We start from the raw sequence: 72,089 nt of genomic DNA on the forward strand, positions 1-72,089 counted from the left end.
CTGACAATATTTTAAATCAATCCTTTTGAGGACTTGTTACTAAAATTCTACACATGCTGGAATTTTACCTTAAATAGTAACATTGCTAAAGAAAACATCTAGATCATTCATCTTCATTTACATTTCATAATTTTGCAATCATATAGAAATCACGAGCAAAAAGAAGTACAATGTTCATTGTATAAATCATCAACTGATATGCACAATTTTCAGTTTTACAAAGTATGGAATGAATGGAAAATGTTGAAAATAAAAAATCTCACACGAGCCATGAGTCTAACTACTGCCTTTTGTAAATATTGAGAATAAGAAAAGCATAACACAAGAAGGTAGAGCTAGAGGTAACTAGTCATTGCCTTTTCAGTGTTTGACTGCTTATGTGATCTTTGATGCTACCCCTAGTCCAACTCTTGATTTGATAGCTTTGGGTCTTTGTTCTCATGCATGGGAAAAAGTGGGGTTAGATATTGAAAGATCTAAGAAATGAATGATTACCTTCAACTATGTACTCACACATACAATGTTTTTCCTATTCTAAATACATAAAAAAAATAGTAAAGTGTATTCTAAGTGCTCAAATGATAAAAAGAAAAAAAATGTAATGTTAAAGGGACATAACAATTCTGATATGAAACCTTTCATTATAATCAAGAGTAAACATATTGATCTCATAAGGAATAGGTGAAAATCATAGAAGGGTAGTTTATGAGTGTTACAAGCCCGTGCTTGAACCTCATGAAATATTCTTTCAAATATCACGGAATGGGATAGTATAGCATACAATCAGGTTCTTCGAAATATGGTGAAGAGTCTACATAACTTGCTATAGGAAGGCTTAATGTGGAAAATATAACTTTACTTATGAGTAAAGGAGGAGATCAAGTATTATTAAGTGCTTGGTTTCAATGCAATAGATGTAGCAATTGTGAAATAAATTTTTTACCCTGCATATAGTAGGGTCAATCATGGAAAATATGAAAAATTTCAAATTTTATGATCATAAAACCACTCCAAAGTTCATATTATTTGAATGTTCAAGTCCAGAAAAAATAAGTCTACAAGGCAGAGAATCTTGGAAAACCATTGAAAGTGTATTTCCTATCTTATGAAAATTCTACTAAAGAGCAAAAGTTTGAAGCAAGTATATGTAGGGAGAACAATGATTTTCAATCCCTAATCAAACAAAACTCTATGATGATGATACCTATTGCCCAGGATAGAAGATGTCTAGGTCCAAGTGCACCTACAAAACCAATATCAAGTGTATCACAAAATGCATTAACTAGAAATGCAGGTGGATTTGGATTTTGGTAATAATGAGCATTTTTTAGAGGTGACAATTTGAAAGCATATATAGGTCATTCAAAACAATGGGTTAACCAATAGAGTGCATGGACAAAATATTTTTGATTGTATATTAAACAAATTCATGAAATATCATTTTGGGGTGCATGAATTGAAAGTCTTAGCAATAAGAAGTAAGAGATCTTAAAAGATGAAATCAGCATGATACACAAGTCAATCTTATACAAGGGAAAAGAGAAAACATAACATTGCTGATAAAATTCCGTAATACTCTTTAGAAGGCTGGTTGTACCTGCTTAGCTATTGGAGTAGTTTGTGTGGCTATTTCTAGTATCAATCATGTGAGTGACTAGTATCAGATGTGCCAATGGCTTAGGTGAAGTGCAATTATATGTCCATATGATGTTGTCGTAGCTTTGGCAAGTGGAATATCAGGGAAGCTTTGTGGTTGTGTTCTGATTGCGGGCACTAGATCAATAGCATATGGCTTTACTGAAGATGGTAGGGAAGCTAGAGCAGTTGGTGCAGGTCTGATTCTGGGTGATTGGGGCAGTGGTTATGGAATTTCTACTCAAGCTCTAATTGCAGTCGTAAGGGCACATGATGCTTGTGGACAATATACATCACTCACTCCTACAATTCTACAAAAGCTAAATTCATCCACCCCTAATGAAGTGATTGGATGGACTTATGTAGATCCTTCTTGGGCTTATATAGCTACACATATTTTAGTGGTAAAGGCTTGTACTACGGCAGGGGATGAAGTTGAAAAAAATGTTTTTCTTAAAGCCATCCAAGAGCTTGCTGAAAGCATAAGAGCTATTGTTCAAAGACTAAATTTGGTGAGAAAGATGGAAGTGAGCCTTTTCCACTTGTCATGGTTGGTGACGTCCTTGAAACTAACAATGGATGGGATATGAGAAAAGAAGTTTTTAGATACATCTCTAAGGATTTTCTAGTTATTCTTCCAATTCAACCCAGGTTTGAAGACAAAAACTAATTTAATGGTTGCCAGCATAGAACCTCGAACAACAAAAATGACAAATACTTCAAATACAAGCTTCATATTTATAGCAATATGTTTCAGTGGTGCCATCAATAATCAGTAAAAACTCTCGACATAATAATGGCAACAAAAATAAATCATTAAACCCTACCTTCACTATAGGAGAAATAACAAAATATCAAATGCTTCAACATACCTTTCCAACATATTCAAATGGGGGCTTTGAATTTTTTGTTGCTCTTTATCCTAAAAAACTAGCGAGTATGCATGGCGGCGTGTAGAGAACCAACAAAATCATCATGGAACCTTTGTTTTTTTCTCTCAGCCTCTCAAGACTTGTAATATGCGAATGTGAAAAATGAAATTGTTTTAGAGTTGCAAAGGGATATATCATGCCCTGTTTCATTTTTCATAATTTTTGAAATCTGCTTGCCTTTTGGTGGGTTTTTTTTTTTTTTTTTTTGTATGTTGAGTATTTGATGTCATTAGGGGGAAGCTTTCCCTAGGTTTGTATTTGATTATTTCCCTAGGTTTGTGTTTCAATGTTTCCAAGACTTTTTTGTTTTTGTATTCTTTTAAACATTGTAAAATAATATTTCCTAGAATAACATTTTATAAGTTATTTTACACTTTATTATTATTATAAGAATACAAATATGTATAAACAATCATAACTCCATGCTTATTTGTGAAAAGTGACATTTTTATAAGATGGAGTTGTCATTATGAGATTTTTAGAAGTAATTTGGAAACATATGGAGGGAATATAGGGTTGTGGGTCAAATTTGACTTTGCCAAGTTAGTTTGGGAGTCTTTATGACTAGTTAGAGCATTTTATGGATAGTTGACAATGAGTCATAGGGTTCCTAATGACTTAGTGGAGTTTTTTTAGAGATAGGTCTTTAATTCATGCGTCATTAATTCCTTATTTCTAGTCTATCTTTCTGCATTCGACCCAAGAGTTGGGCATGGTATTTAGTGAGTTTTTGAACCCATTTTTGGGAGTTCTGATTATGCAGAAAAGGTTTTTGTGACTACTTTTGAGTCCTTAGCTTTTATTTGCAAAATTTTCTAATTCATTTTGAAAGTTTAATATAGGTGACAACAGTTGAGTTTATGTTATTTGTGTCAATTTTTGAACCCTTTTTCTTTCTGCAATTCTCTATGTAGTGATAGGGTGATTTGATAAAGAAATTAGTGAACTATTATTATTCCTTGTTATTTTGTCTCATTAAAGCACCTAGTTGTAGAGGAGTAAGTTTATTTGTAGGTTGTAATATGTGTTTTAGAAAGGTGAAACTAATAAAAGAGAGGCATCTGTATTCCTCCTTTTGCAAGTTCATTCTTCAGACCTTATTACAAATTATTTATGCAAATCTTTACAGAAAAGAAGTGTTTTTGTATCTGCTCAAGTAACTAAGTAATCCTTTTTTGTCATTTGTACCCAAACTTTCATATCACTTTTGGTGTATCACCCATCTCTTAGTTTAAACTGTAGGTTTTTATGTTTATTTTCAGTAATTTCTACACTGTTTCCCACAAGTTTAGATTAGGTTCATGGAAATTTCATTGAATATTTAATATGAGCTGGCCTAGAAATTAGAGGTTTCACTTCACTGCATGTCTCACCAAGAAGTGATTCCCATGTTATGCCAAAATTATTGAACTATTTCAGTTCAGTATTGGGTGCAAATTATGGTACTTAACAATTTTGGCACACCCAGTGGGACACGAATATAGTTTTAAGACAATATCAGCTGTACTGATGCAATAGATAGCCATGTTTCAACCAACCAGAAAAGTTCAATATATTTATGAGAAAGATTCAGACAAGGAGTTTTGCTTCTTTTGAATATTGACAGCTAGAAACTCCAAAAAGATGCAAAAGAACTCTTCCCAGAACTAAGCTGACATCAAGAAGGCAACTTTCAGCCCCTGGTATTCATGTGTATAGTAGAAGAAATCAATCATGTCAATGAAAAGTTAGGCATTCAGCAAGTCCAACAGTGAGAATTGAATCATTTGAAACTGATATTTCTACTACTTCAACAACAAGTGCCAGTTTCATACCAGCAACTACAACACATACACATTTTTTTCAACAACTTGTTCCTATCCAGATTTCAACACCACAACAGCAAGTATCATTGCCTCCTCTAATGGTTAGAGAATTTTCTTTTGTGCCATTTGATCAGGGGAGCCCTTTAAATTTTTCCCAGCATCTTGATATACCCCTTGCTACCTTAAAAAGTTTACTAGATCTCACTGGAAAGAATCAAACTACAACTTATGAACATATTAGAGATGTTTCTACGTTGTGCAGTATTCATCATGTTACGGAGGAAGATGTCACTGCCAAGTTATATGCAACATCTCTTAAAGGAAGGGCACTTCAATGGTTTAGAAGTTTAGCTCTTGGTTTAATCGATTCATGGGATGCTTTAACAAGGCATTTTGAAGATAAGTCAGATTATTTGTCTTTAGTAGAGCAACTCACAACTATAAAGCATGCTCCCCAAGAGAAAATGATGGATTTCAACAATTAGTTTCAAAGGACTTGGACTAGAATACCTGTCTCGATAAGACCTTTAGTAGATCATGCTTTTCTATATTTTTTGAAAAGCTTAAATAGTGATATTTCCATAATGATTCAATCAATGGGAGGTTTTTCACTACCTCAAGCATATGATATTGCTATTAGAGCTTAAAATAGCCTTATCCAAGTAGGAAAAATAGCCCCTAGGCCTCCAATGCCTATTTTTCTAGATATTTAGCCAAATATGCCATTAACAATCCCACCTTTTAATCCTTTACTTGTTGTTCCTAGACAAGAAACTGTTGTAGCAGGCCCTTCACAAGAGCTGCAAGAGATAAAAAATAGTCAACTTAAGATTCAGAATATGATGCAAAATTTAAGTAATGAGTTGGTTAATTTGTAAAAAAATACAATTTTAGGTTAGACCACCTTATCAATAGAAAAATCAACCTATAAATCCACCTTATCAGTAGCAAAGCCAAGGCCAAGTCCAAGAAAATAGATAGCCATATTAGGGTAATGCATTGGGTTATAGGCAAAATATCAATCAAAGACATTTTCAGCCTTATAACCCGACCCCTCTTAATTCTATTAATCCAGTAAAGGACATTGTGCCTATGCAAAGTAACCTTGTAGCAAACTTCGAATGGTGATATCCCTACAATGAACCACATAGTCAGGCTACTTGCACCAATGGAGTGATTAATCATGCATTGATGGTACACAATATAGTTGTAGGACAACATAATGCAATGAATGATGCACTTGAACAACAAAATGATTCACATACTCCTAAAACCACTTTCCTTAATTGGAAAATAGATGAATTTTGTGCAGTAAATAATGATTCACCCATATCAACCAATACTCAAGACAAGAAAAGGGTTCTTGAAATAGAGCATATTACAAATAAAAGTAAAGCACTTGATACAACTGAACCATCATGTTCCACAAATATTGTGGAAGATACTCATGTCCCTATCACCAAGGAGAATGTTCACAAGCAAGTAGAACATGTTGCTACTAAAGAACATCAAAATTCACATGTTATTGTACCTTTCAATATTGTGGAGAATATGAAGAAGATGAACATTTCCATGTCAATTTGGGAGATGTTGGCTATTCCTAGCCAAATTGATATTTTGAAGAAGGCTTTATCTAATGAGGCAGATCTGAAGGGAGTTGTGGATGGACCTGCAAAGGTTGTATTGACAAATGTTGATGAGAAGCAAGAGGATAGTAATAAAATTGCCAAGGAAACAAGTAAGATGGTTAAACCTCCTCCTTTCTATCTTTCATTGATTATTGGTGATAAGTTAGTTCAAAATTGTATGGTTGACAGTAGGGCTACAAGTTCAGTCATGCCCAAAAAGATAGCTGATCAATTAGGATTAAAGTATCAGCCCATTGAAAAAGGTGTTGTTCAACTTGATGGAACGTCTATTAGTACTATAGGTCTGATCAAGGATGCAAGTCTTACTCTTCATGCCTATCCTAACTTTGCGATTTAGCAAGATATCTATGTAATAGACTTACCTCCATATTTTGCCATTTGTTTGTCTAGAGACTTTACCACAAAAATTGGGGTCTATTTATCATCTGATTAGTCTCACATATTTTTGAGGACTAGGTATGGTACAAAGGTAACAATTAAGTCTGAATTACTTGCAAGAAACCATATAGAGCCATACGTACTTAGTGCTTTGAATGCAAATTTGCTTTCATTTGATGAAGAAGAGCATGTCATAACTGCTGAAGCTAGAACCCAACTACATAATGTTCTAGATATCTTTCTTGATGAATGGGCATTAAGTCAAACTTATGAAAATCATTTTTATGATTTGAAAAATGCTGATTTAGGGATTTATGTCATACATGAGCAAGATGCAATCATTCCCAATTTAGTCAAACTAGAAAATCAATTGGAAGAATCACAAAACCAGATATGGAATATGTTTTTTGATGGTTCAAGGGGTAAACAAGGTCCTGGTGGGGGTGTTATGTTAGTTTCACCTGAAAAATTAAAATTATTATGTTGCTTTCATATTTAGTTTTTCCTGCACAAATAACACAACTGAGTATGAGGGCTTGATTCACGGTTTAAAATGGGCATGAAAGTGTGGTATCAAATGTTTAAGCGTATATGGTGATAGTGAACTGATAGTAAACCAAGTAAGAGGCTTAAATGTTGTAAAAAATGATGTTCTCAAGTCTTATAGGCATCGAGTGTGGGATCTTCTTGAAAATTTTGATGCCTATAACATACTTTCTATTTCCAGAAGTAAAAATCAGCATGTTGATAGGTTAGCAGCTATAGGCACTTAGTATGACATTGTAAACAACATTAAAGTAGAATCTAATCAAAAAAATATAAAAATTATTACCAGGCCTTTAGTACCTGATAATAATGTTAATTGGCAAGTTTTTGAAAGTGACGAACAGATTTTGCAATTCCTGTTTGGAGAGGATATTTTTGCCAATTCAAACTAGCACAGGTATAAAGATCAATATGGAGATCATGTGTTATAATTGAAAAATAAAAAGTTTCCTAAAGGATTTGTAACACTAGAAAGTTCTTTTTAACTTTGATGATCAAGTAAAACCTGGTAAAGCAAACTTGCTGGTCAAGAAAAATCAGTATGAAGACTTGGAGATTGCACCTAGAAAATGTCTTAAGTTTGGTAAAGTGAATTCTAGTGAAGAAAAAAGTCCCTTCTTCATTTACTTTAGGAATTTAGTGATGTTTTTGCATGGGAATACAATGATTTGAAATGTTTTGATCCAAAGCTTACACAACACACTATAGAGCTAGAACTAGCAGCTAAACCAGTTTGGTAGAAACAAAGGCCAATTAATCCTAAATTGGAGCCTTTGATGCAAAATGAAGTTTTCAGGCTGATTGAAAGAAAAATAATTTTCCCATTAAGCATACAAGTTGGGTTGCTAATTTGATTCATGTAAGGAAAAAGAACGGAGAACTAAGATTGTGCGTGGATTTCAGAGACTTGAATAGAGTTTCGCTAAAAGATAGACATTCACTTCCATCAATGGAGAAAATCTTACAGTATGTATCAAGAACTAAATGGTTTTCCTTGCTAGATGAATATTCAGGCTATAATTAGATTTTGGTGAAGAAAGAAGACCAGTCCAAAACAACATTTACTACAAAGTGGGGAACAATGGCATATAAAAGAATGCCATTTGGACAGTCCAATTTTAGAGAAACTTTTTAGAAAGTAATGGAAATGACTTTTAGCAATCTGATGTATAAGTTCATTCTAGTATATCTTGATGACATTACTATTTATTCTAAAAAAGTGATAGATCATATTAACCACTTGAAGCAAATCTTTGAGCGTTGCGAAGAATTTGGTATCTCATTAAACCTAAAGAAGTGCATTTTTTCTGTCTATGAAGGTAAACTACTTGGATATATTGTATCAAAAAAAGGCATTACTATGGATCCTAAATGCATTGCAGCAATTTTGGAGCTACCTTTACCTCAGCATAAAAAGGGTCTTCAAAGCTTCATTGGCCACATAAATTTTGTGAGAAGATTTTTGCCTGATATTGTAGCATTACTTAAGCCATTAATAGCTATGCTTAAGAAAAAAAATAGCTTTTTCTTGGACAAAAGAGGCAAAAGAAAATTTTTAGGCAATAAAAGATGCTTTAGCAACAACACAAGTATTAATAAATCCTAATTTTGGTAAGGATTTTATTCTTTATGCATATGGTGGTTTTGATGTTATTTCAGCCATGTTAGTGCAAAAGAATTTAGAAGGATTGGAGCAGCCAATCACTTTTTTCAGTAAAGGACTCGGAGATTATGAGCAAAGGTACAATTTTGTTGAAAAACATTTACTTTCTATTGTTAAGAGCCTTAAAAAATTTAGGCACTTGTTGACACATAATAAGGTGATTTTGCGTGTGGCACATCCAAGTGTTAAAGAATTTCTTTTGAGAAAGGATTTGAATGAAAAGCGAGCTGGCTAGATAACATGGGTCTTACAGTATGACATGGATATTTAGATAACCAAGTTGGTTATAAGCAAGCAATTGTTGATAAAGAGGTTTTAGAACTTGAAGGACAAGCAAACACTGTTTTGCTGATCAGTACTGTAGAAAATAATGACAGACCAACAAGCTAGTTATAGGATATGGTTCATTTCTTGAAGATCAGTGAGTGTCCAACCAATTTGGATAAGGCAAAATAGAGGTATTATCGGTTATAATCTATTCCCTTAATTATGATTAATAATGTTTTGTATAGAAAAGACCACAATGGTTTACTTCTCAAATGTATTGATTCAGATCAATTTACAAATATCTTGCATGAATTCCATGATGGTCATTCAGGAGGACATTTTCCCCCTAGAACAATAGCATATAAAATTCTTCGAGCTGGATATTATTGACATGATATTTTTAAGGACATCCATGCATATGTTGGAAAATGTGTCAAGTGTGCCATGTTTGCAGGAAGAGAGAGGCTGCTAGCTTTTCCTTTGCAGCCAATTAAAACAGAACAACCCTTTCAAAAATGGGGTGTTGACTTTATAGGGCCTATCAACCTTCCGTCAAGTGTAGGTCACAAATGAATAATTATTGCTACTAATTATTTTACATGTTGGACAAAAGAAACAATGCTAAAGGAGGCAAATGAGACAACGGTCCTTAATTTTTATGATGATATTGTGAATAGGTTTGGGGTACCTGATTCTATCATATTTGATAATGCACTTGCTTTCATTGGATTGAAAGTGACTGATTGGGCATTCAAGCATGGAATTTATCTCAACACTAGTTCCAATTATTACCCACAAGGAAATGGATTAGCAGAATCCTCCAATAAGAATTTGATAAGGATTATCAAAAGAACTCAATAGGAGAATCAGCGAGATTGGTATTCTAAATTAAAGGTTGCCTTATGGGTTGATCAAATTACCTCAAAATAGATTATTGGAAATTCACCTTATTAGTTGCTCTTGCTACTCAATTGGTTCTTTTTGAAGAAGATGATCCTATTCTAGTACGATGTGCCCAGTTGATGGAGTTGGGAGAAAGAAAAAGAAAAGCTATGCAAACTATGGAGTTTCAACAAATGCAAGTTAAGAAAATCTTTGACAAGAAAGCAAGAGCTAGATAATTTAGCATAGGTGATATTGTGCTGAAGTGGGATGTTCTCAAAAGTAGGCCAGACCATCATACTAAGTTTGATCACATGTGGGCTGGGCCATTCTTGAATGCTGAATGCAAGGAGTATAATGCTTTCTAGTTGGCCATAATGGAAGGAGATGTTCTACCAATCCCTGTAAATGGGATCCACGTCAAGCCATGTTTTGAGGTATAAGTTTCAATCCTATCTTGTATATACTAGGTTAGTTTCCTTGTTTTCAATAAGTGCATCTACATTTTAGTTTAGTTTTCCCTAAGTGCTGTCCAAACACATGTCAGTTTTTGTTTTCTATCCTAGGTTAGTTTCTTGTCTTGTTTTGTAGTTTTAGGTTAGTCAAGTTGCTGGTTTATGTTGTTCAGCTATCATTTTCCACCCATCTCATTTATGCATGGATCAATGTATGTGTTTGAATGTCTACTTGTACCTAGTACACACAGACATACACATATACATACCACTGTAGCTATACAAGTTAGGTTTCTAACCATACATATATGCATATCTATATATCTACCATGTACATGCGTCCATTCAAATCCATGCATTCATCCACATATAACCAAAATGGTCAACTATGATGGTTTTGACTTCTAAAGTTGATACTTGAGTTTGATCATGCATATCCATCAACCTAACACTAGTACATTTGGGTTCAATTTTTGACCCTTATTGGTCAAATTTTTGACGCAAGTTTCGACCAAATTTTGACCAAAATCGACCAACCCATTGGTCAATATTTTTTTGGTCAAAATTTTGACCAACTCACTAGTTGGTCAAAATTTAGACCAATCTATTGGTCGAAAACCCACCAAAGCCATTGTCTAAGGTCATACAAGAATTGGTCAAAATTTTGACCAATGAAGGTCAAAATTTTGACCAAAAAAATTAGAAAAAAAATTTACATGTTGGTGGAAATTTTGACCAACAAAGGTTGAAAAAAAATTTAGGCGTTGGTGGAAATTTTGACCAATGAAGGTGGAAATTTCGACCAACAAAGGTAGAAAAAATTTAGGTGTTGGTGGAATTTTGACCAATGAAGGTGGAAATTTCAACCAACAAAGGTAGAAAAAAATTTAGGCGTTGGTGGAAATTTTGACCAATGAAGGTGGAAATTTTGACCAACAAAGGTAGAAAAAAATTTAGGTGTTGGTGAAAATTTCCACCAACAAAGGTAGAAAAAAATTTAAGCGTTGGTGGAAATTTCCACCAACAAAGGTTGAAAAAACCCAGGTGTTGGTGGAAATTTTGACCAATGAAGGTGGAAATTTCCACCAATAGGAAGGTGAAATTATTTTTAGGCATTATATAAAATAGTTCACATGTCTTGCCTATGATACAACATTTTACATGCATCCTACACTCTCTCATCTGGCTGATGATGGATTACGCAGAGTGATCTAAAACCATGATTCTAAAAAACACACACAATCAAATCCAAAATGAACTTGCACTACAAATGGATTATGGAAATTTGATATTGTTAATTTTGCATGCATGTCTACCAGGACAAATATATGTTTAAGATGTGATTGTCCTGGTAGACATGCATGCAATTTTACCAATATCATAATTGCACAATCCATTTGTAGTGCAAGTTCATTTTAGATTTGATTGTGTGTTTTTTAGCATCATGATTTTAGATCACTCTACATAATCCATCATTAGCTAGATGAGAGAGAGTGCAGGATGCATGCAAAATGTCATATCATATGCAAGACATGTGAACTGTTTTATAGAATGCCTGAAAAACATCGACAATAACTAATATGAAGAATATATAATTAGTTATATGATTGAGAAAAATGATTTACCAGTGAGTTGGTCAAAATTTCAAGCAAAATTTTTTTGACTAATGGGTTGGTCGAATTTGGTCAAAATTTGGTCAAAAATTGGGTCAAAAATTTGACCAATAAAGGTAAAAAATTGAACCCAAATGTACTAGTGCAAGTATGCTTGCCAAGTTGACTCTTTGAGTTTGATCATCAAGTCACCCCACCAAAGTGCCTCATCAAGGTTAGTCTTTAGGTCTGCTCATCGAGCTTGCTCACCAAGTCAGCTCGCCATGTCGCATCTCTAAGTGGCCTTGCTAAGTCGGCTCACCAACTTGCCCCACCAAGTTGCCACTTTAAGCCCACTCACCATGTTAGCTCGCCAGGTCGACTCCCCAAGTCAACTCGCCAAGCTAACAATTGAAGTATGCTTGCCAAGTTGACTGTTCAAGTGCACTTGCCAAGTTGACTTAGAGTTTGTTCATCAAGTCACCCCACCAAAGTGCCTTGTTAAGATCAATAATTAAATTTGCTCACCAAGTTAGCTCACCAAGTTGCCTCACCCACATGTCCCACTAAGTCCCCAAGTTTGCAAGCCAAGCCGACAATTCAAGTGTGCTCACCAAGTCAACTCTTTAAGTTTTCTCACGAAGCCCATCCCCTAGGTCAACTCTCCAGGTGAGATCGCCAAGTCACTCCCACCCAGTCACCTCAATGAGTTGATTTGTTCAGTCAGCTCACCAAGTCTACTATTCAAGTACGCATGCCAAGTCGGATCACCAAGCTAGCCCACTAAGTCATGTCACCAAGTTGACTATTTGAGTATGCTCACAAAGTTGACTCTTTAAGTTCGTTCATCAAGTCACCCCATCAAAGCGCCTCATCAAGGTCAGTATTTAAGTTAGCTCACCAAGTCATCGCACCAAGTCGACTCACCATCTCACCTCACCTAGTGGACTCGCTAAGCTTACCAACTGGCCCCACCAAGTCGACTATTCAAGTATGCTCGCCAAGTTGAATCTTGAGTTCAGTCATTAAGTCACCCCACCAAAGTGCCTCATCAAGGTCAGTATTGAGGTTCGCTCATCGAGCTTGCTCACCAAGTTAGCTCACCATATCGCATCTCTAAGTGGCCTCGCTAAGTCAACTTGCCAACTTACCCCACCAAGTTGCCACTTTAAGCCCACTCACCATGTTTAATTTTGAAAATAATGTCTAGTTACCAAAAATTGACATATTATGTCAATGATTAAATGGAAAACAGAGTAAGAAGGTATAGAAAATATCTTTTGTCCTCCTACTGCTTTGATACTATGTAGACCAAAAAATTTAGTGATCAATGTGCTTTCATAAGTATGAACATGATTATAGTAATTTGGAAGCATACAAAGAAGTATCTATAAAATGGTCACATTGGTAAACAATGAAGAAAAGAAAAATAATAGGATGCTGAGACCCTGTGGAACATTAAGGAAAACTGAGGAATCCCACAATATAAAATTTGTGTCCCTTACAACTAGCATTAGTTGGCTACCACACCTAAATGTATAGCTTAAAGGACTCGTTTAGTTATAGCTAGCATCTTAAGATACAAAGATGCATCAATTTCCAAGGATGCTGACAAAAATTGCCAAATAAACTAAGAACAACAACTCCCACTTTCTTCGACTAATTGCAAAAATTGCATAGATGAGACTAAATTAGTATGCATGGTGTTTAAAATGTAAATCTCTTGTACACCCAAAACCAAGTGTGGAAAATTCAAAATTTTGTGAATCTAATATGTCTAGGGACAAACACACAAACTCAAATATACTGAAATGCATTTTGTACATTACCCCACTGCACCCATAAACAGTTTCACATCCAACTCAAGATATCCCATATCTATAGATAAAGATGGTATTAGATTCTCAGTTGAACATTTTATCAGTAGAACATGTTTACTTTTACACAGCTTTGGATTAGAATGCAATAAAAAAACTCATATTCAGAATAGGATAACTAAATAGGTTTAGGCAATTTGTACTGTAGTTTATAATACTCCTATAGTAAGTTCTTTTAATGATGTAACTACCTTGAGGATAAAATGTCTGATTGCCACATGTAGGATAAAATGTACCTTTCCCATCTTTGAGCCCCTTACTCTAGGTCCCCATATAACAACTCCCATATGCCCATCTGTAGACTTCATGGCCATGCTTCAACCCATCAAGCCATTGCCCATCATATTTATCCCCATTGGTCTGACTCATAATCCCCATTCGATCATGGGTTTCCACCAAATCTTCTAACTTATCATAAAAGGCAACAAGGTTAAGCCTGCTAAGGTTGGCATGGAAATCTAGCTTCTCTTTTTCTTCCTTGAAATTCACTTCTTTGAAGGCATCATAGTATACAATCTTCATCCTCACACATTAGTTTCTATAATCTCTTAGTCTTGCCATGTGTCCCACTTCCTCCAATTTCACCATTTCTGCCTTTAGCTTATTTATGTTCTCCATGAGCTTTTCCTCCACCTCCCCTGCCGCTCTCAGGCAAAGTCTGGCCTAGTAAGAAATAAAAAGAACAATTCTCAGTATATATTAATTTAACAAACAAATTGTGCATCACAAAGCTTTTCATAGTTAAAATCAGTTTCATATGTACCAATTTACTATGGATTGATATTTTCTACTTATGTATAAATATATTCCAACTATAAGACAATTATTAGGATTCAATTATATAATTTTTGAATACAATCTATTGATTCATTTACATGAATAAATGATCTGCTGTATATAAAAATCTATGACTTTTTAGTTGAATTTATGAACTCATTTCTCATGAGTAGCTGTATACAAGAATATCTCTCATGAGAATGATGGTAGTAGATGGATGCAATAAAAAGATAAATAAAGAGGAAGGCAATAAATGGACAAGTTATTATGGATCAGTTAAGTGGGTTCTTATCATTGATTACTTATGAAAAATAGACCAACAAATTTAACTAAAAAACTACACAATTAAATTCTAGTTCTAGAAGTATCATAATTTAACTTGCTGTGAAAAATATCAAAACTTTACATACTAAATAGATAAAGGTAGTTTTTATTTTAAAAATTATAAAAAATAAATTAAAATATAGATCAAAGTCTAAATGCTAAATCCACCATTCACTCTTGTAGGTTACATCATGGATCCAATGATAGGCTTCCAAACCTGATTGCTAAGTAATCTGTAGTTCTCTTCAGCTAGCATAATTAACAATTTAACACTAAATTCTATTCTTCTACACCCAATTCTACTCTTCTATCAAATCAAGAAAGTGAAAACTAAATTCTATTTAGGAAATTGCATTATGAGTACAATGAAGGAAAAAAAAGTTCTTAAAAAACAAAGCAAGATGACAAATTAGAGGGCATTTTGAAACTGGTCTCCATCTTTGCTTTTTTGGCTTGCAAATAATTAAAAAGTAAGATGAATAATGTCAAGAAGCTTAATTTAATTCCAAGTCCAAGAGCATCTAGTTGGACTTCCATGGCAGAAGAAGGTGCAACTTGTGATAAGGGAAGCATATAAAGCCCTTCCAAGTTAACACTACTTGTGTCAGCATGGAAGACTGCATCATACCTAGTGTGATTTGAAATATTAGCCTAATCTTGGGTAGTAAATAAGGAATTCAATAAGAATGGTTGCAAACACAAAATTCAAGAAATGAATTTCATTGATATGTGTAACATTTTAATTGATGATAAAAAACTCTATAAAATTACCAGGAGTAAAGGAACTTCCTTGATAGGAAGCTCTACTCCAAGATCCCCTTGAGCTACCATAGCCTACAGAAGAGGAAGGAAGAGACAATTATTAGAATCCTAAAGAACATACAAATGACATAAAAAAATCAATACATGCATAACTTGAATGAGTGTGCCTAAAAATGAAGGTGGCTATGACCATTCGCATGCAAGCAGTGTATAAATGCTTGTCATAAATAAACTAAATGAAAGAAAACATTCAATAATGTCCAAGGGACCACCAACATATAAATATCAAAAAACCTCCAACGAAGTACTTTCATAAAACTATAAGCTTATACAACTATCTAGATTAACAATTTCTATCCATTTATGAACTTTTTAGTAAACTCATGCAAAAATTTTACCCTTGGACTAACAATAATCTTATATTTAAAGAAACTAAAAATTCAGGAACAAAGCTGAAAGTGTTCGCAAAGTAAGCAGCTTATCCTACAAAAAGAATAGAAGTTAAGTCTTCTTAAGTAAACTCGTGGGAGTCATGATACTTGTGCTTCTTTATTGCTTTTTAAGGATAGCATTTTTAGAAGCTCTCATCACCATCATATCACCAACCCCTTAATCTATGCATGGATGTATGCACATGTGCACGTGTGTATGTGTGTGTGCGTGTGTGAGTGTGTGTGTGTGTTTGTGTGTGTGTGTGTGTGTGTGAGAGAGAGAGAGAGAGAGAGAGAGAGAGAGAGAGAGAGAGAGAGAGAGAGAGAGAGAGAGAGAGAGAGAGAGAGAGAGAGAGAGTATGCATTCCTTTGTCTATTGTAGGTTGTAGTAAATAGAAGAAAAGGGAATAGAAACATAGGAACAAGGATCCAAGAAATTTTTTATTCTGGAGAATCAAATGGAGCACTAGCATTCAAGATGGATGCTTCTGCAGGGCAGAGACTAGGACAAAGACACACAACTTATATTCAACACTATAGGTCACTTGCACAATATTTGGGTGCTCCAACCCTGCATGGCCATAAAAAATGGACACTTGCATTAAAGAATGGTGCCCTTCCCTCTAAAAATCACAAAACTGGACACATGTACTAAAGAATGGAGATCCTACTGACCAAGAACACAAACTATTTTGCAGAAACACTACTCCATGACAATTCTACACTCTGACATTGTTGTCTAGACAAATAGTGGAGCCCTGAATACTAAGAGATGCATGGTCATTCACAGTTTCATTAGATTGACATATAAATTACTATATGGACTTTGGACATCTAGAAATCTAAATATTTACCTGAATAGGGACAAAAGACAAGGGTGTTGTTGTTTGGGAGACTATCTTGGTAAGTCCTCTAGGTGGTATCTTTCAACCTCAACTGAGCCGATTGAATATTTGGGTGTGTGAGATATGCTAGAGACTAGCCAAATACTGTTAAGTGGTGTTTACAAGAGACAAAACAACAAATCTTGGATACCAAGTTCAAAAGAAGGTAAAAATTAACAAAACAATAAGATCATTGTTTCTTAGCTATTGAAATCTAACTTATAAGACAATGTTTCTTAGCTTTTAAAACCTAGCTTGTATCCTATGTATTCAAAATCTAGCATCTCATACCCAAACAAAAGGTGACAAGATGGAATCAGAGCTAGAATGAACCTAAAGCTAACCCTAAATTCTTCTCAAGGCAACACTAACAAAAAAATGGCAAATAGAAGATCTTTTCTCATGCATGGTATGACAGCTGCACAAAAATACCCATAGCCCTTGCATGCCACAACATCTCTGTTGGGAATTGGATAAGTGCATTTCCTCTCGTCGAAAAATGTTTCTTGACAGTTCACAACTTCTAAGCTCTTTGTTGTGAAGCTAAAAGATGGAGAGGACAAATATAGCAAAGGCATAATTTATGAGATTGAACTAATGTCAAATTTATGAATTACGACAGTAGAATCTGAAGAGAATGCCATGTTTAAATACATACAATAAAATTTCATAAGCATAAGATACCAACAAGTCTTGCATGGGAATGTACCTAATACAATATATTATGAGAAGTTGTGATGACATAAAAATGACCATCAAAAGCAAATAGTCTCAAAATGAGGAAGATGTCAAGATTTTCATAGTTGAGAGTTATGCCATTTTAACCAACTTATGTCGCATTTAGAAAAATCTCCAAAGGCTATATGGCCTCACAAATTTTACTCACACCTGAAAAAAATCACATTAATTTATTTCATGTGAAAATTATAGCATAAAGAATATATCTATCCCTCCTTTCAAAGTGTCAATTTAGATATTACTGTCCACGTTTAAGTTTTGCTCTCTCGTTTCTTGACAGAACCATCTTGAGCTCTATGAAGAAACTACAATCTAAAAACTCAATAGCTAGGAATCAGTCAGGCAGCTAAATGATGGTCTCATTCTAGTTAACTTCACTGAATGATAGACAATCAAAAAAATTGATTTAAAAACATCTTTACTGAAGCTCATAGTCCTTGCCAACAATTTAAAGAAGATTATAACATATTCACAAGTAAAGCTTTTATATTTTGTATTTTACATCAAAGCTGTACAAAAACCAACAATGGAAAAGCACCAACATCAAAACAAATACATGCATGACTAAATAGTAAAAAAAGTAGCATGCGCATTTAACTTTCTATTTAATGCTTGACAAGCATGACTTCACATAATTTATTAACTCCATTCAAAGCAATATCACCAATCATAAAGTAACAAGTTATCCAACTAAAACCTCTGATCTAGGGAGACTGTAGTTACTCGATCTGATGTAGAAAGAATTGAATGAAGATTTGGTATTGAATCGACACTTTCAATCTTCACAGTCACATGGATATCCACACCACAACCTTCACATAATTACAAATACAAATGCATTGATATTTTATCACTTTTTAAATTTTGATTTAAAATATAAATTAAGGGAACATGCTATATCAAGCCCAATGCTGTCTGCAAAGGATTATATTACACTAGAAAGTTAAAATTTTGCTTCAGAGCTTTACTTTTAAGGTAATCTTTCAACTCATGCACCACCTTAGCATATTTAACAAAGGAAACAACATAATAGTCTATGCCATTCTCAACTCCAAATTTAATATCATCCCAATCTTTATCTGCAAAAAAAAGAGACAAGAAATAGATTTTATCAAATACCAAATTAAGCTATCTAAGATGTTGTGTTGGTCAAAACAACTCATCACATATACAAGCAACAAAAAAATACAAATATTACACATATTTCAAGATTGATAAACATATCATTCAATTATATTCTAGGTAACTTGAATAAATCAATATTAGATACAAAAAAGGGAAATCACAATGAAATCAAAATCCCTAAGAAAGAAGTAGATTGAGATGTACATGTCAATAAGCAACAAAAATCTAATTTGCTATGCATGCCTGAGAGTTGATAAAATGGTCTTAACCTGTAATGGAAGGCAGGGTAGCACTTTTTCCATGCACATTTAAGTGTCATCGTGATTTAAGCTCTCCTCCATCGATTACTTCACAAATTATAGAATCTGATGTTTTTGACTTCACTTGCAGTGACATCATCCCCCCTAGAGATGTTCAAATAATGATAAGAAATAGAAAGCTATGAAAATTTTGCGAATAACATTAGTAACTTTGTTCTTTTCAGCTAATAAATGAATTTTCAAGCCAACACAAGAGAACGTACCATCAACAAGTAGTGTGTCTCCTTTCTCCACATTATTCACAAAATCATCATAATTCACGCTTACACAATCTTCAGAGCCCACTCCTCTTTTGATTGTGAAAGTAAACTCTTGGCCCTTTGTGAGAATGATAGGCTGTGGTAGATCTCCACTTCTAACTTCAGGGGCCTACAATAAACCAATCTTTTAATTTATTGTTTAAGCAAAGGACTAACTCAAAAGACATATCAAAAAGGGGGTTATCTGATAAATTGCACCTAAAACACAAAAAATGACTATTAATAATGTAGATGTATTTTAATTTAGGATGAAAAAAAGTGAAACAGATTTCAAATCTACATCTTTTTTGATTGGCTAACAGTGTTGCAATATGAAAATAACCCACATTGTGATGTTTTCAAACAGTTAGTTCCAGCAACAACCTGTATATAATAAAGGAGTTTCAACACCTATGCAACTCTAGATGAAAGAAAATCTTGTATGATCTTAAAGATTTCATGCATATTGATAATAATAAACTTAGATATCATTTATAAAATAAACTCTCAGACATTAGCGGTAGAAAATGTTTCCTATTTAAATTACCTGCCAACAAAATAAGCATCTCACATTGCAGATTAAAGCCCAAAAATAGTTATAGAAAATGCATAGAAATAGATCGAAGCCTAGATCAAGATAGCTCAAGTCCATACAAAATGTCTCAATGATTGAGTTTCTATATATAGTTATCTTATTTTAGGGCACCAAAATGGGTTTTATCCCCTCACACAAGTAAATGATCTATTAAAATATCCTAGATTTGTAATTATAAAGCTTTGCTTCGAACAAAATGCCACAATTGAATTGTGAACTAGAGAATAGTGGAAGGCCACACAGGCAATTACTTCCCACAAATACTATGATAAGAAGAAAATAATGCTCACACACTACTTGAGATCTGAAATAGAATAAGCTTCAGTAATACATTGCAATATATATATGGATCTTTTGGCACTGTTACTAAAAGCGTTTACCTTCTAGGTAAGAACATAAGTTTGTTTCAATATACAAATCTTCAAAAGGAATTTCATATCAGAAAAAAAAAAGTAACAAGAAATAAATTAAATTGCAGTGCACTAGGAATAATATAACACATAATGAATACTAGACCTCAATTGAACAAAAGACTATACAGTGGCTTCAATAAAACTGATGCTACACCTAAACCATCACTTGTAGCAAGCTACTTGAAGATATGTAGTACAAACCATCCTAGAGAACAACCTCTAATTTTTAAAAACTTTTTCTTTTATTGGGTGAAGTTTTACTTTTTGCCTTGGCAAAGTCAACCAGGTCTTCAAATAGCTTTTCTTTAGGTTTAACTTGTTTGCTGGAAGTTAAAGATTGTTGTGGATATGCATCATTGTAAGTTCCATCATGAATGGAGATGAAATCCAATTTTCCTAACTAGATTCTTATAATGAATATATGAGAGCACTTCAATTTCATTTTTGAATTCTACTGCACTGTGCACTTGTAGAGATCCTTTCTTGTTCCTCTTTGTGCCCACCACTTAGCCCACATTATTGAGTGTCCTATACAAGAAAGTCTTATAGCAAGCAATTTACCCAAGATTCTTGGAGTTGTTCCACTATAAGATATGATGAAATCTTTAACTAATTGCCTATTATTTAAGAAAATGAGAAACACTATAAGACACTTTGTAGTGCTGCAATAATAGCCAAATCACGAAAGTAGGCATGCTTTTTGGATCATATTCTCTTTCAGACATAGATGTAACATGCATTTTGGTTGTAGGTGATTTCTAGGAGCTTGGGGTTCACTATCAATTCCAACACCTTCGACTAAAATTTTTTAACAAGTCAAAAGTTGTTCCACTATAATGATTAATAATAAACTTTATCATTGTTCAAGTCAAAAGTTTATCATTAGCAAAAATGGTAGATAATTTTGTTCATGGTCTCAAGGAAAACAAAGACTACTTGACAATAGCAAGAAACAACACAGATGAATTAGAAATAGTCTATCACAATGAAAGACATATTTTTCTCATCATAACACTAGCAGTGCTCCACTGTCTCATTTTTGGTAACAGAGACACCCCCTAAACATGAAGGATTCACCCCCCAAACATCTTCAAACATGAAATGATCCACTATCTATTAGACTGCTATCTAATCCGGGCTAAACCTCCATCAGCAATTACCATCCAACACTGCACTTACAACAAGTTTTCCCACTCTCCTGCATTTGGTTAATATAGTACAAATAAATTATCACAACCTCATTGTCTCCCACCAATAACAATGACTACAGGTGGTAGGAGAGAATCTACATTGGAAACTTCAGAATAAGTACTGTTGACTGTGCCTAACCAGTCACTGGTTTGAATGCACCAATCTATTATTCCTTAACCGGCAATAAAAATTAAAAGAATGCGTGGACAAGATAACAAAAATAATTAAATGTTCTGACATTAACTATTAGTCAAAATGCATTTGATACATCATGGAACTCACTGTTCCATGGGATAGAGACTAAATTGTAGAGAACATGATTATTTTATTGATTAAATTTTTTTCACAATGCCTTGTCTCACCACCCCAACTCTACTTCTCCCCAAAAAACTCAAAAAATCCCTTCTAAATAACCAAACAATAGTAAACAACCATTGCTATCTAACTATCTGACTATTACCAATTAGTTATAAATTGAAATTTGTTGTCTAAGTTGACACAAAGTGTCAACTTCAAAAACTTACAATCATATATGCCTTTAATATATTTCACTAACCTTTTCAAAGGTTTTATAACTTCACTAACCCTTCCAAAGACACCTAAAACCCTTACAAGCTTTACTAGGCCTAAATCCCCAAAAAAATTGACCTTTCAATAGCCTCCTAGGTGCATGTTAACATTACAATGCCCTTAACTTCAATACATGCCTTTATAGTGTAGTCTTCAAAACATACAATGCACACATACAATCGTTTTTATCATTTTATAGTTTTAAAGAAAGAAATGCACACACACAATCTCCTCCCTATAAATATAACCTTTATGACTATTCTATGGTTTAAAGGAAACAAGAAAGCTACGAGAACTTTCAACTCAAAATGACTATGGGCATACACTATAGTCCATTGTACTCGAAATCCACTTGGCAAGAGGATCCAATTTTTAAAACTTGAAAAAAATAAAATTTAAAAAGTCTGGCCACAAATTTACTCAACCTGAAATGGATGCAAGTAATCTTTTTAAAGATATAAGTAGGACTACACACCACTCACATAGGAGAGGGGTGGAAATTAAGAACAGGTATACAAATAGATGAGAGCATATTGGAATCGCGATAAGGAGAACCAATAGCTAGTCACACACACTCATCTAGTTAACATTCATAAGAGACCCACAGAACACTACAGTCAGTATTGATGGATAAAGGTCATATTTTCAGGGAATCAATTCATAGAAGACTTGAGTAGATAAGCATATGCGGGAAAACCCAAACAAATTATTTGGTAACTTGTAAACATTACGTAGTAGAAAATAATATCAGTTTAGGGAAATAATGGATTAGCTTAGAAAAAATCATGAAGGAAAATCAATTCAAGCACCAAACAACAAAGCATAGCAGTGGACAGTACTCGTATATACTTGGTATGTTGGTGGTTTCCACCACCATGCGGATGTTCTATTGGATTCATCGCGGCTCCACGCACCTTGGGCCAACAGTTTCTTTTGGGTTAGGCAATGCAAGCTTTCAACATTGGCTTTCAGTCCAACCACCATCAACAGTCTGATCGATCATGGCTCTGTAGCTGCTTGGCACAATCTTTCTAGCTCCAAAAAAAATTTCTATCTTGTAAATTGAAGTTGAATTCAAACAAGTATTGATCCAGGGCATAAAATAATTGTAAAATCAAAATGTAGTATAAACATCGACTAAAAATCAACTTTTGAATCAATATACTAAACAAAAGACAAAAAGAGGAACAAAGAAAGCAAAAAATATTTGATTATTATATATGCTAATGAGAAATTATTATTACTTGAAAGTTTTATTATCTAGATTATGACTAATGATGATTGCGTAGTCTCTGGAGTCCCGAACAAAGGAGCCATGATCTCCCACATGTTGTTCTACATTGTAGACCATGACATCCTAAGGAATACATCTGAGGAGCAACACATTTCCCACACTTAGATTAGCCCTCTTAACAACATAAACAAATTGGCCACTGTAGATTCTTTCAGCAGCGATGAAGAGCTCGTGCTACAGCCTATAGGATGCCTAAAATTCACATGGCACAATTACAATAGAATCTGTCTGAAATGGATAGTTACAATCCCCAAAATAGGCATGAGGCATGGGCAGACAAGTGATGGACATAATCAAATTAATTGTCAACTACATTCTTGTTGTCTTGAATTTAATCATATAAATTTTTATATCTTACTAAATTTGGGGTAAGAACATAAAATTTCAAAATAAATTTTTTTCACACATCTAGGCTAGCCAATATTAACTATTACATGTGTTTATGATTCAACAACTATGCCCTACAACCTTTCTGCTTTTCTTTTATAATAATGTACTCTTCATTAACAATAATTAGTGATTATTTGCCCTCAATATGCGATGAGAGAGAAATGTACAAGAATATCTGTTGAACTGAAAGACGAACAGTAATTACAGATCATGGAATTAGGTTTCCAGATGGCTATTAATGGTGAATGCACCCGAGTCATTTTTCGGCACTGTTTAATACAATATTCACATTCCATCCCTTGCCTCTACATTAGGATAAAATTTGTGTTATACTTTTGGTTAAAACAATTAGAACAACAGGATGAGCATCATAATGCATTATAATTTGCAAGTCTCCTAATTTTCACTCAAATTTCTACTTCCCCCCTTGAGCATAATGTGGAATAGTTGGCTTGCAGGAAGAGCTATTTTCTTATTTGAATTTGTTTGCACAGAGTTCATAGTAAAGCCTTTTGCAACTTCCATTAAACATAATACAACTATATTCAGATAGATGAATAGAAATTGATATTTGAAAGAACAAGAATTTAGATACAGATTCATATTTCTCAAATGTTAGTAGGAGGAAGGTGGGTATGATTGAATATGTTCAAAATGTCTGCAAGATTGACACCCTTACGAGGTTGCTTCCAGCATCTTGCTAATGTTGTTTATGTGCGGGAAAAATGGTAAAATATTTTTCAATATCCAAATTCAAACCCTAAATCTGAATCAAAATAGTAGGATCTCCCTTAATGTTTGCACAATGCAAGGAAGAATTAAATGTTATAGAAAAAGAAGAATTTCATCTGAAGATTTGTAGAAACCTTGGCACGTTACTTACCTAGAATCCTCAGAATTGACAAAAAGCAAACCCTACCACAAAAGGTGTGACCTCTTTGCAAAGTGATAGACTGCATAAATCAAGTAGAAAGTTGGCACTCGCCCTAAACTAATCGATATTTCTATAGCCGTAAGATTTTCAACATTTGATCTGATCTAAAATAGACAAATAAACATAGTTTCTCCTTTCCATTTTTGAAATAAGGCCGTGAAGACAATTTTCCATCAACACATAAGAGAGTGAAGATGTCCACACCTGTTGCTAATTTTTTTCCATGCAACTACCCTTTATGCATGTAGGCAAAATGTACGAATGAAAATAAACTACATGCCACATGCCACTTTTTTACACCCCTCCTCTTTTTTCTAAATTTTTGAAAGAAAATATGAAAAGACCACCGGGAAAAGGAAAGACAACCAATGAAAAAAAAGAAATAAAATGAAATAATTACATTTTAATACGAAATTTCATAGGCACCATGGATAAAACAATTGTGCACATATTTTAAGGAATAAATTAATTGAAAAAGGAAGGTTGAAAACTTTAGTCTCCACCTATGCTAGGCGGGACTAAAAAGAATTGAGTTGTTTCATATCCAAATCTTGACAATATCATGGACGGCTTTTGAAAAGATTTTAAAGCTCAGTGGCCATGCTCTAAGCATTGTCAAGAAATGCAACTCCATTAGTTGCATATGTGAAACAAAGAGTTGAATTTCAAGGTTAATTACCTTGCACCCATCCTATAGGTGCTCCAAAAATCAGCAAAGGAGATCTATGCTACCCATGTTCAATATGACTTCTGCCTCCATGGATTCAAAATTCAAACTCATTTTTTGGGAGAATTTATTGCTTGTTGAGATATTATTATAAGTGAGCAGCCCTGTGCCCATTTGTAATGGAGAATCCATTTCATGTAAATGAGCTATTGAGTCTCATATATATAACACTTTTTGACTCCTTATAAATCAACAAAGGAACCTAAGTGTATGTGTCTTGCATTGTAGATGGTTGTTCTCAAAAGTCTAATTCTTAATTGTGTCTATGAATGTCTAATGCGTATGTGTTTTATCATTGTTACTTTTGTGGACTAGTGATCCATGATTCATAAAGCTCTATTTAAATTATAAGAGGATATATGTTGAGCATGAGACTCTTCATTTCTATAATTTCCTCTGTTTCTTTTTTCCTCCTTTCGTTTACAATAAGGCTTATGCCGGAACAGGTGAAGAATTGGCCTTGTAATCATGAATATTGACTCACAAACCTATCATGCATTTGCATGGCTTTCCATGATTGGTAGTTAAGCAAGATGGATTTATTCTAAACAAATATTTAGACCAACAAGTCAACCCTTGATCCATTGGGAACGACCTCATTGATCTTGGTTTACCACATATAATTTCAAAATCTAGAATATTAAAATGTAATTAAATGACACAACCATTGCACTGCCAGACTCTTGTATATGATGACACATAGAATAAGCCACTCCTTTTTTTGTCATCAAGCCTAGGTTAGTGAAATGGTTGCTTTGACAGATATACACTGCTAGATGTTATTTCCATTTTACATTTATCTACCATCAAAAGAAAGTTTGTGGAAATGATTGTTGAATGTCTTCTAACACATGGCCTAGCAAAATATGCAAGAAGAAAATGATGTTAGTTGCAATTTTGTTTCATTTGAATGAGAAGTTGTTGCTTCTAGCATGTATCTTGCATTGACAACAAGTAGTGGCAGGTCCCTGAGACACTAGCACATAACTGGTCCCACATTAGCGGCCTTTCCTACTAAGAAATTATGTTGTAGTTGTTGTGTGATTAGTGCTAGTTTTTGAAGGTAGATGATCCAACCATGAAACCATACAAATGATAGAAACGTGGAGACTTTAAAACCAACCCAAGCTTACCTTAAATGATGTAGCTTGTGTTAGTGTGGTTTAGCTCTTCAACATTGCCAGGTGTGAATTAATTCCTTCATGTCACCTTCTTTCAGCTTCACTATGACTCTTTGATGTTGCAAGAGCCTTTGCTTCTGAAATCTCTTTCAATGTCAACTAATTTGTCAACTAATTTGAAGCATTCATGAGCTCTCCTCTACTACAATCAAGCACCAAAGAACCCAAGCTATCAAACCCTGTTGGCGCTGAAGCTGTAAAACCCTTTTGGCACGTACTCCTGGCCACAAAATGCACTGTAAGAAATGATTAAGCCGCACAAGCTATCTTCTGCGTAACAATAAATGAGAAATTAGGGTAGCAACAATGAAATTAGGATGACAAATAGAGTTTTTATTTATTTTGACACAGTGTAAGCCCGTGTTGGTTGAAATTTTGACCAACACGGGCTTGTATTTAAAAAATGTACTAGTGTTGATCACATTGATTCCCTGATCCTAACCATTGTCGTAAGTTTCCTAGCCAACAAAAAGATAGTCTTGGGATGTCTTATACTGAAATTTGTAAAGTGTGTTCCAATAGTTCATCAATGACACATTCAAATCCATTTGCCACAAGATATTCTAGAATAGTCAATGCCTTGAAATGACAAAAGATGAGTTTCTTAAAAGAATGTTTTACAACTCCAAAGGTGCCATAAGCTGAGAACAAAATCAATTTTGTAGTTTTGACAAAAGATAAAAAAAGGAACACTTCCATTGCAAAAAAAAACATGTTTTTAAAAATTACAAATGTCAGCTCAGGCAAGTCATATAGTGTTGTTGACTTTTGGCATGAACCAAGTATATGTAGCTTGAAATCACTAACTGCCAAAGAAGGATCAGAACAATCTACCTTATAAACATGATGCCAGTTTCTACTGGTGTCACTAACCCTTTTCCAAAGAACACCCATAACCAATTGTCTTTCATTGCTTCAACAAATACAAATTGCTTTATCCATTATTTGTTGGATGACTGCCAAAAAGAAATGTAAATTTGTGTGAGAGCTCTGATGCAAAACCCTAAAGATTGTCTTACAAATTTCTTGTAGCCTGAGCAATCTCAGCCATAACCGTCCCATGTGGAGCCTAAGGTTCATCGCTTGTTGCATCAAGTACCTACAAAATAAAGAAAGTGATCTACGAGTTTCCACTTTGAAATGCCAGACAAAAAATATCATAAGAGATTTAGCTAAAAATGCACAAGCTTCTCTCTAAACTAAAAAGTGTTCTTAAACCCATGCAGTAAAGATATCCCATTTAAACTTCAATTGTTGTGGACTTTTCTTTGTCATTTAAAATTTCAATTGCTTTCAAAATGGTACTAGATGATTTGTCACAGCCAACCCTCAGGCTGAAAGAGGAGTTGCACATAAGAGTGAACTCTATCTCTTTTTTAGTTAAAACTTTTTCTGTGTAGCTATATTAGAAAAATCTATATAATGTTCTAAAGAATCCATATTATAGGTATTTATTACATCATTACTAGGACAATGCTATTGATTAGTATTATGTTGTACTTAAATCATGTAGGTGCACTTTCAGTACACCATTTAAAAAACTTTTAAAGTTTCCTCCCATAAAGAATTTCCCAAAAAATTGTTCCTAGTATGCTTAAAAAAGTTTCTATGAAGGATTGAATTATTTCTGGGTCCAGATATACAAATGTAGAAGCAAATAGAAGTCAAAGTTCATTTTTCCACCATGGAGAAGCACTTTTCTAATTATTTGCAATGGAGTAGTCAACTTGGGATTTTCCACCAAAGGAAAAATGAACCGTAGTGGAAAATTCATTTTCTACTGTGACTTTCGTAGTCATTTTCTAATTTTCCACAATGGAGTAGTCAACTTGGGATTTTCCACCAAAGGGAAAAAGCAGAGTGGAAAACTCATTTTCTGCTGCGCCTTTCGTAGTCATTTTCAGATTTTCCATTGGAGAAGCAAATGTTTCATTTTCCACAAAAGGGAGAAGCGTAGTGGAAAACTCATTTTCCACTACACCTTTCGCAGTCAAAGTTCAGTTTTCCACATGAAGAGAGAAAAGGAAAATATCAATCCATAATGAAGGTATATGGGGTCTAGCATTAAGATTACTCCAGAAAAATAATTTGTGAATCAATCCACATCAAAATTGTGCCCACTACATGGAAATGGAAAATTCATTTTTCACTGTGCCTTTCATAGTCAAAGTTCAATTTTCCACAAAAGGGAGAAGACCAAAATTAGATTTCCACTATAAGTATTCCAGAGAATTTCTCCCAAATTTTAGCAGAGAATTAACATTGTAAGCATGCAAGATAACATTTTTGCAGATTGAAGACATGGATTATAGAGCATTGAAAGAAGAATGGCTAGAAACTTTATTTTATTAATTCTGATTTTGTAGCAGTAATATAGAGCAAAATTCAAAAGTTCATATCTTTTGACTCATTGATTATTTTTCTGATCGCTCCAATCAAGATGAAGATAACTAAGTTTGAAAGAACATATCCAGATATGAGCTTGATCCAACAGTGGAATAAAAAGATATGTCCCACAAAAAATGACTCATTTTTACTTGGCAATAGTATTTATTTTGCTGTCCGCTCAACAAAGGAAAGAGTTTGATATTGTCATATTTAAATATCAATTGTTAAAATATAATTTAAATATGTTAATATCTATCATTATTAACTTTAAAAGTTAATAAGAATATCAATTTTCAAAAGGAAAGGATGAGAAGTCAAAGAGACAAGAACTAAAAAGTTACAGGAGGAAACCAAACAGTTGTTGGAGAATGTATTTATTGTAAAACCTTTTCATTTGCAAGGGTTCTTCTTTTCTGCAAGAGTAGGTATTGCTGGAGTAGAGGGGAGACAGTAGTTTATTTTCATGCATTTCATTTCCTATGTTTAAGGGATTTTGTATTTGGATTTTTGTAATGGATTTGGCAAAGGAATTGTGAGCAAATAAAGTCAGAGTATTTTTATTTGTGGTGTTCAATACAAAGAGGTTTTATTCTGAATTAGAGTATTTGGTTATCACTTTTTCTGATTATAAGCAATCAGAGCATGGTCATATTCAATTTTGAACACTTTCTTACATCTTGAGTCAAATGGCGAATGGGTTGTAAGTCAGAGTATTTTCAACTGTTGCTATTGCAAAGATTCAGACATTCAATCTTCTTTTCATTCCAGTTTCATTGTATTTATATTTACAACATTCATATTGCATTATCGGTATCAAGAAGTCATAGGAATTGTGGGTTCTTGGCATTGGCTAGATTTAGGAGTTAAAATCTACCTGAGTTAGTTCCGTCTGGGACTGGCTTGGTTTTCCCTATTTTGTTCTCAGGTTAAGAACGTACCCAATTAGTTTAGGAACAAACAAATTCATTGAATATCATTGATAAGGGAGCTGTACCTTTCAATTCAGAGGAAATCTATCAACCTCATGATAGATTATCCAACTGTTGGTATCAAATTTTTTCTCATAGGTTTAGGCATTTAAGAGTTGCATTGGAAAGAACAATATGTTTACCAATAGATTTTTGGCGACTCTGCTGGGGAAGCGGAAAAGAAGATTAGTGCTGAAGTTTTACTTCCTTAGTTTTTATTATTATGTCTACTTGCAAGAGATTGGTGACTCTGTTATTAAAAGACCATGCCCATTAAAGTTGTGAAAGGAAGAAGGCCAGATCCTTCTTTGATTGAACTTCATCAAACGCATGATCTAGTATTGCATAATCTTTTTGATACTTTTAGAGAAAGCATTAGCCATGGAAGAAAAATGAACTTGAGTATCAAAGAAGATCATGCACCAGTTGTGTTATGGAAAGGTGTCTGTGCCAGTTATCATAAAATGAAAGAGCTAGAAGAGTTATTATAGCACCATGAGCAAAGGGTGTTGTTGATAAGAAGTGAATTAAAGGTGGATGATGAAGTGGTGTCAGAAGTCTCACCTGATTTTGTTTCTTATAATTTTTCAATCTTGGGTGAGCAAGAAGTCCAACCAAGAAATAAAATCAAAAGGAAACCCACATTTGAAGAAATAAATGCTGAGAGTGATCCTAACCTACAATTCCTTTGGACTGCATTTAAACAAAGTATTGCTGAAGCTGAAAGAAAAGGATTAAATCCCTCAGAAGATCATCAATCCACTTTACTGTTAAAGTGTGTGATCCAAGGATATTTTAATGTTGAAGACCGAAGAAAAGGGAAGTATGTTTCAACAAGTTTACCTGGAGAAAAATCAGTAAAAGAAGAACCAATACCAGTGAATTTCTTGGTTCTTAGAGAACAAGAAATACCCCAACTTCCAGAGGCACAAATTTTAATGAATAGAGACACTTTTGGGGGTGACAAAGAAATGGTAAGTGAAATAGAAAATGAGGATTTACCCATGCTTTCCTTTTCTCCTATTGTTGAAAGTTTCAGATTTGAAGAGAATAATGAAGATCATTTTTTGCATACTATTTCTAGTTATGAAATATGGGTTAATGACTTTGACTCAAAAATCACACAATTAAACCTTGATAGCAATATCACAATTTGACTTGCTGTGGAAAAATACCTCCTACTTATGGATTGTATCTTATCAATCACTATTTTGAACATATATTATACATTTTATTAATGCTACCTATTTATGCATAGGCAATTATGGATTGGAGTGGCAGTTGCAGGAAAGCAGTCTTGGTTCATTTCATTATAAAAATAGTTCTTCTTTGGTTGGGTCATAATATTCAACTAACAACCTATGATCATTTTTTCCCATCGACATTCTGAACAATAGAAAATCATGTAGAATCTTTGTGTAAGTCACTTGACCTGATTTGAATGAAGTTCTTATGTAGTTGATTAGATTATCGTGTGTTGTTTTTTAATTGATTCTAAGTCTTTCTTATCTATTTTCAATATTAGTAGTTACATAGAGGGGATGCAGGGATATGCTGATAAAATTAAAAACATTTGGAAAATGCTTCTGTATAGTGAGTAGCTACCTCTGCTCTTTGAAGAGCTATCCTTGAGTTTTGTTTTGTGTTGCTGATGTCATAGACACACCTACACAACCATTTGTGGATCTTTTTCACAAGAAAATTTATCATATGCAAGGCTTCCTTAAATGCAGCACAACAGAAGATAGAATGAAGATATGAAAATGCTTCTTGTTCTAAAATGGCTGCATAGAGTGTTGGATCTGAGTAGCCCATCTACAATTTCATTTTTTTCACATGGGTTGTAGCAAATATAATTAAAAATTTGGGATAAATTTTTGGATGTTTGCTGGGAGACACAGTTCAATTTAGATAATATGAAAAGAAGATAACGAGTTGCAATCTTAAAGTCAATATATCAGATCAAAAGATCAAAGCTTGCTGTATAGAGAATGATTCTTTTCCTATGTCTATGTATATACATGAGAAAAGATGGGCAAAATTTATAGGAAATTACCATGAATTTTTCAAATTCTTTTCAATGGTATCTCCTTTGGGTACTTTACTTTGAGGGGTCTGCTACAAGTTTTGTATTTTTCCTCATGGTATTGATTCTATTTGTTGACACATAAGGCAGTGATCTACAATATAGTAGATAAAAGCATTTACCAGCTACACTTAATGCATTAAGAGAAGATTTACTGCAATTCAAGCGCATGCAATAATTTTAATGAGTTCTTTGATTTGAAGGGACATTTGACATTAGATATTTAGGTACTATCTTCCATCCTACCATATATCTTTGGTCTTGGCCTAAAAAATAAAAGAAGATCCAAACTACTTACCTAGATTTTGCTTCCAGGGACCAGCAAGAGAAACCAAAGATTTGATGAAGATCCACACTTATCAAATGTGTAACTTGTTTCCTCCAAAAAGAGCTTTGTTTCCTCATCTTGTGAAAAATTCTTTGTTGCTTCATGACCACAATCTTTGAAGTGAAAAAGAACTTGTTCGACATAGAGCGAATGCTTACCATCATGACAAGTGCTTTCACATAGGTGACCGCATTGGATAAGAGCCCTACAAGGCCATGTGCAAAATAGAGGATTGAAAGAAGATGCATCTTTAATGCACAGAACAAAAGGAGGGTCGCAAGGATGTCTTGGATAACAAAAATATATTTCCTCGCTGAAACAATCCCATTCTTTGAAATCTAACAAGTTGTGATTGCCACAGAAATATAGTGCTCCTCTTGCTTGCGATACAGAAATGCACAGCCTATTTTGCTTAGCTAGATATCCAATATTTCTATCATTGTTGGATCTTACGAGGGAGACAATCACAATGTTATTCTCTAAACCTTGAAACCCCAACAATAAAACATCAAATAACCACATTGACAATGAAATAGGGCATCGACCTTTTTCATTTTCAAAACAATATGAAGCCTGTGTTGGTCAAAATTTTGACCAACACAGGCATGGATTTTAAAACAAACATATTTTTCCTTGCATAGTGCAACCAATCTAAACCATTTTAATAGATGGTCAAAAATTTTGGTCAAAAATAGGGTAAAATGTACTAGTGTATAATAAGAGTCTTATTAAACTCATGTGCATGCATTCAAAACTAAACCAACAAATTTAGAAGTCGCTTTGTGTCAAGTCTAGGTGCTAGGGAAACATAATTTTAGAATCAATACCCAATGAATAAAGAAAATTGGTCAAATGTCTAGCAAGTAGACATATAATAGAAGTCACCAAAAATGTTACTAAAATTCTACACATGCTGGAATTTTACCTTAAATAGTAACATTGCTAAACAAAACATCTAGATCATTCATTTTCATTAACATTTCATAATTTTGCAATCATATAGAAATCATGAGCAAAATGAAGTACAATGTTCATTGTATAAATCATCAACTGGTATGTACAATTTTAAGTTTTACAAAGTATGGAATGAATGGAAAATGCTGAAAATAAAAAATCTCACACAAGCTGTGAGTCTAAGTACTGCCTTTTGTACATATTGAGAATAAGAAAAGCATAACACAAGAAGGTAGAGTTAGAGGTAACCAGTCATTACCTTTTTAGTGTTTGACTGGTTATATGATCTTCGATGCTACTCCTAGTCTAGCTCTTGATCTAACAGCTCCGGGTCTTCATTCTCTTGCATGGGAAAAAGTGGGGTTAGATCATGAAAGATCTAAGAAATGACTGATTACCTACAACTATGTACCCACACATGCAATATTTTTCCTATTCTGAATACATATAAAAAATAACAAAGTGTATTCTAAGTGCTAAAACAATAAAAAGAAAAAATGTAATGTTAAAGGGACATATTAATTCTGATATGAAACCTTTCATTATAATAAAGAGTAAGCATATTGATCTCATAAGGAATAGGTGCAAATCACAGAAGGGCAGTTTATGAGTGTCATGAGTCTGTGCTCGAACCTCATGAAATATTCTGTCAAATATCACAAAATGGGATAGTTTAGTACTCAATCAGTTGCTCCAAAATATGATGAAGAGTTTGCATAACTTCCTATAGGAAGGCTTAATGTGGAAAATGGAACTTTAATTATGAGTAAAGGAGGAGATCAAGTATTATTAAGTGCCTGGTTTCAATGCCACAGATGTAGCAACTGCGAAAGAATTTTTTTACCTTGGGTATAGTAGGGTCAACCATGAAAAATATGCAAACTTTCAAATGTTATGATCATCAAACCGATCCAAAGTTCATATTATTTGAATGTTCAAGTCCAGAAAAAGTAAGCCTACAAGGTAGAGAATCTTGGAAAACCATTGAAAGTGTATTTCCTATTTTATGAAAATTCCACTGAAGAGCAAAAGTTTGAAGCAAGTATACGCAGGGAGAACAATGCTTTTGAATCCCTAATCAAACAAAAATATATGATGATGATACCTGTTGCCCAAGATGGAAGATATCTAGGTCCAAGTGCACCTACAGAACCAATATCAGGTGTATCACAAAATGCATTAACCAAAAATGCAGGTGGATTTGGATTTTGGTAATTATGAGCACTTTTTAGAGGTCACAGTTTGAAAGCATATATAGGTCATTCAAAACAATGGGTTAACCAGTAGAGCGCATGGACATAATATTTTTGATTGTATATTAAAAAAATTAATGAAATATCATTTTGGGGTGCATGAACTAAAAGTCTTAGCATTAAGAAATAAGAGATCTTAAAAGATGAAATCAGCATGATATACAAGTCAATCTTATACAAGGCAAAAGAGAAAACATAACATTTCTAATAAGATGCTGTAATACTCTTTAGAAGGTTGGTTGTACCCACTTAGCTATTAGAGCAGTTTGTGTGGCTATTTCTGGTGTCAATCATGTAAGCAACCAGTATCGAATGTGCTAATGGCTTAGGTAAAGTGCAATTATATGTCCACAATGATGCTGTTGCAACTTTGGCAAGTGGAACATCAGGCAAGCTTTATGGTTGTGTTCTCATTTCAAAACTAGATCAATAGCATATGGATTTACTAAAGATGGTAGGGAAGCTACAACAGCTGTTGTAGGTTCAATTTTGCGTGATTGGGGCAGTGGTTATGGAATTTTTGCTCAAGCTCTAAGTACAGTGGTAAGGGCACATGATGGTCATGGACAACCTACATCACTCAGTCTTGCAATTCTACAAAAGCTAAATTTATCCACCCCTGATGAAGTGATTGGATGGACTCATTTAGATCCTTCTTGGGCTTGTATAGCTGCACTTGTTTTAGTGGTAAAGGCTTGTACTACGGTAGGGGATGAAGTCGCAAAAAAGTTTTGTCTTAAAGCCATCTAGGAGCTTGCTGAAAGTATAAGAGCTATTGTTCAGAGACTAAATTTGGTGGGAAAGATGGAAGTTAGCCTTTTCCACTTGTCATAGTTGGTGGCATCCTTAAAATTGACAATGGATGGGATATTGGAAAAGAACTTATTAGATACATCTCTAAGGATTTTCTAGGTATTCTTCCCATTCAACCCAAGTTTGAAGACCAACAAGCTTCAAAAAATAATTTAATGGCTGCCAACATAGAACCCCGAAGAAAAAAAATGACAAATACTTCAAATATAAGCTTCATATTTACAACAATATGTTTCAATGGTGCCATCAACAATGAATAAAAAATCTCGACATAACAATGGAAGCAAAAAGAAATCATTAAACCTTACCTTCGCTATAGAAGAAACAAAAAAATATCAAATGCTTCAATATACCTTTCTACCATATTCAAATGGTGGCTTCGAAGTTTTGTTGCTCTTTATCCTAAAAAATCAGTGAGTATGCATGGTGGCGCTTAAAGAACCAGCAAAATCATCATGGAACCTTTGTTTTTTCCTCTCAACCTCTCGAGACTTCTAATATGGAAATGTGAAAAATGAAATTGTTTTAGGGTTGCAAAGGGATTTATCATGCCCTGTTTCATTTTTCATAATTTTTGAAATCTGCCTGCCTTTGGTGGGTTTTTTTTTTTGTATGTTCAGTATTTGATGTCATGAGGGGGTGGTTTTCCTTAGGTTTGTGTTTAATTCTTTCCCTAGGTTTGTGTTTCAATGTTTCCAAAACCTTTTTGTTTTTCTATTCTTTTAAACATTGTAAAATAATATTTGCTAAAATAACATTTTATAAGTTATTTTACGCTTTATTATTATTATAAGAATACAAATTGTAGAAGTTGAGAAAACTAACTTCATAGATCCTCAAGAACACCTGCATGCAATTATCTTGCAATGAAGAGAAGCCAAAAAATGAAAAATCAGAGCTTAGAAGTTCTCAATAATATGAGAGAAAAAAATGTATTCTAAGTTATGGAAACAAAATACAAAAGTTCAACCTTTTAAGGTGAACAAAACGCTAAAGGAAAGAAAGCTAGGTTTGTGCAATATAATTAACATAAAATATTAATTATATGCACCTAAGAGAGCTAAAGAAACTAGAGTAATAAATGAATTACTCTAACACCCCCCCTTAAGTGAAGCTTAGGAGGAAGCTAACCTAGCAAAGCTATGAAAGTAGGAAAATGGGTCCCGACAATAAGGCTTGATCAGGTACCCAATACAAGAAAATCTCTATAAACTGGAGACAAAGGAGAAAACCCAGTGGGAAAAACCCCTCTCCAAAAAGAGATAGAACAAATATGCTGAAAAAAACATGAAGGAAGGAAGGCCTCAAGAGGACCCCCCAAGGACAACTTCCGTAATCCCAAGCATAGACCATAACTGAAGATAGCGAGGTGATGCAAATGACTTGGTGAAGATGTTAGCAAGCTGTGCATTAATGGAAATGTACTCCAAAGATATAACACCATCTTGGATCAAATGATAAATGAAATGCATATGAAGCTCAATGTTTTTAGTGTGTTGATGCTCCACCAGGTTGTGGGAAATATGAATAGCACTCTGATTATTGCACCACAGAACAATAGGACGATTAGGAGGAAAACCAAACTTAGTCATCAACTATTGAAGCCATAAAATGTTTTGACTAGCAAGCACCATGGCTCGATACTCAGCCTCTGTAGATGAAAGTGTGTGAGCCTTCTACTTCTTGCATGACCATGTGATAAGACCAGAGCCAAGATAGAAAGTAAATCCAGAAGTAGACTTTCAATCATCAACATCACCAACCCAATCCAAGTTAGTGTAGCCAACAATGTGAGGATGTCCTGCTAAGTAATGAATGCCATACATCAAGGTGCCCTAAATATATCTTAAAATATGCTTGGTAGCTTTCCAATGAATCTCATGAGGATCATGTGAGAACTAAGAGACAAGACCCACTACAAAGGAGAGATCAAGATGAGTGTGTGTCAAGTACAACAAGCTGCCAACCAACTACCGATACAATGTGGGATCCACTGAAGGTGAAGTGCAAGAGGTAGACAAAGTAACACCTGACTGAAAAGGTGTAGGAGCAGTTTTGCAATCAAGCATGTCAAAGCATCAAAGCATGTCAAGAGAATACTTTTGCTAGTAAACAAAGATTCCAGCAGGGGATTAAACAATTTGGAGACCAAGAAAATAGTGTAGTAGGCCAAGATCAGTCATCTCAAACTATGCCATCAATGCTCTTTGAACATCCTTAATCATAGAGGATGAACTACCTGTGAGAAGAACATCATCAACATATAGCACAAGGATCAAAACCTCACCCTCAAGATGCTGAATGTAGACTGTAGGATCAGAATGGCATCAGGTGAAGCCTGTAGAAAGAAAAAAAGAGTCCATCTTCTCATACCAAGCCCAAGGGGCCTATTTGAGACCATACAATGAGCATTGAAGTTTGCAAACGAAGGTGGTATCCTGCAAAAATCCCTAAGGCTGCTCCGTGTAAATCTCCTTAGTAAGATCACCATGTAAGAATGCACTCTTCACATCCATTTGAAAAAGGGGCCATCCCTATGAAGTTGCAAGGGATAAGACAAGGAAAATAGAGTTCATCTTGGTGACAGAGGAAAATGTCTCAGTGTAATCAATACCCTCAACCTGTGAGAAACCCTTCACAAAAAGATAGGCCTTGCGCTTATCAATGGAACCATCAGCAACAAACTTAGTATGATACAACAACTTGCATCGCACAACCTTTCTTCCCTTAGGAAGAGAAGAAAGATCCCAAGTATGATTCATCATCAAACAAGAATACTCCTCCTCCATTGCATTGTACCACTAAGGATGTCCTGTTGCTTTTGCAAAAGCCTGAGGATCATCACAAATAGCATGAATGAGAAGACTAGAACCTACAGTATATGAACGGGTGCGACGGGAAGTGGTAGGGTCACCAGCTAGTGATCTTATAGCCTCAACTGTAGCTCGAGCCCATTTAGGCATCTAGGGAGGATCCTATGGTGGAGGTAAATGGGGATCAACATAATCATCATCCTAATCATCTAGAAAAGAAATTGGAAAGGATGAGGGAGTGGTGGTAAGTGAAGTAGACTCTGGATGCAGGGTATCTACTGCAGGAAGGTGCTAACTAGACATCCCGTCAAAATAGGACCTCTTTGGAATCAAGATCAAACAACCTGTAGGCCTTAACATCCTTGTAGTAGCCAAAAAAAATGAGGTGTTAGCTCTTCTACTCCATTGCTCTCCTCTAAGCATCTAGTATAAATGCCCATACTTCACTACCAAAAACTCAGAATGAAGAAACATCAGGCTTGACACGAGACCAAGCCTCCTTAGGAGTCATATTTTGAACTGCCTTGTGAGGCATCTAATTTTGAATGTAGTTGGCACAATTGACTACCCTAGCCCAAAAACATGAATCAATGGACTTGGACTAAATCATATAGTTAGCCATCTCCTAAAGGGTTTTGTTCTTCCTCTCGGCCACACCATTTTGCTGAGGGGTGTAGGGCACTAAAAACTGATGCTAAAGACCATGTTTAGAGTAAAAATCCCTGAAATCTTGGTTCACATACTCCCCCCCATTATCTATGTGTATCTACCAAATAGAAAGACCAGGGACCTTCTCAAAAAATGTTTTGAAGACTCAAAATGAATTAAAGACATCAGACTTGTACTTCAAAAGGTACACCCATGCAAGTCTGGAGAAGTCATCAATGAAAGTAAGCACATATCTGGCAACTAAAAAAGAAGGAGTGGGAAATGACATGAGGTCACTAAGAGTCAACTCCAGTGGTGCCAAAGCACAAGTGGCTCATCCATGTGGAAAAAGATCCCTATGTTTTTTGCCAAGAGCACAACCTTGACAAACACCATCTATACAGGAAATCTGTGGAAGCCCAAGAACAACTGCCTATGTGCTCATCTGCTGAAGATATTTGTAATTGACATGGCCAAAATGCTCATGCCAAAGTCTACTTACTAAATTTTCATGTGCAACAAGACATGAACCTGTGTCATCAAAAGACTCAAATCCATCAAATCTGTAGAGGTGAGATGTAGAATCAACACTCTTGGTAGCCACAATCATCTCATAATCATGTAAGTCCTGGATAACCACATCATGTGGTGAGAATTCAACTGTCTTACTAGAGCCAGAGTGGAAAATCTGATAGATAAACAATAGGTTCATCAAAATGTCAAGGACATGAAGAACATCCTGAAGAGAGCCCCTAGCTAATGCAATAGAACCAGAACCCATAATGGAAAGATGTGATGAGTTCCCAATAGCAATCTAGGAAGAAGGAAAAGGGGCAAGAGAGGTGACCAGCTGTTGAGTATTTTTCATATGGTGAGAGGCACCAAAATCAAGAATCCAAGTAGGCCCAAAAGTCATAGCTCATGTAGTAAGAGCGTGACCTTTCCCTGCAAGGGGGGATGCAGACTTAGGAGCTGAAATGTGATGCTCTTGCATGGCTTCCTCTAAAGCCTCCAAACATTTCTAAAACCTAGAAATAGGATGTCCATCCTTTCCACAAAAATTGTAGGTCTCAGTTGATTTCTTCTTAGTCTTGGAGGTAGACTCAGTAGACTTCAAAGTAGATTTACCCTTGGAAGGGTTAGCTAGAGGTTTGGCATCAGTTTTTGGTGTATTTTTCTTCGATTTGGCTTTTTGTTTTGGTTTCCCCTAAGAAGTCTGAGAAACCAATGCTTGGTTGAAAGAGCTAGAGGTATCTACTTGTTGGATCTTAGCCTGTTCTTGTGTCAATTGATCACAAAATGTCTCAAATGAGGGCATCTAATGTCTGTTACCTAAGGCATCAATGGTGGAGTAGAAAGTGGAAGAAAAGATCTAATACTATCCTTGCAACTTTGAGAGTATCAAAAAAATACACTCATCATCAGTTTTGTTTTTACCACATCCCTGCAAGACTATACACAGAGATTTGAACTTCATCAAGAAGTCTTCAATAGTGGGAAAGCTAGTTGGTGTCAAAGAATTCAACTCTGCATCAAGCTATAGTGCCCAAAACTCATTCACTCTGCCAAACAACATGTGGAATTTGGTCCAAATAGCCAGTAGAGTGGTCAAACCATCCAAATGAAATAGTAGACTATCGGAGATGTTTAATGCAATCAGTCCCATGGTTTCATCCATTTTGTTTCTGTGCTGAAGAACCTCAAAAGGGAATTGCACAATAGGTTGGTTCGCATCTAGGCAGGACCATAAGCCTTTAGACATGAGAAGCTTGGTCATTTGTGTCTTCTAGGTGTGATAGTTGTGCGGCATGAGCTGAATGACAGAATGATCCAACATTGAGAGAAAGAAAAAATGAAAGTAGAAGGGTCTAATTTTGAAGCAAATTACAGAATAGAAAATGCTCCCCCCCACAATGAATAAAAATATCCCCCAAAACTAAAGCAACAATGGAAAAACACAAAAATTGAGAAAAGAACCTGCAATTCAGATGCAGAGAAGAGGAAAACAAAATTCTCTACTTCAATGCCAAATTTGGAAGCATAAACAAACTCAGAATCAAATGAAACTTGTACCATTTTCTCCATCTCTGAGTCAACTTTCTGACACTTCTTTCGGATCACAAAAATATGTTTGTATGCTCAAGTTATGAGCAAAAAATTCACTGCAGGTCCAAAAGAGGACCTCATTGGAAAATTACAGACATCGTCCTAAATTTGACGCCTGTATGACTATCACAGACCATCATCAAAAAAAATCTGTCTGCTAGAAAGATGATGTCATCAGTCTAAATAATGACATCAATAGTTAGAATTATGACATCAGTAGGGGCTAGGCTAGGCTGATGTCAACTGCGAGAAAGTGATGTAAGCCGACAGAATGATTATGTCAACTGATGGTTTGCTGACGTAGGCATGATAGAAAGTGACATCAGGTTGATGTCATATGTCAAAGTGGCAAGTTGGCTAGGACCGCCTATGGCGGTGGCACCCAAGAGGAGAACTTGGTGGTGCCGCTAGCTGGAGCTAGGCGAAGGTGGCACTTGGGTAGTCGGCTAGTGGTGGTGGGGCGTTGGCCACACCGATGTTGCTGTACTAGCTGCGGCTGAGTGCAGGTGGTGCTTCAATGGCTGTAGGGTGGTGCCAAGGTGGCTCATGGGTGGAGCACCCAAAAATAATAGTTTTGTAATTTTTCAAAAAAAAAATTTGAACCCTGTGTCCGTACGACCATACCAGGGGGGCCAAATTTTTTTTTCCAAAATGCCCTGTAGTTGAAAACAAAAAGTTTTATATGTTTTTTGACTACAAATGGCCTTCCGGATCCAATTGTGTTGTCTGTTTGGGCCCAAAGTGCCCCAAAAATTTGCCCTGCACTCTTTTGAAGAATTTTTTTTTGAAAAAGCTAGGGTTTCTGACTTTGAATCGTAGCTTCAAGAATCTTTAGACAATGAAGCAGTAGGTCCAGTTTGATACCATGTAGAAGTTGAGAAAACCAACTTCACAGATCCTCAAGAACACCTAAATGCAAATATCTTGCAATGAAGAGAAGCCAAAAAATGGAAAAAGAAGAGCTTAGAAGTTCTCAAGAATGTGAGAGTGAAAAATGTATTCTAAGTTATGAAAACAAAATACAAAAGTTCAACTTTTTAAGGTGAACAAAAACCTAAAGGAAAGAAAGCTAGGTTTGCACATTATAATTAACATAAAATATTAATTATATGCACCTAAGAGAGCTAAAGAAACTAGAGTAATAAATGACTTACTCTAACACAAATATTTATAAACAGTCATAACTCCATGCTTATTTGTGAAAGGTGACATTTGTCATAAGATGGAGTTGTCATTATGAGCTTGTTAGAAGTAATTTGGAAACATATGGAGGGAATATAGGGTTGTGGGTCAAATTTGACTTTGCTAAGTCAGTTTGGGAGTCTTTATGACTAGTTAGAGAATTTTATGGATAGTTGACAATGAGTCATAGGGTTCCTAATGACTTAGTGGAGTTTTGTCAGAGATAGGTCTTTAATTCATGAGTCATTAAGTCCTTATTTCTAGGCTATCTTTCTGTATTCGACCCAAGAGTTGGGCATGGTATTTAGTGGGCTTTTGAACTCATTTTTAGGAGTTCTGATAATGTAGAAAAGGTTTTTGTGAGTACTTTTGAGTCTTTAGCTTTTATTTGCAGAAGTTTATAATTCATTTTGGAAGTTTAATATAGGTGACAATAGTTGTGTTTATGTTATTTGTGTCAATTTTTTAACCTTCTTTCTTTATGCAATTTTGTGTGTAGTGATAGGGATATCTGATAAAGAAATTAGTGAACTATTATTATTCCTTGTTATTTTGTCTCATTCAAGCACCTGGTTGTAAAGGAGTAAGTTTATTTGTAGGTTGTAATCTATGTTTTAGAAAAGTGAAACTGATAAAAGAGAGGCATTTTTATTCCTCCTTTTGCAAGTTCATTCTTCAGACCTTATTAAAAATTATTTATGGAAATCTTTACAGAAAAGAAGTGTTTTTTGTATCTGCTCAAGTAACTAAGTAATTCTTCTTTGCCACTTGTACCCAAACTTTCATATCAATTTTGGTGTATCACCCATCTCTTAGTTTAATTTGTAGGTTTTTAGGTTTATTTTTAGTAATTTCTACCCTTATTCCCACAAGTTTAGATTAGGTTCATGGAAATTTCACTAAATATTTAATAAAAGCCAGCCTAGAAATTAGAGGTTTCACTTCACCAAATGTCTCACCAAGAAGTGATTCGCATGTTATGCTAGAATTACTAAACTATTTCAGTTCAGTACTGGGTGCAAGTTCTGGCACTTAACAAGACTCTCATTCTAAAATATGATATTCACTGATCTAGCACTAGGGACAAGGAAGAAAGAGACCAAATGAGCAATAAAAAACCAAATTGAACTACTAATGGCCAACTAGAGTGTAGAAAAATGCAGCACACATTTCATAATTCCATGACAAAACATTTCTTCAAATTTGCAAAGCAAACCAAGACCACCAAAAATAATAAACAAATGGGATTTATTGGCTGATAGGGAAAGCATAATTGATTTTACATGCAGTGATCTAAATCGAGATTTTTCACAATGTTTGTCATCTAGGTAAATATGGAGAATCAAATCTTCATCGATCTAGGGTTCAAGACTAACTTGGGCTTGAGAATCAACCTACAAAACCAAAGCACTTATTCCTCTATTAGCATCACCTCCTCTTTGTAAAAGTTATAAAAAGAAGAAAAGACCTTAAGAAAAATTATAGATAGAAAACAATGCTAGAAGAAAGAAAAAAATTGCAAAATAGGACATATGCAGACTCAAATCTCAAATCTTGTAGGCATATGCAAAGTCCCTCGCTAGATAGCAGTTCTCAGATCCTTAATTTGGCTAAGAGAAAATTTTGATTCAAGAAAGGATCCACTAAAAAAGCCATAAACTATAGAAGCCCATTGGTAAATAGATTTAAATTCATAGATGGGTTGTAATTGGCAGCTGTTGGTCAACCCTAAACCACCAAATGTACAACTGTCAGTCACCAACTAAATGGTCAATCCCTATTCAACACCTTTGAGTTAGATAACATTTGAGTTAGTTAACCACTATCTATTTGATGCTATAATTAATAGACATCTTATGGTATCCACATGTAGCTAGGAGGGACAACTGCAATTTCGATGGTTGCCAGGATTTTATCAAAAGTTGTCACTCTAACACCTTGAAAATTAGACACAACATGGGGACAATGTGGGATGATGCATGGGGATGCATGGTATGTATGGTAGGGGATCCGTATGGTAGTATGGTTGTCTTAGGCATGAATAGATCATTTGGAGATTAGACAGTGCACACCCTAAAGGACTAAGAGAAAACAAAATAATTGATATTTTGTAATTTCTCTAAGTTGGTCCTTTTATGGTGGATCTTCATTAAGAAAGTTATTTTGGGAAATCTTGCTTCTTCAAAAAACTCATAATGTTATTCACTTGTAAGTAGTCATCCTAATATCTATGAATATCTTTATAAGCCACCCACTCTTTGATAAAATGTCACTTGGTTTCAACCACCCCTTTATTGCATAAGTTGTATGTTCTTTCCTCCCATGCCTCTTTGGGGATTTTCCATATACTTGTTTCACATCTCAAATGGGAGGGTTGTTCCTCAATTGTGCAATTAGGATCTTAACCTTTCTGATAATTGAGGATCTTAAATAACCATTATCGTCATGTCTCCAAGTAGGGTTAAACTCTTTGACATAATAAATTTTCCCTCCTTGCTTGATTTCTCTACATGAAAACCCTACCTTTCTCTAACACCCACATTTTTATCTCAATATTAGTCCTTGAACACTCCTTGATATTTATGTTCCATGTGTTCAATCACTTGCTATTTTTTTTTTTCCATTTTCTTTTATTTTCTGTGGTTCAACTCTTAGCAAGTGAGTAACAATAGACACCACAATAAAAAACATACCCACCTTTGCCAGAAGTATTTGTAAGGGAGTATAGAATTGACCTTGAAATTACTAGAAATAAGATGCTTTTGGGTTCTATCTATCACTATTTGTAATTTGATACATTACCCCCTCCCCTACCCCACAAAAGCTTTACATCCACAACCACCAAAAGGCCAAAGAGAATCTTTGTAGTCTTCCAATCCCATAATTGATGTCATTATAACTTTTATTTTAAATTCTAATTTTTCAATAAATATTTTTAGTAACAAATTGAATAAGATATATCTAGTGCAGACAATTTTATTTGTAAAATTTGATACCAATTTAAAATATTTCATAGTTTTAAACCATCTCCATTTTAATAAATGTCTTTTGGTGTCCTTAAAAATGAATTGACCCAAATAAGATTATTTTTCAAATGCTTTGAAATGCTTTAAATATGCAATAGATTTGTATCTTTTTCATTTTTATATTTAATAAATTATAGAGCATTATAGGTAGCCATCCAACTAAACCTCATGAAATATAAGGAGAATTCTATTTAAAATAAGTGTTCTTTTGGTAAGATATATATTTTTAGTTTTTTATATAGATGCTTTTGTATATATTTGTTTGTTGTATATTAGTTATCAATTAATGTATTTATTGATGTAAATTTATTTATTTTATTGATCAAGCATTATCATATAGAGCTAAATAATTCAAGTAATAAGTTTATATTTTTAATTATTTTAATTTTGAATTAGGGTTAGACTTAGGGTTGTTAAGGTTAAGAGTTAGAGTTCAATTATAGTTACAAGACAAAACATTACTTGGTTAGGGTTTGAATTAGGTTATGGTTAAAATTATATTGGGATTAAGGTTATAATTCAATTAGGGTTATAATTTGATTAGAGTTACAATTAGGGTTAGGGTAAAAATAGAGCTATCATATAATTAGGGTTAGGTTTAGGTGTAACAACTTCCTTCAATTGGTACAATATTTTTACCTAACATATATCTTTAACTTAATCAACAATCATCTTCTTTTTATTTTTGTTGGTAAACAAATTTCTCACTAAGATTGTTTCTTTGAAAGTGACCATGTTCACCTTGTGAGAAGTGTCTATTGTGCCAACAATTGGAGAAATTATGAGCATAAAGTGATTTGTCACAATTTACCTCTACATTTGAGAGGGGCATCTCCCTTGCATGATGGGGTTTTTTTTTTTTTTTGTGTACTTTTAACCAATAAGTATGAAAAGGAAAAAAAATAACAAACTAAGAAAGAATGAATAAAAATAACCCTATAGAAAACATATGAATACCAATAGGATTTTGTATACCAAATAATGATTACAAAGGGGGTTTTCATGATAAAATATATTTCTCCAATATGCAATGACAATGAAAGAAGTACATCAAACTGTTAGAATTACAATAGGAAAGGTAAACTTCTTGGTGGTGGGGGGGGGGGGGGGGGGGAAGGGGGGTGAATGAGTAGTTTAAACTTTGATCCTTAAAACATTCAACACACATCCATCTCATACATTCAATAAGTAAACTGAAATACCATGTAAAGCATGTACACCTAAAACATGTAAACAAGTAAACATTCACACATATATGACACCACATATGATTACCCAGAAACCCAAAAATCTTCACTACTACAGTAATAAAGTGTATCTAATGAAGATTACAATGTTTTGATCATGAGACATGATCCACCTTGTGAAATTTTTGCCCTATTAAAGGCTTACAAAGACTATTAGGTCTCACCCTATTAAAGGATTTCAACACCCTGTTAGAAGTCTGCCTTGTTAAAGGAATTCAACTCATAATTAAGTAAACACCTTGTTAGAGGATTTCAATATAGCCTGTTAGGACTACTCTGTTAAGAGATTTAACTTATTCACCTATTAGAATGATATAGAATTGATCTTGCAGTTAGAACTTTATTTCTTGATGAAAGATCACCTCTATACTGATGTATTCTTGATCCTTCTTGACCAGATGTCTCTTTCCTGTATATTATCTTCTTCCTTTGTTCTCCTTTAATTGATACTACAATGTAATCTCAAATCATAACTCCTTAGCTAGCATGAATTCTTTGTCTATGCATGCAAACTTATCTCTTCACTCCTTCCACACTTGTTTGATAGTTTAGGGTTTGTCCTCCTTAAGAATACTTAGGTGACTTAGGGTTAGGTATGAATCAATGGTTGTGATTCATCCATTTTTCCACTTAATCCTTCCCTTTATCTGATTGGCTACATGTAATGCATTGGAAATTCAACTTAAGATTCATCCTTATATCCAAAGTATCATAATTAATCTTTAAGCTAGCTCAAAAATGATTTACATAGTTGTTTGAGCCATTACAAACAATTATGACAAAACTGTCTTATTCGACATCTTAAGTCTTTGATGCTTGGTATATACTGGTCTCTATACTGTGACTCAACATTTGTATCACTCAGAATAGTCTACTCACTTGGCTCTTGAATCACTTGGCATACACTATTTGCTTGGCACTTGAGTGACTTGGTACATGTGTGGTTCGACACACACTATGGACTCGACATGCTCTATTATATACATGTTGTGCTCGACATGTACTACTTGTTCATCATGAACTAAGTAAATGACATAAGTGTGTAGACACTAATTAGTCAAAACCAATCTAAGATCAACAATCTCCCCCTTTGACATGAGTGTCAAAAACACTTGGTCATGCATTAATATCCTTAATCTTACAAGCATAACATATCCCTTATTTGACTTATGTACAAAACTTCAAAATGTCAAAATTTTAAAACAACTTATCCCTCAAAATCTAATAACTCCCCCTGAGTTGTTTGTTCTATTCTATACTCAAAATTTTGTACTCCTACTAAGTAAATGTGTCTTAACTGAGACTCTTTGACTTAATGTTGTTTGTGCTTGTTGCTCTATGCTCTTATTCTCCCCTTTTACTCTATCTTCTCTCTATCTCCCCCAAATTCTATATCTCCCCTAAATTCTGTCTCCCCTTTTTTGATACTGATGTCAATGGGCTATACATTAATAGTGTGTTTGTCCAAAAAAGATTTATGGACCTCTAGTATAATCTTGAGAGTTTCATCAAAATTTTCACATGCTACATCCAAAAACTTGATTTGGATAGCCAACTTGGCAGTAAGGTGGACCAAGCCATCTAGTGTAGAAAGATTTGGGTCTTTCTTCATAAGAGTTTTTGCATAGCCTAATTTCTTGTGCAAAATCTCCATGTGGGGGGGTCAATTTTGTTTGGATGCTAATTAGTTTTGCCCTTATATTGGATTCATCTATTGATAATGCAACTAATTGACTCTGGGTTTGTAGAAAAGTTCTAAAGTGCTTCTCACTTTGAGTTGGTATCATAGGCAGTTTTGCACCTGATGCATTAATCTAACTTTCCAAACTCAAAATGTGACTTATTGTCTCTTGTTTAAAGAGTGTTGGATGTGTACAGTGAGCAAATTTTCTTAAGTACCTTCTTCGCACTTTCTACCTTAGTTGCCAATGTAGCTTGTGTGAGTGCTACGTCACTTGATATTTTCTCATTCACTTTGCTTTGAAATTTCTTTGCTGACCATTCTAATAATTTTGCATTTGTGTTAAGGTCTGCATCACTTACCTTTTCCACTATATTTGTTAGTTGTTCAATGAGTCACTTTGTCTCATCTGGAGTAGGCAGATTGAATGCATCTAAGATGTCTTTAATATCCATAAATGTTTGCTTCTACCTTGCTCCCTTCTGAGCAATTCTTGATGATTCTTCTGGTCAGGGCTTCTTATAGTATGCACATTTACTCAATTTTCATTGTATCATAATCATATTTTGGTAACACAATCTCTTCATCCAGGCTTATATCTCCATATTGTATTACTTCTTCTACCTTTGATGTACTTGGACTTAGCACTGAGATTTGCAATGGTGTTGCATCTATGCTCAGCTTCTGAAGAGTGTGACTGGAAGGAGTGCCAAATTTTGGCAAAGTTACCAGTACTTGAATGGCTACTTTCTCCTTCAACTTTGGTATCAACTTGATCTCTTTAGGATTTTCCTTATTTTCCACAATGCCTTATTATGCACCTTGTACTTGTGCTAGAGGTATAGATAGATTTATCTAACCTATTTCACTCTGTGCTTCAATGGTGCCTTAAATTTCCACTGTATCCTTTCCAACTGTGTCAACCTTATCTGATGTGGCTTCTAGTATTTTATCTCAATATTTTACATTAGTGGCTTGAGGGGTGATGGTAGGTGGTTCTTGTGTATTCACCTCTTCCCTTATAGTATCAGTCACTATTTTCTATATTTCATCTACACTCACCAATACAAGATTATCACATAGTTTTGCCTATAGTGTAGATTGATCAAGCACCTTTTTTAGGTCTTCCTGTGTTAGGGGATTTATGTTCTAAATATTTAGATTAGAAACATATTTTACTATGATTGTTTCAGTATTCTCACTTGTTATTTGTTAAGGGCTAACATTAGGAAATTGTGTATCTTGTACTCTCTATTCTTGTTGCTACTCTGCCTCAGCTATTACCTATTCATCCACATTCATTTCTATACCTCCCTTAGCTATATCTTCATTGTTATCATCTTCTTCATCATCTTTGACCTCTACAGGATCTTGTTCACCTACCTTGACTATTGCTAGTCCATATGTGACTTTCCACATCTGTGTGGACTTCTTCACAAGATCTTCAATATTGTTTTGCAATATGTTAAAGGCTCTATATTTAGGTACAAACCTAACTACATATTTCTTCATGGCCTTAGAAATTTGTGCTTTACTAAGTTTAGGCATCACTTGTACAAGTGGTGTCTCCCTTATTTGTCTTTCCAAGTTCAAACAATAGTGCCATTTCTTCTCAACTCTCTTATATAAAATTTTAGGCATAGAGTTAGCAATCTCTAGTGGGGTTTTCTTAAAATTTTCCATCATGGCATATATAGCCTCCTCCACTTGATTCTTTTCAACTTTACAAAGGTTATCAAAATCAATATGAGTAAATACTAACAAATCTACACTATTCTTAACATTTTCACATAGATTTTCTAAATCATATAGTGGGTTGTGATTCACCACTTTGAATTTTCTATTGTCATCTGATTTAGTTCTTTCTCCATCAAATTCAACTTTTTCTAAAATTCACCTTCCTACTCTATTGGTTTGGTTTTCTCCTTATCCTTTTATGTAGTGACACATGCACTAGCCCTTGTAGTAGATGTTGTAGGTTTGGGCTGGCTTAGTTTTATAGTTTTCTTGGACGTCATCACTGGTTGGGCCTTAGCCTTTCTCTTCTTTTGATAAGTGGGAGTAGGTGCTTCCTAGACTTCTTCTTCCTCGACACCTTCAACAAATTACATCTCTTCCTCTGGTTGATCTTCTCCCATTCCTTGAGTTAGTACAAGTGGTGCTTGTGTCTAGATGTCTTCTTCCTCTTCATCCTCTTCTTCCTCATCCTCTTCCTGCTCGGTACCTTCACCAAATTAGCTTTTAGTTTCTTCACCAACTTCTCCTTATTCTTTATGAAAAAGGCAATCTTTAGTTCCATAGTGATTTTAGACTTGGCCATCTCATAATTTCCAAATGCTTTTGCATCTTTATCAATGTCTTCTACAAGTAAAGTAGTTATTGCTACAGAGGCTTCATCTACATTTATTTCATAACCTAATGGTCTCAACCATCTTACCCTTGGTGTTGCTGCTTGAACAAATGTATAGTTAGCATCCACTAGGAAACAAACATCATCATAATATTTTTCCACTGAAGATACTAGAATTCTCAATCTTTTCTACATAAACTACTTAAAGTCCTCAAAATAGCCGGTCATTATAGATTCAAAGTTTTCACCCAATTGTTCAATGAACTCACCAATTTGTACTGCCACTAACTTGTTTGTTTTCCAAGAAATTGTGCCAAATGTAGGAAAAGTGTTTTGAACATAAAAGAAAATACATATCAAAATAGAACCAAATTTGCATTGAGCATTCTTAGTCTTTCTCATTGCTCCTAGGTTTTCAACCATCTTCTGTAGTTTTAATTCTACAAGATCATATGTGTGATCTTTCTTCACAATCTTATAACCAACATCTACTACAATACAAGGCACACTATTCAATCTGATAGATTGGTAAAACTTATGTACAATTACCCTTATTGCAAAGTCATCAATGGATCTATAATGGTGTCGATTATCATTCCTCTCTTATTCCACACAGCTCTTGTATTCTTCTCAATAATCTCTTTTGAATCACTCCTCAAAGTCTTAGGTTGATCTAGGGTTGGATACCTTTTACCCTATGGATTATTCTCTTGGTTATTTTGATAGGTCCATTGTCTAACCATAGAGAACTATCATGAATTTTTCTTAATGCAATCCTAATCCATTTAGTTTTGAAAACATGTAGGAAATCTATGGCATGAGTTAACCCTTTCTTATCTACAATTTTAAATTATTGCCTTAACACACCATTCTGAAAAAGTCTATCATATACTTGCTTGATCTCCATATCATCTATACTTCCAATTTTATAGTTGTAACATTTCCTAACATCTTTAATCATTAAAACTTTCGGTGGTATCATAGATAACACATTGAGGGTCTTGTTTATAAGCAATATCAGGTATGGCCTTGAATATTGGTTGTTTAACCTAATTACTAATGTGTTGAACATTCAAAACATCCTTTCCTTCTACACCCTTTGAACTCGATGCCATTATGTGAAACTAGGGTTTACAAAAATATAAACAACATAACTCAACACTTGATAAATTCCTTGCAAGATCTGATGAAATGGTGTTGAATCACTGCTCAAATCTTCTATAATCACTTCGGATGAATTTTTTGATCACCTCTTGCTCCTTTTTCTCTTTCTCAATTTTAAAATGATGTAAAATGAGTTGAAATTGATCAAATACCCTTTTGAAATCCTACAATAAATGTTGAATTCTTACTCAACTGTAAGCTCAACATCAACCAATTTCAAGCTCACTTGACATCCACTAGTTTTCCATTCATTCGACAACCATTATGAGCTCGACATCAACTAGCTATTCTGTTAGCTTGACATCTTCTATTAATTCACTCAACACTCATAGGAAACTTTTCATGCTTGATAGTAACATGAAAAACTTAAAGATTTTTCTTTGATTCCTAATAACATCTTGCATCTTTATTCATGCTTATGTAGACTTTTCAGTACTAAATTCTTTGGGAACTGATGTATGATATAACTTATGAATATTAATCCCACATACCTCTTGATTGCTTAGTTTGATGAGGTGTGATCACCTGACCCATTGGGTGAAGTGATCCTTTCTTCATTTGATGTGTTGCAATCACCCTTTTTCTTTCATGTCTTGTTCATTTCATTTCTAACATTTTCAACATCTACCTTGCCTTTGCCTTTATCAAACTCACAAATTTAGTGCCTTTGACTTTTCTGGACAATATCAACTGATGTGACCAATCTTTAAATAGCTAAAACATGTGGTTTGACTCAAAAAAACATTGTAGTCACCTTTGAAGTGTGTTCTAATATAATTTTCATGAACATGTCCATATTCTTGACAATAATGATAGCTATATCTTGTATTATAATCCCAATTATAAGAGTTGCCATTGTTCCTTACCTTTGTTTGCTTGTTTGATGACCACATGGTTTTAAAGCTGCACTCAAAAGCTCTATGTCCATACTTCTAACAACTGTAACAATATCCTTCAAATCTTTGTATGTGCATGGTCATAGTTTTGCATTCATGTGCCTGATGACCTTATTTGTTGCACTTATGATAGTGAACCATGCTTTTATGCTTGACATTTTGATTTACAATCCTGCTCCTACACACATTAGCAGTATGTCCTTTCTTACCATAATTATGACAAGTAGGTTTAGAGTTCTTACCTTTGTTGTTTGTATCGCCCTACCAAGGGATCCAAAAGAACTGACCTAAAGTTTAACTAAGTTTGCCAAGTATTTAAAAAAAAAAAAAGAATAACATGAAAAACAATCATAAAGTAGTGAAAGCAATATCATACATCACACATAAGAAAACATAATATATTGCATTCCTTAAGGATCCCAAGACATTGAATCACATTTAAATTTAAATAATACTAAGTCTAATTAATAACACATCCACATGAAAGTACAACTACAAGTCCATTCCACTTAAATAATATACATTTGTTCTGAATGCCACTTGGCAATACAATTTGGAATACAAAATGATTCACTATACATGTCATAGGGTATGAAAGTATGAAAGAATATACATTTAGAAAAATAGATTACATCATCCCTTATGGATCCATGAAACAAAGTACAATACAATAAGTGAAATTGCCCATAATAAAGATATAACCATCCATCATAATACATAAAGATAGAATGAAAGGAAATATAGACAAGGAACTCTAGTCATGACATCAATGGATAGATCTCAATGGTAAGAGTAAAAAGCACTACCACCCGACCTCATGGTAACCCAAAAAGGTCCACTCCCACCATGCTAAGGAGATAGTCTCAAGTTCCAAATAGGATATCAATCCCAAAATCAAAAGTAATATCTATGTCAAGGAGACCCTAAAAGTAATCTAACTCAAAGGTTCCAAGATAAATTGACATCTAGACCCAAAGGCAAACAAAGACACTTAGGGAATGTACTATCTAAGTGTGTGAGTGTCATCGCACGAATCAACGCTAGAGTTACCACAGCACACTAACTTGAGCCCGACCCCCTAGTGACTCTATGTGGTACTAGTATCCCTTGATACTAACAAGGCATACTAATGATGCATGGTCACAACCAAGCATCCTCTCTACTCCCATCCTAGTCTGTACTAGCACTCGAGGTATGGGCAAGGAAAGACAAGACTCTTATTAGGTTCATTTTACTCTCATTTAGTGTAGTGTTTTCACTTATTAAACAACTTACAATGGGTTACCATAGCAAACATTTTAGGTCTTGGCCTCCATTGCAAGCCACTTCCTGACATTATGTAATGTCCCTTTATTGATTTTTTTATGATATTTCTAGCCTCAAATCAGAACTTTAAAATCAAACAACCAATATTACAAAGATCTGCCAATTTTTCAATAAAACCCAAATCGGGTATGTCCAAATTAGTGCCAAAAACTTCACAACTTCACAAATTATTAATAAATTTGAAAATGGACATTTTTACAGAAATTTCAGCAGCATAACATCCTACAAAATGAAATTTTCAGATTTATATAGCCCTTACACAACAGATCACAAATGTAGGGCAAAACTATGCTCAATCGGGCTCCCGAAATTAACACAAAAATGCTCGGAAACACCACAAAACACTCATAAATTATCTCAGAAGTTTAATCATGACCCAATACATATATTCAGCTCTATTTTAACATCATAGAGTCTGAAATACAGCATCAAACCAAACTGATATGAAACACTCAACTGAAAAACCAAATTCAAACCAAAAACAACCCCGAAAACACCCAAATCGGCACTATTCAGCACAAGGGAAAACTCTGTATGAGCATGCACATGGAATGGCTTCAAAATCCCATCCTTAGCCTTCATGGAAACCTAAAAACTCTCATTCTTGGGTCTCCTTCTCCACAGGTTTGGCAGCCTCTGAAGAACAACAAGAAAATTAGCAAGAATCAAGATGTAGAATGAGCCCAAAATGCCTCCAAACCCCTTTTAAAGAGGGAATAACCCTAACTCACGTCCAAGAGGGGTTAATAAAATATAATTTAATAATAATTTTTATTTATTAGTCCATTGGTTTCCAAAGATTAACCCCTTTTTCCTAAATTTCACCTTTTTGGAGCCCGCCTGCCTTAACAAAGTTTTTTTTTTTTTTTTAATTATTTGAATAGGGGACATGACAAGTCCTCCCCTCCCAAATATTGCTTGTCCTCAAGCAATGAAGGTTGGAATTCTCAATAATATGTTCTCCTTCACAAGTTGCATCCTCTAGTGGTAATCCTTTTCATTTGACCAAATGCTCTATGATGCTCCTATTTCTCAACCTTTTCTCTCTTGTATCCAAAATCTCTTCTGGTATCAAAACTAATTTCCCTTCATCATCAAGAGGTGGTAATTCTGTAGATACTATGGTTTGCTGGCCTAGAACCTTCTTTAAGCAAGATACATGAAAAATATTATGTATTTTGCTGTTTGGTGGGAGCTTCAATTCATAAGCTACCTCTCCTACCTTCTTGATGATTTTATAAGGCCCATAGAACCTTGGCTTGAGTTTCTCTGCCCCACTTCTCTTCAAGGTGCTTTGCTTATATGGCTGCATCCTAACAAATACCAAATCTCCCACCTCAAAAGATCTTTCAATCCTTTTCCTGTCAGCATATATCTTTTGTTGGTTTTGTGCATGTTGTAGATTATCCTCGAGGGACCTTATTATGTCTTGGCTTTGCTTGATGAAATCACTTGCTGCGGGTACTCTGCTATCGGAAAGTATTAGATCAACAAAGGAAAGGGCATCGTAACCATAAAGAGCATGAAAAGGAGGCATACCAATAGACATGTGATGAGATGTATTGTAACAATACTCCCCTAGGTGTAACCATTTCACCCAAGCATGTTGTTGATTTGAAACATAGTTCCTCAAATATCCTTCTATCCATTTATTAACTATCTCTGTTTGTCCATCTGTTTGAGGGTGATAGCTAGTACTGGGAGTGAGTTCAGTTCCTGCCAAATGAAAGAGCTCCTTCCAAAAAGAGCTGAGGAATCTACTGTCCCAGTCACTAACAATGTTTCTAGGCAAACCATGTAATCTAAAAATTTCCTTGAAGAACAATTCGGCCACTTGTGATGCCTTGAAATCAGATGTGATAGGAAAGAAATGTGCATACTTAGTTAGTCTATCTACCACCACATATATGCAATCCTTACCTTGAACCTTGGGCAACCCAGTGATGGAATCCATGGAAATACTTTCCCATTTTTGTTCAGGAATAGGAAGTGGCTGCAACAACCCTGTAGGAAAATTTTGCTCACTCTTGCTTTGTTGGCATACCATACATTCCTTAATGTGTTTAAGGACACCCTCCTTCATACCCTTCCATGAAAACCACTCTCGAATTTGCCTGTATGTCTTGAAGTATCCCTGGTGACCAGCCAAAGGTGTGTCATGAAAGGCCCTCAATATCCTCTCCTTAGTTTTTGACCCTGGCACTAAGAAGATCCTGTTCTTGTAATAAATCAATTCATCAACAACCTTGTACCTGTTATCATCCACTAACTTATCCAAAATCTTGGTGGCAAATGAATCTTTAGCATACTCTAAAATTATGGAGACTTTCCAATCAGCAGAGATAGATGATAAGGAACACAAAGTGGGCTTTCTTGAGAGAGCATCAACAACCACATTATTCTTTCCTTTCATGTATTCAATATCAAAATCATAAGCTTGCAATTTTCTTACCCATTTTTGTTGACGATCATTCAAATCCCTTTGGTTCAAGAAGAACTTGAGGCTATTATGGTCTGTCTTTACAATGAATCTCCCACATACCAAATATTGTCTAAACTTATGAAGTGCATGCATGATTGCCAACATTTCCTTATCATAGATGGAGTACCCTTTCTCTGATTGATTTAATTTTTGACTCTCAAATGCTATTGGATGTCCCCTTTGAGTTAGGACAGCCCCTATACCTTCTCCTGAAGCATCACATTCAACAACAAAAGGTAAAGAGAAATCTGGAATTGCAAGCATAGGACATGAACTCATTACCTCCTTAAGCTTATCAAATGTTTTTTGTGCCTCTTCTGTCCAAAAAAAAGCTCCTTTCTTTGTCAAATCAGTCAAGGGGGCAGCAAGCTAAGAAAATCCCTTGGCAAATCTCCTATAGTAGCTACACAACCCAAAGAAACCTCTCAACTGTGTAAGATTAGTGGGTGGAGGCCAATCCAAAATTGCCTGGATTTTTTGTTGATCAACCTGTACTCCTTTAGAGCTTATAATATGTCCCAAATATAGGATCTCTATCAAACCAAACTCACATTTGGATAGCTTAGCATAGAAGGATTGCTGCTCCAAGATTCCCAAAACAGTGTCTATGTGCTTTAGATGCTCTTCCCATGTTTTACTGTATATCAAGATATCATCAAAAAATACCAAAACAAATTTTTGAAGATGCTGACTGAATACCTTATTCATACAAGATTGGAATGTTTCTGGTGCATTAGTGAGTCCAAATGGCATAACAAGAAATTCAAAGTGCCCATAGTGACATCTGAAAGCAGTCTTTTCCACATCTTCACTCCTCATTCAGATTTAATGGTAGCCTGATCTTAAGTCAATTTTTGAGAAGTATACAGCACCATGTAACTCATCAATGAGTTCATCTATGCGTGGTATGGGATACCTATTTTTTATGGTCTTCTTGTTTACAGCCCTGTAGTCTATACACATTCTCATTGTACCATCCTTTTTCTTGACAAGTACCACAGATGATGCAAATGGACTAGAGCTAGGCCTTATGAATCCCATGTCTAGGAGTTCTTTAATAGTTTTTTCAATTTCTTCCTTATAACCTCTTGGATGGCGGTATGGGGTTGTTATAACTGGTTTGGCACCCTGTTCTAACTCTATAACATGCTCAAAACCTCTATCTGGTGGTAATCCTGGAGGCAAGTCATTGAAAACTATACTATGCTTATCAAGAATATTTTGAATTTCAAAATGGAAATTACCTTGATTCTTGGGAGATCTTGTTGGTTGGATTATGACTCTTGCTGCCCATGTTACTTGTCCTCTTCGAAAAGTCCTCTCCATCCTCTTTGCAGAGACCGCCTTAGGTGCTCCATTCGATAACCCTCTCAATATGACTTCTTTCCCATTGGAATGAAATTTAAACTCCATAGTTTGATGGTTCATGTAATAGCCTCCGATAGAGTGCAACCATTGAACACCCAATACAAGATCTGTCTCCCCAATACCAACCACATAGAAGTCATCACATAACTCATAATCTCCTAAGGTCATCTTGAGTTGTTTCACCACCTGTGTGCAAGGCATAGTGAATCCATCAGCTACAGTAACATTGAATCCCTCAAAATCTTCTTCTTTAAGCCCTCTTTTCATGACAAATCCCTCATCAATAAAATTGTGAGTTGCCCCACTATCAAGAAGAACAGTCAACCTTTGCCCTGCTAGTACCCCTCGAATTCGAAAGGGATGGTATCTTGGGACTCCTGATAATGCTGCTAAAGTGCCATCCTTGCTGATTTCTTTTACTTTCTCTTCTTCTACCTCCTCCTTAGTATCATGAAATTCTTCATGCTCATTTGAATCAGATTCTGAAGCAACTTCAATATAGTGCACTTGACCTTTCCCCAAACATCTGTGTCCTAGAACCCATGGTTCTCTACAAGTAAAAAAAAGCTTTTTCCTTCGTAATTCACTCCTAGTCTCTTCATCTACCTTCTTTTTTGCCACATTTGTCACATCTTTTGGTGGTAGTGTTGGGAAAGTCTTTTTCTGAAAATTTCCCTTATGTTGCCAAAGATTTGGGGGTTTTTGATTAGTGATTGATTTCATAGGCACGCAAGTTTCAAGTTGCAAACTTCTTTTGATAGCTTCCTGTAAGGTTGAGGGTGAGAAAGCCTTAACCAAACCCTTAACAGAATCTTCTAAACCATCAAAAAAAAGATAAACGATCCTCTTTTCACTCATATCAGGTACCATAACAACCACTTTTTGAAATTCTTCTATATACTCATTAACTAATTTGGTTTGCTTCAACTTTGATAATTCTTTAAAGTACTCTTCATCATCCTTGAGGTCAAATCTATCTATCACCCTTTGACTGAAATCTTCAAATGTAGTTACCTGATCGTGACCTTGAGTAGTCGTTCCATGATACCACCAATCATAGGCTACATCTTCCAAGTGTAGACTTGCAAATTGAATAGCATCACTCTCTTTCATGGGGTTAAGTGTGAAGAAAGTTTATAATTTTTGTAGCCATGCTCTAGCTGAAATTTTATTTGTTCCATCAAAAGTAGGTGCTGTAAACTTGCTTATTTTATTTTTGAGCTTTCTTCCACTTGTGTCATGCTCCCTCCTGTTCTCTTTCTTGGGCATCAAAGCATTCATCATTTCCACATATTCTCTAAAAGGAACTAAACTACGAAAGTCATCATCTAAGCCATTGTAAGTAGCTCTTAATGTAATCAAATTACCTGTAACCTCTTCCACTGGATTAATGGCTGGATTTGGTACTGGTGGCTCATCTGCAGGCAAGAAAATAGATTTGGTTGATTTAGATGGTGTGGATCTCCCATTTCTCGGCTCCTCTGAAGTGCTCCCTTTCTCATCAATAGATGCAATTCCTTTTAATTTTTCTGTCAATATTCGCAAAGCCTCTCTAGTTTCCGCCAAACCATCCACTGTTTGCTTCTGAGTATTTTGGATGTCTTGGAAGAATTTCTTTGCCATCTCATCTGGATCAGCCATACTTTTTTCTTCCTTGGATTTTGTACTTTTGCTTTCAACTGGGGGTTTGATCAAAATTTCTTTATTCTTTTCTCGCTGCAAATATCTTTTTTCTCTTTCACTTAGTTGCACGCAATCATAAAATATGACATGCAAGATCTGGGTAGTTATCAAAACTTGACATGCAAGATCTGGGTAGTTGTTAAAACTGACATGCAACTTCTACAAACCCTCAGGCTGGCAAGATCACGGATCTGATACCACTGTAATGTCCCTTTACTGATTTTTTTATGATATTTCCAGCCTCAAATCAGAACTTTAAAATCAAACAACCAATATTACAAAGATCTGCCAATTTTCCAATAAAACCCAAATCGGGTATGTCCAAATTAGTGTCAAAAACTTCACAACTTCACAAATTATTAATAAATCTGAAAATGGACATTTTTACAGAAATTTCAGCAGCATAACAGCCTACAAAATGACATTTCTAGATTTATATAGCCCTTACACAATAGATCACAAATGTAGGGCAAAACTATGCTCAATCGGGCTCCCGAAATTAACACAAAAATGCCCGGAAACACCACAAAACACTCATAAATTATCTCAGAAGTTTAATCCACCCAATACATATATTCAGCTCTATTTTAACATCATAAAGTCTGAAATACAGTAGCAAACCAAACTGATATGAAACACTCAACTGAAAAACCAAATTCAAACCAAAAACAACCCCGAAAACACCCAAATCGACACTATTCAGCACAAGGGCAAACTCTGTATGAGCATGCACATGGAATGGCTTCAAAATCCCGTCCTTAGCCTTCCTAGAAACCTGCAAACTCCCGTTCTTGGGTCTCCTTCTCCACAGGTTTGGCAGCCTCTGAAGAACAACAAGAAAATTAGCAAGAATCAAGATGTAGAATGAGCCCAAAATGCCTCCAAACCCCTTTTAAAGAGGGCATAACCCTAACTCACGTCCAAGAGGGGTTAATAAAATATAATTTAATAATAATTTTTATTTATTAGTCCATTGGTTTCCAAAGATTAACCCCTTTTTCCGAAATTTCACCTTTTTGGATCCCGCTTGCCTTAACAAAGTTTTTTTATTTTTATAATTATTTGAATAGGGGACATGACACATTACATATAGATAACCTACCCTAAGCTCATAAAAGTACAAATCAAAGAATCATAGTTTTTTTCACTTCAGTCTAATACAAGTGATTGGAAAGCATCAAAAGATAAATCATAGTAACACCTCAGTTCTTTACAAGCAACTGGAAAGCATCCCAAAAATAACTAATTAAAGACTCAAAGGTCAAGAAAAATATGTCATAACATTCCTCATGTTATCACACAAGAACACTAAAAGCAATAATGGACAATAGATCCAAAACTCATCATAAAGCATACCATACACATTACCAGGGTTGAGTTTAAAAGATGAAGGTCAAATCATAATATCACAAACACAAAACTCCTAAGTCCTTGGTAGATGTCCTAAAATTGGTGAACACTCTAGTCAACCCAAACCCAAAACATAGACAACATACAAGTAATAGTGTAGTTTCATAGTTTGGTTTGATTTTGAAAACACATAGTTTGATGTAGCAATAAAGTTTAAATTTTATTTCAATAGAAGTTTTCAAGTACATAAGATTTACACTTTAACCCTTACTATTTAACCCATTTTTTGTACTTGAACAAAATGCACAATTACCCTTATTCGATATAAGTTAAATATTCTAAAATAATTTATTAAATTATTAAAATAATAATAATTTATTTGTAAATAAAATAATTACAATTTTATTAAAATCAATATCATTAATAATAATAATAAAATAAATTTAAAACTTCATTAAATGATATTCATTATTAATCAAACTTAATTAAACTAAATTTAATTTGATTAATTAAACATTATAAAATAAACAACTATATTAATATTTATTAATTATTTGTTAAATTATTAAATATTAATAAAAAATATTAATAAATAATAATTTAAATCTAATAAAAATTAAATTAAAAAAATTTTAAAAATAAAATTTGAAACTTATGAAACATTGGGTTTAGGGCTCGCTGACCTCTAAAAGCTGCATGGCTGCCCTAACGGCTGTTGCTACAGGGGCCTGCGGCTGCAACAGTACAGAGTATTGTTGCTATTCCAGTACCTTGCGAGCAATAGTGATTATGCTCCCAGAGGTAGGAAAAAAGAGGTGGTGGGGTAAAACTTGCCTCTCCTCCTTTGTTTTTTCTTTTATATATATATATATATATATATATATATATATATATATAAAATCATTTTATAATAAATAAAACAATCCCCCTCCCAATGCCAATTTGTTTTATATATATATATATATATTTTTTTTTTTTGAAGAAGTTCTATCAATACTTTGATAAGAAAAATAAAATGCTAGTAATTTCAAAATAGACTATTGAAAGATTCCTCACAATGAAATTCGGATAAACAATTCACAGTCATGATGAAGAAAAGAATATTAAATTACATAATTAACTAGGTGAACAAAACACAAGGATCTACCTGGTTCTGATGCTAATTTACAAACACCCAAAGATTGTGAGAGAAATCTCTTCTCTCAAAACCTTCTTTGTGAAAATTCTTAGTCCCTAGAAAATGGACCCTCAATTATTGATAAGGAGTTCTCTCCTAAATTCGGGGCACTAATTATGCAATCACCCAAGGGAACTCCTTGATCACAACTTTTTAACTCTTTAAGAACTTTTTGGAAACTTCATACATATTGTATGAAAATTTGAATATCTTTAATAAATTAATTTCTTTTTCACTCTTTAATTTGTTTTCGAAGCGTTAATTGATAAAATATTTATTAATAATAATATTTTGCATTTATTTAAAAATGATCTCCTAAATATATTAATATTAAATTAAATAAATATTATTATGCACTCGAACTAGACTATAATTTTCTCTTTAAATTTAATTAATTTCACAATTAATTAAATATAATTAAATATTGAAAATATCATAATAATTTTTCATTAACTTAAATCATGAATTTAATCTTTTGATTTGACTTAATTAATAGAAAAATCACCAAAGACCTATAAGATGAAATACGAAAACCCATCATAAAATACCACATACAAGATCAAAATATAAGGTTATAATCACAAATTTACATTATAAGACGCATTCGAAAGGGTAATCATCTCAGATACCTATCCTAATTTTTTAGGACAATTGGTTTAAAGGTTAGGATTTGGACTTAAGAATTTATCTCCCCTCTCTTACCATTGAGATATTGCGATAGGGTATGCTCATCCTGTCAATTCAAGGAAGTTGGTACTTGGTGTTTGTAATCTGCATAAAATTTGCACATGTACAAACACATTTACTAAACGAAACAGGTAATAGCAAGAAGTGGTGCATCGTGTAGATCTTGATTAGTAGGTGACTACGACTGCCTTCCTTAACCACATTAGAAACGTCATGCATAAAAAAAATATACACACACACACACCATACACATGTAGTATGGGATAAGTGTTGAGCTGTCATTATGCACGATGTTAAATGGTAGGAATTCTTGCAAACTCCTCTCTTGAAAAGCTAATTTTGTGAATAAACTCCAAGGTTTTGGGTTGATCTTGCGACCTACTAGAATCCATTCAGTTGAAGATAAATGTGATTTTTCACAAGGAGGATTTTTTTGGTTCATTTTGATTTCAGATGAGAGAAAGAATTTGCACGTTGCTTCAAAATAAAACATGCAAGAAAACTATGTTTTTGTATTTTTGTGGTTTTTCTAATGAATGCAAGCTAACAATGCAACTAATATGAATTCCTATTCTAACAAGGGGTTAGCAAAGCAAATAATGAAACTTGAAAGTAAATAACATGAAATTGAAATTCCTAATAGACATAAATTGTGGAGAATGACATGCCTACAAATTAAGCTTTCAAAGAGATCGATAAATAACCAATGAAAGAAGGAGTAGTGCTTCCCTGATTCCACTGGTGCAATCGTCGATGAGAAACTTAGTGATCGTATGATGTTTCACCCTTCATCAAATCAAAAGGCCACAAAAGTGCGCTCATGCGAGATGAAAAGTTATGTAAGCACAATTTGATGATTTCTTCTCAAGCTAGTTACGTAGCAGAATTCGTCAATACCATAACAAACACCATAACTAATAGAATGCACAATGAGAAACAAAGCAATAAACCTTTGGCTCAATCAGAATTCCATAAAAATAAATCCACAAAACAATGACACATTCAGGAAAGAATTACTACACTCCAAATGTGAGCACCAAAAGCATAATTTTATTATGAAATAACAATGGCCCTCATTCCATATTACAATGGGGTATTTATAAGAAATTGTCTCCTCAATTTGTGTTGAGAGTGAGAGATATTATTCGTGCAATAAAAATGCTTTTAAATAATAAAATAAACTAATTATATACAAACTAAAATCTAATTGGTGCTAAACAAGACTCCATCCATGTTTTATTCATTAATTGGATGCATGAGCCTTTACATGTTAAAAAATAAAGAATTATGGGAGAAGAAAGAATGAGAAAGCTCCAAGTTGAAGTGGAAGTGTCTGGAAGTGCCAAAATTGAAAGTTGATCCTTCACAGGGCATTTTTCGGAGTTAAACTGCCATCAGAATGCATTTTTGATGCATGGAAAGCTCTATTTTTGGAATTGGCAGTTAATTGTTGACGAAACTTTTGGACCTGTGGACCTACGAACCTATGGACTTGCACAGTTGCGGAGCTATGCACCTATCTCAAAATTTTACTAAGTGTCAAAATTGAAATTTTGGTATTTGGGTTTTGTTCTTCTTCATCCCAAAGCTATGTTTGGATGTTTGCTCTTGAATTTCTCTATAATCTTAGTAATTTTAGCCACATCTGGTAAATCCAAAGCCTCATACTTGTCCTTGACTTTTTTCTTGTAATTGTCTACCTCAATCCAGGTATTAGCAAAATCGCTGATTTTGGTATCCAATTCTAATAAAGCTTCTTAAGTCCTAAAGGCTTGCTACATATCCTCATCATTAGTAGCTCCCACAAACAACTTAAAACTTTCCACTACTACCTCTATAGGCAAAAATTTCTCTCATTCTTCATCCTCAAAAATCCTTAAACCAGCATCACTTTAATGCTTCTCTACTTCCAAAATTTTCTCTTGGGCTTGAACATTGAGCCTATGAATCTCCACATGTAATGTTTCCATTACTTTATTTCTTTCAGCAATCTTCTCTATCCAATCTTTGATCAAATCTAATCCTTCAATAGTATAAACATCTACCAAAACTCTATACCTTTGGCCCTTTATTGTCTGCAAAATTTGTAAATCCTTACTCCAGGCCCTTACTTCATCCATGATGCTAAAGTCTCGCTTCAAAATCGCTACCATCTTATTCACATTCTCCTGTGTAGTGTGCAGTAACTTTAGATTCTCCTAAATTATCAAAATTCCTTTATCCTCAAAACTTTCTTGCCATTGTTGATAGGGTTTCAAAAATGGATCCACATGCATAGTTTCCCCTTCTCTAAATATGGTATTCAATGTGTCCTCGGGGTGCTCAGGATCAAGAGGACAAACCACTTTAGCTAAATATCCCCTTGGGATCTTGTTCTGTCTTTGAAGTGTTTGGAGTTCAACCTCTTCTTGCTAAATGCTCTTGAAGACTTCTTTGATTCCCATGGTCACCATCAGTCAAGTTGTATCCCATGTGGGTCTTCCTAGCATCACCTCTTTGAGTTGATAATCTTGGGACCAAGGCTTTCTATATTTGTGTCTTTAGGAGGGATAGCCACTTGCACAAACAATTTCTGGTCTCATGTATTGGTAACAGATGCCAATGGTCTTGCCTCATGTAACAGGGACTCAGGTTTATCTAGATTCTCCACAATTTTAAAAATGTCTTCCTCATCAGCATGGAATTGAGATTTGGCACTCCTCATTATTTCTTTTTAGAGCCATCTTGGGATGTGCTTAGCTAAAGACCTGCCTCTCAAGGATGAAGGAGTATGTTCTGCTACCTCCTTCCCCTTGTCACTCCTCCTTGAAGTACTTCCCCTTTGTCCAGGCTCTTCTTCTATGGCCTCTATTTTAGTGGACCCCATAGCTTGCACCTCAGTGTCTTGGGAAGGTGGTTGAGAATATTCCACCATTTGTCCCTCCTTTGACACTTCATCGATCACCATTTGTTCCAGTTCCTCCCCTTGTGCTACTTCCTTATGAACCTATTTCTCTTCTAAACCCTAAGGTGGAGGAGTAATAGAGCATTTATCTACCACCGTGACTTGTGGTGGAGATGGGGGAGTAAGATCGAGACCTTGTGAATCTAGAAACATTTGCATCCAATCTTCCTATTGAGGTTCACTTGTAGGGGTATCCCTTATCTTATCCCCAATAAACTCCATTCCCATGGGCATAAAATAAAAATATGACATTTTGAAAATGCCATCACCTTCTTTACCCTGCTCATCCACCCACTATTGTACTTCATCTTTCAAAGAAGAGACTTCCAAGGGTCCTACTGGGGTGGATGGCAACACACCCATGTTACTTTTTCTCCTTTCTTGCTTTATGGCTCTAGCTAGCCTATTTCTTCTCTATAGGGGTAGCTGCTCTTCTTAATTTTGTCTCTTCTTCTTCTTCTGGAATGGTCTTAGGAACAAACAAAAAAGGTACCATTCACTTCGTCACCCTTTGCCTTTTCTTCATTCAAATTTTAACCCTCTTTTGTTTTGTGGAGGTAGAAGGGGATGCTGACTCTTCTTGTGAAGGAGGAATAGAAACCTAATAACTCTCTCCCTCTTCTAATTGGCTAGGCACAAAGGGAGGAAATTGAGGGTCATCTTGGACTTGGGAAGCACCAGTATCCTCAGACCCTTGTACACTCTCTTCCTACTACTGGGAAGGTATTTGTGCTTCACCCTGTTCGGTTTGAATCCTCTAAGGGGAGATCCTCTTCCTTTTTTTCTTTCCCTTCCTCTTTGGAGGATGATAGTATCCAACCGGGCGATCAAGTTGGTATACTGTCTTTGGCTTGATGGGAGATTGGGCCACAAAGGTAGGAATTGTAACTTTCTTTTCTCTACCTTTCTCAAGGCGGGCTTGAGCGTGAAAGACTATAGTGTTAGGTATCGAATCAAGTTGAAAAGGCTTCTTGATCCAATCCTTAGTCATTTTGACTATGTGCCTTGCCTAATGATTTATATCATCACCCTCCTCCCTATCAACCTCAACATTCATGATGGGCCTTTCTCCTATTTTGTCCAAGTTGAATAGGGGGTCTAACAGCTCCCATGAATCTTGTTGCCTTATTTCCTCTAGGATGTTTAGCTTGAGAGCCTTCTTTGCTAGATACAAAGTTATCCTACAATAGTCCCTTATGCAGACATTGTAATCATTTTTTGTGTTCATCCAGTGATCTTCAATAACATCTTCATGGTGGAACTCCTTACTAGCCAGGCTCTACACTCTCCTGATATTATCAAAATAAAGCCTAGGGGAATTGTATTCCTCGAGGGGATAATTCTCCCATTACCAATCAAAGGATAGAATATCTTGCTTTCATTTGACCTAGTATGGTCCAATGACCAGGGGCCATGTCCAATAGGGTTTCCTTTGTCTCTTCACCCTCTCATACATAAATTCAATCTATCGGGCAATCTCCAATAACACCAATTTGTCACTTGGATATTTGGGGAGCTTCTTAGGGATGATAGATGCACCAACTACTCGCAAATATGTGAATGTCTTAAATTGGATGAAGTAGGCCCTGAAAGCTATTATCGATGCTTTTGCCTCATCAGATAACCTCTTTGCATAATCTCCCTCTATGAATTAGATGACCATGAAAATGAATGCATCATTCAAAATTCTGTACTCCTTGCTCTATGCTGAGAGCTTCTCCCTCACCAATTGAGGGTAGATGATGTAGGGCCAGGCATTAGGATCCTGCATATTGCTTCTTTTGTACAAAGCAGGGTAGTTTGTCACCCTTGCTACAAGAAGATAAACCATGTAAGAAGTCATATAGAACTTCTTCTTGTCCTTAACTACCCTTAATTTCTCACACAAGTTCACACTTAGTGTGGTGGCCTAGACTAGTGGCATCCTTGCCATCTTGATTGTCTCAATAAAGTTGATCATGAAAGTGCAGAGGTGGCCAACAGTTGGTAGACCCATGACTTTGCTCAAAAGGATGATGGAATAGCCAATATCTTCCTTCATGTATCCCCTAGTCATGTCCACCTTTCCCATGACCTTTCCCAAAGGAGTCTTCTCAATAAGATATGAGGATTGGATGATTTTAGATGCTTCTTTTAGGTGCTCCCTATATCATCTCTCTGTTGTTTCATAGGAGATTCTAATGAATTGATCTTCCCTCGGGAGGTGGAAGACCCAATCAATGTTGTCGGGTCAAAGATCAAGGACCACTTCTCTTGTCACACTCTTAACCACTCTCTCTTCAAAAATAAAATGTTGAGCCAATGTCATACCCAATTCTACTAATTGCACTAATACTGGATGTGAAGCCATGCTTACCAACCCAAAATGGATCAAGGCAGATACTAGAGCTGACCTTTCAATGGGTTTTTTGCAGATTCTAAGGAACTCTCCCAGGTTCGTATGTCCCAAATCAGTGTCTTAGATTTTTGCATGATCATCATCGAACCTCAACTTTGATGGTATGCCTTGGAACTTGAATACAACGGGCTTGGGTGGCACTTTCTCTCTACATGTGGATGCCATAATATTTGCATGACATGGGAATGACATTTATTAGTTCAAAAAAATAATAAGAACCTAAAAATTAAAAGAATACAAAAGCACCCAAATTTTATTAACAAAAAAAAAAATGAGATGCTCAATTTGGGTGCTTTTATTTATTTTTTAAATTTATTATTTTTTCATTTTATTATTATATTTTTAATTTTTTTCCTTTTAATTTTTAATATTTATTTATTTATATATATATATTATATTTATATATATATACTTTTAATTTTTTTTTTAGATTTTTAGGTTTTTTGGAAATGGCAATGGAGGTGCGCATGTGCATAAATTTTCATGGTGCGTATGCGAATACATAGTGTGACTACGACATGGGAGCGGGTGCATAGTGCACGACGTAGAATTTTGGAGGTGCATGACATGAACATGAGGGTTTTGCATGGTGGAAGGGCACGCATGGGGGTAGCAACACAACGGTGCAGAGGGTTTGTTTTGCGCAGTGGCATGGAGTTCAAAGTGGGTGTTTAGTGTGCATGTGGGGAGCGAGTTGTGCAATGCGCAAGTAGACACAAAGCACACATGGCACAAAGGGCACACATGGGGGCATGAGAGAAAGGTGCATGTTTTTGGAGGTGGTGCAAAGCACACAACATGAACATGATGAAATACACGATGTGAGGGTTGTGAGGGCATGACATTGTGCAGTGCATGTGAGGAGTGAGGGTTGTATGTTTTGCACAATGCACGGGTGTGAATTGCACACCTAATGTAGTGAACTCGGTGAGCTCAAAAATGAAATGCACAAAATGCACAATGAAAAAAAGTTTGGGGGTTTTGGGGGGAGGCGGGGGTTTTTATAACCCCACCCACCCACAGGGTGCATGGTGCACCCTTGCGCGAGTGTGTAGGTGTGCGGTGTACACCACCATGGGTGGTGCGCCCCTTGCGTGCCATATAAGGTGCGCGAATGAGGTTTATTATTTTTTTAAAATTTTTAATTTTTTACATCTGTTTCAATTTTTTTGACTTTTTTGATTGTTTGATTTTCCATTTTTTTGATCTTTTCTGAATTTCTAATTTTTGATTTTTTTCTAATTTTTACAATTTTTACTTTTTGACTCTAACATTTCCCAGATCCTGAACTATGAGTTCGAGGGCCTGAAAAAAAAGTAGGGGATCCCCATTCCTAGTAGGGAATGGGGCATGTGTTGTGGAACCACAACAATAAGTATCCATAAGATTTAACACGTATAATAATCCATCTAACTAATCATCATCAAATAACTAAAATTACTATAATAATCATCATTAAGGTATAATCATGCATACATGAAGTAAATAGTACCAAGCAGTCTCATCAAAGAATCAACTGAGTATAATTATTTTTTTGATAATCTAAAAGATAATGCTACTAATCATCAAGAATAAACTGGCCTAAAAGGGTTTAGTAATAATAACAAAATGTAAACTAGGGGTATGCACTACATCCCCCCCTAGACTTAGGCTTACTCCTGGAAGCCTATAAATAAGTAGGGATATAAATCCCATAAGCTAGATGCATCCTTCCATGTAGTTGATGGCTCATCAGTAGGGTCCCATTGGACCCTTATTTGCTCTATTGTTCGATCCATGAGGGTCAACTCCTGCTGCTCTAGAATGCAAATCGGCTCAAAAGCCAGCTGCCCATCCTCTACCTGTAATGCATTCCAATCAAGAACATTTACCACATTAGGAATATACTGCCTAAGTATAGAAACATAAAAAACATCATGAACATGAGCTAGGTTGGGTGGCAAAGCAAGATGGTAGGCAACTAGACCTATTCTCTCAAGAATCTCAAATGGTCATACAAAGTGAGCTGCTAGCTTCAAACCCTTTCCATAATGGATTGGACTCTTCTGCAGACACACTCTCAAGAAAAGTTTCTCTCCCACAAAAAATTGCTTATCTATCCTATGAGTATTGGCATACTTTTTCTGTCTATCTTATGCTATAGACATGTGCTCATGGATGCAGACTACCTATTGCTCCATATCTTGAAGCATCTCAGGACCCAATAGGATGTGATCCTCAAGACTATCCCAACTCAAAGGTGTATGACAAGGATGACTATACAAGGCTTGAAAAGGTGACATGCCAATATAATTGTGATATTTTTTGTTATAAGCAAACTCCATTAGGTAAAGATAATCCTCCCAAAGAGTCTGTCTGTCCATCACATACATCCTCAACATATCCTCCAGAACCTGATTCACTCTCTCGGTCTGCCCATCTATTTCTAGGTGATAAGTTGAGCTGAAGTTCAACTAGGCTCCAAGATCATGTTGTAGTGATGTCTAAAATGTAGAAGTGAATATAGGATCCCTATCCAAAATGATCTTCTAGGGAATTCTATGTAGTCTCATGATATAATGCATGAAGACTTTAGCTATAGAAGCTATAGTGTAGGATGACCTCATCAGTGAAAAATGTACCACCTTAGTCAATCGATCAATGGTGACCATGATAGTGTCATGTCGATGAGTATTCATAGGTAATCCTACTATGAAATCCATAGAGATGATGTTCCACTTCCATGAAGGAATGATATTAGGTAGTAAAAGCCTTACTAGATGTTGGTGCTTTTCTTTGACTCTCTAACACTCAAAATACCTAGCCACAAAATCAGCGATATCAAACTTCATCCCTGTCCAATGGAATAGATGTCACAAATCTGCATGCATCTTCTTGACACCTAGATGTGCTAAGTAAGGTGCACGACGAGCCTTTGATAGGATCAATGTATGAATCTCATCCAGTAGTAGTACAAGAATCCTTCCTAAATGTCACAAAAGGTCATATGACTCCAAAACATAATCTGAAAACCTTCCCTCTAACGATCTCCCTGAATCTATCTCTCTACTCACCTCCTAATACCAAATATCTGTAGGAAGTTCTTGAAGTATACTACTCCTCAAATTCACCCTAAGAGTCATAGATAGTGTCACATGTCTACTGTGACTCAAAGCATTAGCTACCACATTCTCCTTTCCCTGAATATACTTCACCTTGAAGTCATGCTCACAAAGAAACTCCATCCAATGCCTTTGCTTAGCATTTAGATTATGATGTATGAATATGTATTTTAGGCTATGATGATCACTATGAAGTTCAAATCTGTGTCCTAGCAAGAAATGTCTGCTTGAGTTTCCTCATGATAATTCAGCTCATGATCCTTGAGTTTGTGTTATTCATATGCAATCACCCATCCATCCTACATCAATAGTGCTCCAATCCCTTCAAGGGAAGCATCTATACACACCATGAAGTCACCTACTAGATCAGGTACTGATAAGATAGGTGCACTATTCAAAATCTCCTTGAGCTTCTGAAATGCTTCCTCACATTTCTCCATCCATAAAAACTTCTTTCCTTTCCTCTGAAGGGAAGAGATAGGATATGCTATTCTGGAGAAGCTTTGGATGAGCCTACAATAATAACCAACTAGACCCATGAAACTACAAATTTATGACATGGTAGTGGGTGTGGACCAATCTACCATTTCTTGAATCTTTGTACGGTCTAAAAAAACCCTCACTTGATATGATGTGCCCTAAGTATTGTATCTCTGATTGAAAGAAATCACACTTCATCGAGTTGGCATAAAGTTGATTATCTCTCAAGCACTACAAATCCAAACACAAATGTACCTCATGCTCCTTTTGGGATCTAGAATATATTAGTATATCATCTAGGAACACATGTACAAATCTATCAAGATAGGAACAAAACACTCCATTCATCAGACACATTAAAACTAATGGAGCATTTGACAATCCAAATGGGACTACTATGAACTCATAGTGCCCATAGCTAGTTTTCAAGGTGGTCTTATGAATATCAACATCTCAAATGCAAAGCCGATGGTATCCTGACTTAAGATCATTTTGGAGAATAGTATAGCTCCCATAATCTAATCAAATAAATCATTGATCCTTGGTAAATAATACTTATTCTTTATTGTCACCTTGTTTAGCTGTCTATAATAAATACATAGGTGCAAAGAACC

At 34.9% G+C, this 72,089-nt stretch overlaps 2 pseudogenes; one reads left to right on the top strand and one right to left on the bottom strand.

Moving 5' to 3' along the window:
- Positions 1-14,212: 14,212 nt before the first annotated feature.
- LOC149541140 (large ribosomal subunit protein uL2-like) lies at positions 14,213-23,550 on the bottom strand (annotated as a pseudogene).
- Positions 23,551-34,398: 10,848 nt separating this feature from the next.
- Positions 34,399-35,626, top strand: LOC149541141 (uncharacterized; annotated as a pseudogene).
- Positions 35,627-72,089: the final 36,463 nt, after the last annotated feature.

The sequence above is a fragment of the Cupressus sempervirens genome, chromosome 9, assembly GCF_028749045.1.
Source record: "Cupressus sempervirens isolate cs-2001-9-10 chromosome 9, ASM2874904v1, whole genome shotgun sequence".
Lineage (NCBI taxonomy): Eukaryota > Viridiplantae > Streptophyta > Pinopsida > Cupressales > Cupressaceae > Cupressus > Cupressus sempervirens.